Consider the following 72,089-nt stretch of genomic DNA (forward strand, 5'->3'; position numbering starts at 1 on the left):
TACATTTGTCCAAATCCATAGAAGGTACAACACCAAGAGTGAATCCTCATGTCAACTATGGACTTTGAGCAATAACTATGTGCCAATGTGGGTTTATCAATGGTAACCAATGCACCACTCTGACTAGAGATGTTGATAGTGGGGAGGGGGCTATTCACATGCATGAAGAATGGGTATATGGAAAATCTCTTGTATCTTCTGCTCAATTTTGCTATGAACCTAAAACTGCTCTAAAAAATAAAGTCTATTAAAAAAATCTGAGACACAAATGTGCTTGGCTTGTTCCAGAAATAGCAAAGAAACCACTGTGGTTTCACTCTAGTGGAAGAAAGGAATGGAAAGAGAGTCAAGGGCCAGGCCACATAAGGCGTCCCAGGCCAAAGAAGAAGTGTGAAAATATGGGTGTTTAGAGCCATTTAGTGTCCCCTAATGATTTGTTTTTATAAACACATAATAATGAAATAGGAATAGTTGATGGTTATAACAATGATTGCATACATTTGAATAATATGCTCCGTTTTCTAGGGAAATCTTTTAAAAATGTGTTTATCTACGTCCCTGAGTGAACAGTTACCAATTTCTAATACTTGAGCACATTTTAAAAAATATCCAAGTCCCTAAAGGGCATTTCCAGCCACCCAGGTGCCATACAGCCAGGCACCATGGATAGCTGGACCCTGTCCTTCACCAAGCCTGATGCCTGGCCTCCCACCGACTCCTACAAACTGAACACCTGCATGTGCATTGGTACTGCAAACAACCTCTGACGTCCAGTAGTTCCTCAACCACTGTTTCTAAGGAGCAGCCCAACCTGTCTGTAAAAGCCATCACCTCAAATTCCTGGAATTTCCATACCTGAAATAGATTTTTAGTCTGTTTCAAAACCTGAAGCACTGCAAGTCTCATGTTACTTTAGTTAACCCTTTAACCTAAAAAAGTAACTACCAAATGAATAGTAAGGGTGAAATTCAATGTATTTATCCTAAATATTCTAGGTTATCTTCTCATAGTTAAGAAGCGAAATCAATTGTATTCTAGATGTTTCATAAATGTTGACTTCATGTTTCTGACCACATAAATTGTTGACATTGAAATTCAGTGACCTCTGTTGCTTACTGTAAGAAGGATTCTGACCCAGAATTTTCAGCTAAATATGTTGTAATTCAGAATTTGCTTACAGAATTGAATTAAGGTTTTTGCATTAGGGATAAACATTGTGGGAGTAATTCTGGTATACTAGGTTCGTGGTTTTGTGCAAGATGCTTAGAATACCACAGCCCTTCCTTAGAATAATTGTAAATTCTTCTGGACTGTTTCCCAGATTTGCTTGAAAAGGGTCAGAGGACAGACGGAAATTAATGACATATGAATTGTGAATCCCAATTAGAGGTGTCTTCAAAGGAATAATTAGGCTAGACTTAATAATTATGAGAAGAAAAAGCTTGGGGTAAATTACACACTGAAAGAAAAGATGTGAAGCAAGGCAACTTTGGAGATTGGAGTTGATGAATATTTCAGGAAGTTATTTTTTTTCAAATCTACTAATCTTAAAGATAATATAACTTGAGTGAGACAAAGATGAATGGAGAGAGATGGTCACTGATCTCAGATTAGGAGTCGGGGTGTGAACACGGAGGTCCTTTCTGGTGCACATGCCCTGACACTGTGATTTTAGGATCCCTATTCTCTTTATGTAGGAGGACAGGACTTTTGCTTTCCCAAATAACAGTAACATTAGCAACAGGGGCAGCAAACACCTGAACTGTACTCCCCATGTAGAGTACTTGCCATATATTAATCTCTCTGTTTCATTTTCCTCATCTGTAAAGTAGGGACTACATGATTATCGAATCCCCACAACAACCCTAGGAGGGAGGTACGGTAAGTGACTTGCTCAAGGTCATAAGCTAGGTGGTGTCAGAAATCAGATTCGGACCCAGCAGCCTGACTCCGAAGCGTAAGCTCTCTCTCGTCCACTGCACTACCTGTGCCTCGGGGAGGAGAAGGGACACACGCAAAATGCCAGCTCTCCGTGCCCACTTACTTTACTGTAAACTCTCCTACACCGACGCCTCTCTTCCCACCCTCTCTACCACCCTTAGCCTCTTAACTTGTCAAACACAACACCTTCCTTACTTTGCTCGAGTCGTCCTCCTCCCCTTCTTGCCAGAAGGTTCCGGCGGGTGGAAGATGAAAGGGAGCGGACAGCGCCCGGCACAGGCATCTTGTTTTTCTTCTTGGCGCAGTCGCTAATAGTCACTGAAAATCCTTTATTAGAGGTGTGGTTAGAAGCATTCACCGAGCGCTCAGAGTAGGAACGTTTGTCAGGAATGCGAATATTAATTTACTCTCTAGGATACGTTTTTTAACCTAAGAGCCTGACCAATTCTCACACAATTCACTTCTGAGTGGAAACCTTCACCCGGCGCCTGACGACGCGGCGCCGGCCTGGAGGGGGCAGTGGCGGCCGCGGAGTGGGCCCCGCCGGCGGGTGCGGGCGGCTCGGCCATCGCTTGCTCTCGCCTGGCGCGCGGCTCTCGGCCGTGGATTAGCGCTGCTGGGGACGTGGGAGGCCGCGGGTCCCGCCCCCGGCCGGCGGCGGCGGCGGCGGCGGCCCAGCGCGGCAGTCGGCGCTGCGAGCCGAGCGGCGCGGAGGGCGCGACCGGCGGGCCGGGGCGCGGGGCTGTGCGCTGTCTTTTGGGCTCCGTTCCGCGAGCCGGGGCGCGGGCGACACCGCGGACCCCTCGGGCGGGCCCCGGGCTCGCGGCGTAGGGAGTCGGGGGCCGCCCGCCGGGGAGCCGGGACCATGGCGCTGCGCGCCCGGGCGCTGTACGACTTTAGGTCGGAGAACCCGGGCGAGATCTCGCTGCGGGAGCACGAGGTGCTGAGCCTGTGCAGCGAACAGGACATCGAGGGCTGGCTCGAGGGGGTCAACAGCCGTGGCGACCGTGGCCTCTTCCCGGCCTCGTACGTGCAGGTGATTCGCGCCCCCGAGTCCGGCCCGGCGGGCGACTGCGGCCCGGGAGCCCCGGCTCGCTACGCCAACGTCCCGCCTGGCGGCTTCGAGCCCCTGCCCGCCGCGCCGCCCGCCTCCTTCAAGCCGCCGCCCGATGCCTTCCAGCCCTTGCTGCAACCGCAGCAGGCGCCTCCGCCGAGCACCTTCCAGCCGCCGGCCGCGGGCTTCCCGTACGGCGGGGGCGCCCTGCAGCCGTCGCCTCAGCAGCTCTACGGCGGCGGCTACCAGGCCAGCCAGGGCAGCGACGATGACTGGGACGACGAGTGGGACGACAGCTCCACGGTGGCCGATGAGCCGGGCGCGCTGGGCAGCGGCGCGTACCCGGACCTCGACGGCTCCTCGTCCGTAGGCGGCGCGGCCGGCCGCTACCGTCTGTCCACGCGCTCCGACCTGTCGCTGGGCTCCCGCGGCGGCTCGGCGCCCGCGCAGCACCACCCGTCGGGGGCCAAGAGCTCGGCCACCGTAAGCCGCAACCTCAACCGCTTCTCCACCTTCGTCAAGTCGGGCGGCGAGGCCTTCGTGCTGGGTGAAGCGTCTGGCTTCGTGAAGGATGGGGACAAGTTGTGCGTGGTGCTGGGGCCCTACGGCCCCGAATGGCAGGAGAACCCTTACCCCTTCCAGTGCACCATCGACGATCCCACCAAACAGACCAAGTTCAAGGGCATGAAGAGCTACATCTCCTACAAGCTGGTCCCCACGCACACGCAGGTGCCGGTACACCGGCGCTACAAGCACTTCGACTGGCTGTACGCGCGCCTGGCCGAGAAGTTCCCCGTCATCTCGGTGCCCCACCTGCCCGAGAAACAGGCCACTGGCCGCTTCGAGGAGGACTTCATCTCCAAACGCAGGAAGGGCCTGATCTGGTGGATGAACCACATGGCCAGCCACCCGGTGCTGGCGCAGTGCGACGTCTTCCAGCACTTCCTGACCTGCCCCAGCAGCACGGACGAGAAGGCCTGGAAACAGGGCAAGCGGAAGGCCGAGAAAGATGAGATGGTGGGCGCCAACTTCTTCCTGACCCTGAGCACGCCCCCCGCCGCCGCCCTCGACCTGCAGGAGGTGGAGAGCAAGATCGACGGCTTCAAGTGCTTCACCAAGAAGATGGACGACAGCGCGCTGCAGCTCAACCACACGGCCAACGAGTTCGCGCGCAAGCAGGTGACGGGCTTCAAGAAGGAGTATCAGAAGGTGGGCCAGTCCTTCCGCGGCCTCAGCCAGGCCTTTGAGCTGGACCAGCAGGCCTTCTCGGCCGGCCTGAACCAGGCCATCGCCTTCACCGGAGATGCCTACGACGCCATCGGCGAGCTCTTTGCCGAGCAGCCCAGGCAGGACCTGGACCCCGTCATGGACCTGTTAGCGCTGTATCAGGGGCACCTGGCCAACTTCCCCGACATCATTCACGTTCAGAAAGGTAAAGCCTGGCCATTAGAGCAGATGGTCTGGAATATGTTGTTGAGGCTGAAAGGGATGATTCGGACAGAAATACCATAATCTGTTTCAGACTAGTGCCGGAGAGGTTGGGAATCAAGCAGGGATTCCCTGTCCAATCAAGTGGACAGCTGGCCTGTTTTTCTGAGTATATGATGGATTGCGGGCCGGTAGCTGCCTCCGTAAAGTATTTCCAGACAGGGAGTGGGTACTCCTCAGAGAAAGTTCTGAGAGTACTTCTTAGGACAGTGCTATCATTTTAGAGTTTGAATAGTTGGGTGATGAGCTTCTGGGATCTGTAATCTTGTGCCTAGGGTAGAATTAGAAGAGGACCCAAACCCTGTTAGGCATCCATTTGAACACTGTGGGGTCACTTAGTGATGGGTTTAAGGAAGCACGGAAATAATGGGGAAGGACGGATATCTGCAAGTAAAGGTAAGTCCGCTTCTACCTTCCACACCTCTCAATCCCTGGTTTGGTTGAGGAATTAGAATCAATTCTCTGAGGTTCTAGCCAGGGCAGTTTAGGAATGTCCTGCATAGGCTTCTTGCTTGCAACCTTTGTAGAATGAGGTAAAAGGCTCACTCTAATTTCAAGAAGTTTTAAGAAAAATAATCTCTTTAATCTCAGTCATTTTGAGTTTGGAGTCTATTAACCCACTGAATTTAAAGAGTATTATTTAGGAAAATGATGTAGGGGAACTACAAAGAATGCACAAAATCTGAGTATTATGTCTGAGGGCATTGCTTCTGGTATTCCAGTAGTTAGCTGCCCAACTGTCAGCTTGTTTCATTATTAGTTGTTAGTGTCCCTAACTTTTGTTAAAGCACTAACCTTTGCAGATTTTTTTTTTTTCTTAGAAAATAAATTAGAGCAGTAAAGCCTGGAGTGAGAGGACGGGGAGGCGAAGGACTTTAGGGAGGTGGTCTTGCCTGTGAATGTCTCCTGTTCAGTGTGGCGGATGTGGCGGGGGGAGGGAGGGAGTTACCTAATCTAACTTCTGTGATGATGGAAACATCTTTTGAGTCATGAGGTTTGGCCTTCAATAAGGAGGTGCTCACTGCCTTTCTAGAGGGGCCGGTCCAATTATGAACAACCCTGAACTTTGACATAGTCTTCCTTGCACTGAACTAAAATTTGCCTCTCTCGTTTGTCATTCTGTTCCCTGGAACCACACAAAGTAAGTCTATTCCTCATCCACACGTTAGCCCTTTACACTTTGGGAGACAGCAGTCTTGCTTCCTTCCCTTCCCTCTGCTGCTTTCCTCCCCCTTTCAAGTGTGTGACTAGTCTTCTTACTCCCCAAAGGGGGGGTCCTTCCAAAGCCTTGAATGTGTTGTTGGCCCTGCTAAAATGCAGTATCCCGAAGCATCTGCATTACTAATTTTGGTAGAAAATAGTAACTTTTTTGGCAATTTACATTTTGTAAATGCAGCCTGAGATTCAATAGCTGTTTGAGCAACCATACTGAACCTGCATCTACATTCCTCATGCCTTTTTGTGTGTAAATTGCCGTGACTCCTTGACTTTTTGGCTGGTGCCAGTGGGACTGACTCTTTGAGACTTTAATGCAAGACCTTAAATTTAAATACCATGTGTTATATCAACCTGGAACCATGCTGCCTTTTTATGTATTTTGTGAGTTTATGCAAATGGTTGGTAAAAGTAGAAAGGGTGGAGACAAGGACAGACCTCTGCAGGCAGAGAGAGACAGGTGACTGGCTACTACAGGGTGGCCTCAGTTCATTCACTGACTTAACCGTCACTCAGACCACACACAGCTTTGTCAAGTGTCCTGCTATTGGAACTATTTATTAGAAAAGGTATGGTGTTTGTTCTAAGGTTGATTTTGAGTTTACAGCAGTAGTTTTTGTAGTTTATTAAACTGTGTAGTTTGCTTTTTTTTTTTTTTTTTAAATCCTAGAACTAAAATTGTATTCAGTTTCTTGGGATTTGAAAAACTTCATTAAAACCAGTACCATTTTATGTTGTTTAAACAGATTCAAGGGCACTAAACATAATCTTTAGGAAGTTCAGAAAGAAAATCAGTTAATATTAAGTATAGTTTCTTTCTGCTGTAGCCTTGGTATATAATGTACAGGGAGTGAGTGTCCCTAGATGACGTCTTTAGAATGTACTTGCCATTTAAAGCTATAGTGTGCAACGCATAAGGATAAAAGCATTTGCTTGCAACCAGTTTTTATCAAGGATGCTAGTGTTGGCGATTTTTAGGAATACAGATGAGACAAATTTCATAAGTTGTGCTAAAGCTTTTTGAACATGTTCTAAATATTCAGAACTTGTGGTTGTGAAGAGCAGCTCCCCCCGCCCCCCCAACTTAACTACACAGTTGCTATTGGAATGAATCTTTTTTAGTCTGAGCACTTGGGGATTTTGTTGACAGGTTGTTTTTTTCCTCTAAGGTCTCAAAGTGTAATCACATGAAAGATTTTACTGTGACTTCTGAGAGGAGAATAAAAAGAAGAAAAAAACGTTAAAAAATCTTTAAGCAGCTTAAGCTATCTTTTAAGTATTTGGTTCAAAGTTTACATTTCAGTTTAGGGAGAAATTTAAAAATTCAAAATAATTATTTCAACTCTTAAGTTGTCATTGTTTACAGGAAGAGAAAAAACAGTTTTAGTACTTCTACGTTTGATGTGTTCTAATCAGATGTTAGGTCCACATTCAGATGAGACAGAAATGATTAGAATGTGCTTTTCAATGACTAACACAGTTAAGAAGGGGAGTTAATTAAGTTTTTTCCCCCTTAATTCCTAGGGGAAAGGACAGGAACATTAGTCTCCTCTGAGCTTTTTTCTTATCCGGGAGACTGCTGTGGTCAGCTTTTCCAGTGTTCTAAACCTGTGCTTTTCGGTGCTGGGTCTGTGAGCCACATCTGACTATTTAAATATAAGTTAATTAAAGTAAAATAATGTAATCCAGTTCCTTATTCACACTAGCTGTATTTCATGTGCTTTGTAGCTAGTGGCTACCAGTTGGACAACAGATAGAGACCATTTCATCACTGCTGAGGGTTCTATGGGATGGTGCTGTGCTGCCATAGTCTTTCAGTCCTTTCAGGTTTCTCCAGCAGTTGATAATCTTTGCACATACTCTCCAGATAGTCTTCTTGTCACTTGGTCATCTCATGGCATCCCCTCCTTTCCGCATGGGCTTAAGTAATAAAAACCGGGAGGGGAAGCAGGCCCTGCCAGACCCCTCTCTACAGAACATCCCAGGCACTCACCCAGTGAGTAATATTGCTGCGGTGTGAGGATGTTCATCTGCTTTGCATCCTGCCTTCATCGTTCATTCAGAAAATACAACTGGTTTCAGAATGGACATCTGAGACTGGTGAGGAACCAGCTCCAGAATGAGGGTGGAAAACTCAAATGCCCTTAAATGTGGTCGACTGGCATTTTTCTGACTATACTTAGTACTAAAACCATCGCTTAAACTTAATAATGGTTTTAGTGTAAGTACTTTCTGCAGAAGCAAAGAAAGCCGTATGGTTTCTTTAGCGAAAAGAGAATTCTGGAATTCTAATTTTTTTCATCAACTCATGGAGTCTTAGATAAACAGACCTATTTTGGTTAATGGAGTTGAGTGTAGGAAGAAGGCAGTTTGCTGTAGGCTGAAGTATAGTAGATGGGAATTCAGAAGCTGTTTGAATTTTATTCATACTTTGCTCTGTCTTAACAGGAGTCCCTTAAATTCTTTGTTCACAGGCGGCTCGTTGATTCCTGACTAGTCACATGTCTGTCACTGCCGAGCTTTGTAACCCTGTGGTCTGATTTTCTTTTTTTGAAATGGTAGCGTTTTATCTCCTCCCATTTATCATCCTTGCCTGGGGTATGCCTTTAGAATGCTGATGGTGGCCAGTTTGGGGTAGTATATAGAATCGATTTCACTATCAGTTTCTTAGCTTATTCGGTTCTGTTTCCAAAGATATGATTAATCTCTAATATTTAATAAAGCTTAATCTGGATGGCAGTGAGTTGTTGTGGTTTAAAAGCATTAGGCTTATTTCCCGGGGGTATCGTGAAAGGGAAAGACTGTAAATGTGGAGTGATGAGAAATGTTGGTTTCATCTTTATTTAGGAATGTGGACTGGATAGCAGGAGGGAGTCACTTAAAAGGAAATTTCTTTATTCCTGAGAAAAGGTACAAGGTACAGGAAAAGTGATTTGTTGATAAAATGTAGCGTGAGTCTGTGAAGCAGGGTGGCAGAACTAGGTAAACAAACAGACCGGCAGTCCTGTTTTCTGTACTCCTAAATTAAATATGCAGGGTGTCCACATTGCCTTCTGTAAACGTTCCAGATGGAGGCTTCTTTTCAACAAAACACAGCCCTGGGACCTCAGGAATGGTACACCAGTCATGGGCTTGTCAGTTCTCCGGGGTACAGTTTCACCATTGTGCTTCCTTTTACCACATGCAGGGTCCGTCTTATGTCCCTCAGACATTAATTAAAGATAGCTAGAGTCTTGGCAAGGGCCTCTAAGGTAAGACTGGGCCACAGTTAGCCCTTCCCTGTCTGCTCCCCATTCTCCTGTGACTAAAAATAGACCTGAGAGGGTGGTGTCAGGAATACAGAGAAAAGGTCTAATAAGTGGGCTGTTTACAAACTCATCCTTATTTTGAAACTTCTGGGCTAGAAATTGAGGTCGTTCATTTTTTGTTCTGTTTTGTTTTAGCTCCATTTTAATTGAATCCGTTTCTCCTTTCCCCTACTTCCACCTCCAGCTGTTTTTTAAGGAGACTTCAGTTCTAGCTGTAACCTTTGTCCCTATCTGTATTTTCTTAATGAAAAGGAGGTTTACCTTTGGGGCTTTTGAAAGAGATGACTGAGTTCTTTTGGTAAAACGTCAATGTGACCAGCCACAGAAGGTCTTGATCATGAAGCTAGGTGGGGATACTGCTCATATCACACTGTCATTGGTTTCTCAGACTTCTTTTTTGAGCTAGGAGTCCTTCTGGAAATCACACTGGGGAATCATAGCCTGTTAGACTGATCACAGCAGAATCAAAAGGAGGCAGGTACCTACGCTCCCACTCATGTTCTTCAGATAATTCTTGGGCTCAGTTGGATTTCCCTCTGTATTGGGAAATGTCATCCCACAGGTTCCTGTCTGGTCATCTTAGGATTTCCAAACAGGAAGGCAGAACCCAAACAAAGAAGAAGTTCTGTGAGAAGGTATCAATTCCCTTATAAACATGACAATTCCTTTAAATTATGTTCTTTTTCTTCAGGCTGAAAAAAAGGTACTGCTTTATTGTCTCAAAGTGTTTTAAAATCAAAGTTTAATATGAAGTTCGATTTAGTTTGCCATCTATTTATGAAACTTTGTGATACCACAAACTAAATGATTATCACAAATAAAATGGCACAGTAATGCTTAGCTCTTGTTTGGAGAGACTGTACTCAGAGGACCTGTCCCATCTGTCGCCCTTCACTTAGCACAGGCTAGATTCCCATGTGGAGGGGGATGGGCAGGACTCTGGTCCTCACTGAGTTCTTGGACTCGTGGCAGAGAAGCCAGGTGCCAGGTCACTGAGAGCCCTCCCAAGGTGATGCAGAAGAGATGGGGCTGGCCTGGGTCTGACAAGGGAACTTAGCCCCACAAACAAAGGGGGTTCATGGTAAACCAAGAGCCCCATGTTCAGAGTCTCCTCACTGTGGGCCACGCTGGAATCTGGGGACCACTGTTCGGCTGTGAGAGGAGCTTTGGGCAAGTTATTTTAGCCTTGGCAAGTCTCAGGTTCTTTGTTGGTGAAGTGGGTACGCTTCCTCAGAAGGTCACATTGAGGATTAAATCTTGTGGTTCTCAGTAGTTACTCACTAAATGCTTGATTTTGAAAAGTAGAAAGATAATTTGAAAATAGGAAGCACTCTTCTTTAAAAGACAATTCCAGTAATCTTATCTTCCATCCTGGTAGCCTGCTGCCACCAGAACTGCAGGCAAAAGTATAAAAACCCAATAAGTCATTGGTTGGTATAGCAGTTAAATATTGTATTTTAACACAGCTGGTGTGTACTGCACACCAGAAGTATGGTAGCAGAAATAAATGCCAGTGTTATTTAGGGTCACTGGTGTGTTGTTCACATTAAGGGCTTGTCAGCTAGCTGTTCCCTTCCTCTAAATTACTTGTATCCCTGCACAAATCACTTTGACATTTCTGAGCTTCAGTTTCCTCATCTGTAAATATGAGATTCATGATCTCCTAGGTATCATTTGTTGATTGACTTTTAAAAAAAATAGCAACATCCATACATTGAAAATAAAATAGGAAAGTATACGATGAACATTTAGACATTGTTTCAGGCTGGTTTCAATAGCCTGCTATCTGCTTGTGTGATTTTTATCATCTGGGAGCATGAACATCCTTTATCAGTTGATACTGGCACCTGGCAAGTTGATGTGAAAGAAAATTCATGAACTTTTGGTTCAGATCAGCAAACATGCATTGCGGGCTTACCCCGCCAGGTGCTGTGATCGTCAAGGTGCTGACGGTACCCGGCCTCCTGCCGCTGGTGAGAGCTCCCCGGTGTCCGGAAGCTGAGGCGTGCCGGACAGCTGGAGAAGTTCCCTCCGAGCCAAAGGAGGGCTGTCACCAGGAGAGCCACCAGAAAGAGAAATTGCGATGGGCTTTCCCTCCTACAAAGTGTGCTTCACTTTGAACTCTAAATACTGTCTCCTCTCCGAAAACAGTCATGCATTGTTAATCTTGTGTTTGTAGCTTGATTAAACTTGAGTGTGAATGAGTGTTAACTTCACTTGTCATTTTTACTCCTTTTCTTAGATTTTTTTTTAATCTCTCACTATAATTGGACTTTTCTGATAAAGAAATTCTTTGTATTATTTGACAGGGAGGGAGACAGCAGTTAGGGAGGAGACCCAAGATCATTAGATTTATTCAGTGGATCCTCTGAGAGATAAATCTGATTTTATTCAACAAATATGTAAGTGCCCATTATAGATTGGGCACTATTAAAGATGCTCGGGTTGCATCAGTGGTCAAAACAAAGATCACCGCCCTCGTGGAGCTTACATTCGAGCAGGGCGGAGACACAGCGAGAAACACAATGAGTACATTATCACGTATGTGGTAGGGGAAAACATAAATGTGGAGCAGGACAAGTGGGCATGGGGAGACAGAATGAAGTAAGAAAAGGGATGATCACCGTAGGTCTCGTTAAGAAGGTGAGATTTAAGTGGAAGTGTGGAGGAGGTGAGGGAGTTAGCTAAACCGGTGTCTGCGGGGAGAGGCTTTCAGGCAGAGGAGAGAGCGAGAGCAGAGGTGCTAGGGTGGGTGTGTGCTGCCAGGCAGTGGAAGGCCAGGTGATTGGAGCTAAGAGGATCTGAGCAGGAGATGAGGTCTTGGAAGGTCCAATTAGTAGGGCTTTGTAGGTCATTGTCAAGACCTAGAGTAAAAGTCCTAGTGAGATGGGAGCCATGACAAGCTTTTGAGCCAAGGAATGACATCTATCTGGACCTTTGAACAGACTTACTCTAGTTGCTCTGTTGACAATAGAATGGAGAGGAGGTAGGGTCCCAAAGGTAGGAGCAGAGAGCCAGTAGGAAACTACCCCAATAATCCAGGTGAGAGACCATGCACGTGTGGACTAGAGTGGGTACAATGGAGATGGCGAGGAGGGAATCCCAGTCTGGATATATTTTAAAGGTAGAATCGTCAGGTGGGAATCAGATGGGGCATGCGAGAGGAAGAGGAGTCATCAAGGGGAACTCTGCAGTTTTTGGCTTGACCAGCAATACAAATGGAGTCTCCGTCCACTGAAATGAGGAAGGCTGTGAGTGGAAGAGAGGTGGGAATGGGAATCAGGACTTGAGTTTCATCCTTTCAGATTGATGGGCTCCTGCATTCTGTTGACATCTCCCCCACCCAACACATGCACAGACAGTCAAGCCTTAGATCTAGTTCCCTCCTCAGAGTTTTCTACTTGGAGCCCTGTCCTTTCCAAGTAGTCATGGCTGGTAGAATGCTCACTGGTGTGCCAAACAGTGTACATTGTTCGGTTATTGGGTAGTGTGTGGGGGTCATGTTTTTATGTTCCTCTAGTATGTAGCTCCACTGTTTTGTATGTGCAATGTGCACAGTTAATGCTTAAGGAATGCCTGTTGAATGAGAAAAGTAGGCACTCGATGGAGTACTTGTTGATTTTGAAATAGATATCTTCTATTGTAGAATGTGCTTTTCTGTTCATATGATGGATACCAGAGTTTATAAAAGAGTATAGGCAATGAAGATAGGATCTGGATATATTTTATAGGTGAAGTCATTAATTAATGTGAAAGTGATTTAAACGTCTTAAACTTACATATCTATGAAGTAACTTTCCAAAACTTATTGGGGAGAAGGGAGGAAGTTTAAAAATGTTTTATTTTATGTGCCAGAAAAATTAATGTTATGTAACTCATGATTTTACTTTATATTGATTATTTTTTTTTTTTTAAAGATTTTATTTATTTATTTGAGACAGAGAGCATGAGAGGGAGGAGGGTCAGAGGGAGAAGCAGACTCCCTGCCGAGCAGGGAGCCCGATGCGCGGGACTCGATCCCGGGACTCCAGGATCATGACCTGAGCCGAAGGCAGTCACTTAACCAACTGAGCCACCCAGGCGCCCCTATATTGATTCTTGATGTTGAAACTTGCGTATATACACTTTTTTCCTCTTTGGTAAACTTTCATGATAATCTTTTATTGGAGTCCCTTTTGCTGAATTCCAAGCACAAGATCTAGAGAGAGTACATTTCACCTTCTTGAATGACTTGGATACACAAAGCACTGAGCTTAGGTGTTGAGCGGTAGGTGCCTGCCCTCATGGAAGGTTCAGTTCTGTAACGGAAGTAGGATGTCTATACAGAGAATTGGGAGATTGGAGGTCGATTTAACTTGGTGCCTCTGGTAAGAGTGTGTGGGAGTCCAGAGGATGGAGAGTCACTGTCAACTGTGTTAGGGGCTTGGGTGGGTAGCATTTGTTTTTTTGCCTCTGAAAGATGGTCATATTTTGACTTTTTAGAGGAAAATATAAAGTGCATTTTTTTTTTTTTAAGATTTTATTTATTTGACAGAGACAGCGAGAGAGGGAGCACAAGCAGGGGGAGTGGGAGTGGGAGAAGCAGGCCTCCCACTGAGCAGGGAGCCCGATGTGGGGCTCGATGGGATCATGACCCGAGCCGAAGGCAGACGCCCAATGACTGAGCCACCCAGGCGTCCCAGAAAGTGCATTCTTGATCTTGGAAATGCTTTAGGATGAGCATATAATAGCTGGTGCACTGCATGCCCCGTGCTCAGGTCAGTGAGACCAGCTGACAAGCGAGTAGCTGTCACCATACAGCGTGGTCCATGCAGTCATGGGCATGTGCCGTGGTGTGAAATAGGCCAGAGTGGGGGTAATCAGCTATGGGGAGAGGAGAGAGTTCAGGGGTGGCTTCTCCCAGTCTTACTCTGAGAAGATTTTTGAAAAAAAATTGCAAGTCTAGGCAGGCAGAATGGGGGAAGGCATTCTGGGCAGAGGGAATCAATCATGTATAAAAATCAGGGATTAAATCCTGGCTGCTTTTCTGATTCAGCTCTCGAGTGGTTACAGCTGTAGGTTGGGCCACCCCCCTCTATCTAATCAGAATGTTAGGGACATGTGGCCTATACGTTGGTGTTCTTGAAAGAGCTCCTCACGGGATTTTGATGTGCCACTGGGTTTACAGCTGCTGCTGCAGGGGATGGAGGGCAGCATCATGGAAGATCAAACAGGGTATTGACATGCTCAGGCCTGCACTTTAGATGGACAGGTCCTAGTGGCAGATGTAAAGGGAGGCTCGGGGTGAGGTGAGATAGGAGGCTCTTGCAGTTATTCAGGCAAGACATGAAATCCTAAACTGAGGCGGTGTCTGTGGGGTTGGGGAGGAGGAAGACAGAAGAGGTATTTGCCTACAGGAGTGAGGTAAGGGACAGGGAGGAGAATAAAATGACCATCGAACTAGAGACTAGAGTTACCAACAGAGATACTGGGAGATAGAGCAGGGGTCTGCAGGCCAAACCCACCCATGTGCCTGTTCACAGCACTTGAGCTAAGAGTGGCTTTTACATTTCTGAATTACTACATTTTTCCTGGGTATAAAAGCCTCGGTTTTGCCTTGACATGCAAAACTTCAAATATTTACTATCTGAGCTGTAAGGAAAGTGTTTGTTTACCCTTGACTTGGAGGGCAAGCAGGTTTGGGAGCTGGAGTATGAGGAGTGATGGCCATCGCTCTGCTTGAGCGTCCTTACCGTGTGGCAGCTACATACACCGTGTCCGATTCCACTTAGGAGCGGGCCTGATGATGTGCCCTCTACGGCCAGGGGGCGTGCAGTTCCCGCCAGCTTCCCTGTGTAACCCGTAGCAGTTTCACAGTGTATATATACTGTGTATAACATGGAGTCATCATTTTGCGTACCAGATACTTCGCAGCGTTAAGTATTAGCTATTGTATTAGGTCCCTGGGGCTGCTGTAACAAATTACCACAAGCTGGGTGGCTTAAAAACCAAATTTCTTCTCTTACTGTGCTGGAGGCTAGAAGTTCGAAATGAAGGTGTCGGCACAGCCACGCTCCGTATAAAGCGTCTAGGGGAGATCCTCCCAAGCCCCTTCCAGCCTCGGGGGGCTGCCGGCCATCCTTGCTGTTCTTGGCCTGTGGACTTGCCACTCCAGTCTCTGCCTCCATCTTCACCTGATGTTCTCCTCTTCTTTTAAGGACACTAGTCATTCTGGATTTAGGGCCTATCCTAATCCAGTATGACCTCACCTAAACCAATTGTATGTGCAAAGACTATTTCCAGTTAAGGTCACAGTCACAGACTGTAGGTGGATGTGAATTTTGGGGGGATACTATTCAACCTAGTACAGCTATTAACTTCCCCAAAGGGGTATTATCCCCATGTGATAACCTTTGAAAACTGAGACCCTGGGAAGTTAAGTGAATTTCAGGATTGCACAGCTAATAAGAAGAGCCAGATGAGTTCATTTTTTGCCTTGACTTAAAGCCATGTTTGTTATGCTGCAATAAGTAGCGTGCCTGCTAGAATTTTTTTTTTGTTCTGTGGACAGTGACAGCTATTGAAGGTCTGAAACCGAAGAGTGACATCTGAATCATGGTAAAAATAACATTTTGAGGGCTTACCATGTGCCAGGCATGATGCTTCATGTTTATATTCATTATATCCATTTAAAGCTCATAGGAGATTTTGAGGTAAATACATTATCCCCATTTTGCAGACAGGAGGTGAGCCACAGAAATTTAACTGCGGGCTCTTGGAAGTATCCCTCACTGATGTGCAGCCTGGCCCCCGGGACCAGGGCTTCCAGAAGCTTCTTCCTGTTGGCTGAGTGCAGAGATGAGAGGGCTGCTGGAGTAGACCAGGTCATCTAGGCATGAGGGTGGCTTTGGAAAGTAAGCAGGTGAACTTGAGATACCTGCCAAGTAGAGTGGCCAGACTTGGTGAGGAGTGGCTCTCCTGAGGAGTCTAGAGTTACCTTCCACGTTTTAAATTTGGTGACAGAAAGTAGTGATGCCAGGAAGAGAAATAGGGAAGTTAAGAAGAGGAGCAGGATTACAAGGAAAGATAAGGAACGGGGCTGAAGGGAGCCTTAGAAATCCTATTTTCTGGGCCTTTACTGTATTTAGTTATATTGACATTTGTGAAAATCATAAAAGCTACCTATTGTCTGCAGCGAGACATCTTTAAATAAAAATGGGTGTCCGCATGGGTCCTCTGAGTTTTTTTGTTTTATGACATACGTTTCAGATCTTTTTAAAAATGTTATATTTCTAAGTGCTTAGTTTTGTCTTTAGATGATTATTTATGGTCTAGTTCAAGGAAGCCCAGATGCAGCCGGAGTAAAGACTCATCACCCCTGGAAACCTGGTCCCTGCCAGTATGAGGAAGCAGGAAAACCCCAGGGTCAGAGGTGTTCTTAAGTTTCAAACAGCTGATTTAGGAATTGTCCCCAGAGTTTAGTGCTCATAAAGTGCTGTGAAGTACTAGGTGTCAACCGAAGAAAGAGGCCGAGCTGAAATAAAAACAAAAGCATTTATTTGGGGTCTCAGGATTACAATTCTATGAACACAGATTTGGGCAGCAGCCCAAATAGTGCCTCCCAGGGAACAAAATCCAGGGTTTTTGAATCAAAAGGGCATGGTTGTATATGTTGCATACAAAGAATTTCGATGGGTGTTGATGGCAGAAAACCAAAGGCTGGGCTGAATATAATTGGTTCCTAAGACTGTCACCCAGCAAAGTCTCACTGGCAAGCTGCAGGGGTTTGGGCTGAGTCCTTGGGATACTTGTCTCTTGGCCCAGTTCACAAGTTCTTGGCCCCATGCAGTGAGGACCTGAGGACATACGGAAGGCCCGTCTCCTTCGTGGCCTCCCAGCTCCACCTTTAAAACCCCTTGACATAAGTGACCCTGTTCCATTAACACAGTCATTGACAATAGTGACCCTGTTCCCTTAACACAGTCATAGTGGCCACAGTGGGTGGCAGCAAGGATGATGATAAATGCTGTGCTCCTCACCAGTTACTCCCCCCACCCCATAGCTTAAGTGGCAGTTTATAACACTGGGTTTACAATTACTCTAAAGTTAAAAACAAGACGCTATTTGGGAAAAATACTTGAAAGCAAGAGATCTATTCTTTGAAAATACTCTTCTGAGTACCGTGTTACCTGTGGTGCTGTCAGAAGCACTCATACAGTTCAGAACCCGGCTTCGGGCGGGTGGCTCACGCCTCCCTAGTTTCTCTAAGTGCCACTTCCCTCTCCTTCTGCCCTGGATAGAGCGGCTTGGCTTGTCTGTTTAGCAGCTTCTGTTAGATGTTTTAGCACGGGTCTCCCTTTATCTTCCTAGAAAGAAAAAAGAAAGTATTAAAGGCAGTTTCCAAAGTTCACTCTTCTCTTTGGTTCAGATAGGTTTTGTTGTGTGTCAGAGGTCATCTGAACCCAAAGCGCTGGCAGCTTGCCAGTGTCCCTAATGCTGCTTGATTGGTACAGACCAATATCCACGCACATATGTCAGCCTACAAAAGAATTAAAAGAATTAGGAAATTAGGGATTGTGAGCTACAGACTGTAGGTTATCAAGTGTGTTCTCTGAATCTAAACCATTATGTGGACTTTATTCTACAAAATTGGTTGTTTTAAAAAGTTTTATTGTATGTTCGTGATTACCAAAGATGTCCTTCTTACCTCATTTTATTAGGATTCTATAGGTATAAAATCTTTAAGAAACAATACATGCTTCTTTTTTCCTGTTCTCAAATTTTAAAGTCTTTATATTTGCACGGCCATAGGCAAATAAACATTTTCACCTTTGTAACCAGACTCTTCTGAAGTAAAAACATACTGTGTTTACAGAGTTCTTTTGACTCTATCACCCTAGTAACTTTAATACATATTTAATATTCAGTATAAGCCGAAACACAAGGAACTTTATATAAAATTTCCTCGCAAAGAACAGCCTATTCTGCCAAATAAGCCACAAGAGATAGAATCACATGGTTTCTCTCTTCATTTTTGGAACAAGGTGAGGTGTGGGAATGTATGTGCATGGTGAATAATAGTAATCAAATGTTGTAAGATGTGATACACTCAAGTGAGTGGCTTTCATTTATACTGTCATTCTTGCCCTTACACATCTGGTGATTGCTGAATTGAAGCTGAAAGGGTTGCTTCATTAGGATAGAATGAGACTACTACTTACTCTATCTTCAGGACCCAACCAGGCTTAGAGGCCTGAATTCTTTAAATGATTAATTTTTACATCATCAAGCAACCAATATTTTTTTTCTTTTTGCAGTTTATTATCCTTGTATCTGACCCTCTTCCTTTTTAAAATTACTCAAAAGTTCTCTTTGCCATTTATTATATTTATGAATTGAAAGTATAGTTTACATTAATTTTACTTTTGAATTTTGATAGTTCTTGACTTTTGGGACCTATAGTCCCTTCAAAAAATTGCTTTCACTGACTTGAGTTCAGTATTCCTATGGGCACCCCCCAGAGTTTATTAATGTGGTCCAGACCGGAGCCCACGGGGTATGACTTGATGCAGGAACAGAGATTTGAGAGCCTGGACGGAGATGGTTCTTGGTTTGCTTATCCCCGAGATGAGGCTTCCCAGGGGGCCTGTTGTTGTGCCGCCCTCGTGCCTTGCACTGGGGCTCCTCTGAGGGGCTTGGACATGATGGGTGGGGCGGCCTCAGTTGGGCCAAGGACAAAGGGACTAAACTACCTGAGTTGGGAAGCTGGGCAGACCCGGTTCCCATGCAGCCGGACATCTTCAGTAAAGTGATTTACCGACCCTAAACTTCGCTTTCTGCCTCTGAAAATGGGAGTGGTAATTCCTTTCCTTTTGAGGTTAAAGAGAAGGAAATCAGACACATAAAGTGCAGAGCACAGGCTTACACAGTAGGTGTGATTCACATATGACTCTTTTGCCTGGATGGACAGCCGTTCTGCCTCTCTCTGTGAAGTGGATGTTGGCCTTTGTTGAGATGTTTTATTCGAAAAATATAGAAAAGTAAATACTGGAGCAGAGAGGGGAAAGAGTAGTCAACCAGTGGGTGGGTGGAGACCGAAAGGGAGGAAGGAAAGGGGAGGGGCAGAGGTTAATGGGGAGTTAGCAGGGCCAGAGGGTGTGGGGACCAGTGATGAGAGGATAAGGGCAAATTGGTCACATTGACCAAATTAGCATTTTCTTTCAACGTTTTATGTGTAGGAGGGAATGGAGAAAAACAGGCCTCATGCAGTCTCGGGCAACTTCTACTCAGCTCTGTTGCCTTTCTGCCCACCTCCTGTTCTGTCCCTCACACCATGGCTTCGGGTTTTCTGGGACAAGGCCCTGGGAAGACAGAAAGTCTAGTTAATGTTTTTGCCACATTCATGATTTCAAAATTAAATAAAGTGCGGGTTTTTTTTTTTTTAAAGGGGGAAAATGTAGCCTTTGGATCCCTGTTGCTTAGTGACTAGACCTTTTGTGTAATTGGTCTGGGAGGGACAGAACCTACTGAGCATAAGAGATTTGGTTGAGGGAAGGAAGGCAAAGTTCAGGTGCTGACACTGGCCTTGGCTGGAGGTGGGAGCCGATGGGGCAGCCAGCAAGCCCTGGGGGGGGCCTGAGGAGGCAGAAGAGAGGGACATGAAGAGGGAAGCTGAAAGGAGGCCATGCAACTTCTTCAACTGAGTTGAAGCCTCTCCCTGGTTAAAATGCCTGAAGCAAATTACAGCGTTTGAGAGGTTTTTTTCCCCTGTCCCGTTTTTGCTGGGTCAGAAGTGGCCAGGAAAGTGATTCTCTCTGTAAATCAGAAGGAACTGATATGGTTTAGTGTGACTGCATTTGCTGGTGCGCCTAGTTTAGCTGCCAGTGGGCTCTTGATATGTGCTAATTGGCTACATGACACCAGACCTTTGCTCTCTCATTTTACAAAAACCAAAATGATACCGAAATGCTTCTTGAACAGTTTTTACTGATGGAAATAATTTAATGCTATGTAAATAATAGGATGCTTTTGAAAATGGTGCTGGCTTCCTGGATCATAATTAATCTATAAAATGAATTTGAGTCCTTTAAAGTTGTAATAGGAATGAATCCTGTCATATGATTAAATTCCTTAGTTGTAATTATTTTGTATTCTTCGGAAACATGCATGATGTAATCCCTCGGAAATTGAGCACATATGGATTATGAACCAGGACGTAGTTATTTCGTGCTTGCTCTTTGCAGCCTGAGCATGCTTTAAAACTGTGAGATGGCTCGCATTGGAAAGATACAAAGACAATGTAGAAGAGGGGTGGGATTGAATTTCGGACGTGAGTTCTGTGGAGCTTGGTGTCGTGATGAGGCAGGGGGCAGAGTGCCTTTCTTTGAGCCTGGGCAATTGCAGCAAGTATAAAAATGAACCTGTTAGGAAGGAATTTTGCATGTGCAGAGTCAACTAACAATGCCAGAGAAGTGCAGGAGATTGTGTTGATAACAGGTCCTAAGGCCAGGTGAAAATGCTGGTTTAATTTTCGTGTTACTGCTCCCACTGTGGATAGGGAGGGACCCTACCCTCTTCAGCAACAGTGGGGCAGAGGCCCTGCAGGGAGTGTTAAATGGAAAGTAGTGGGACTGGCTGGCAGGTGGGGGGGGGGGGCTCTTTGTCACGAAGCAGCTGTGGTACTTTGAAAGGCAGGCATGCTCACCACCATAACGCTGCACTGTGGCACTTTGGACAAGGCACTTAGCCTCTTACTTGTAAGATTGCGAGAATTGTACCAGAAACTCTTTCTTCTAAGGCCCTTTCAGCTCTTAAGAAAACAACAGCAACACACACGCGAACTCTGGGAACCAGCTCTACCCTTGTCAGACTCTCAGAATCAGCCCTACTGACTTCTCCAGTGGCTATCTTGTCCGCGCTGGAGTGAGGAGAAGAAAGCCCTCAGGGTTCCTTCTACTTTTGGAACAAAGTGTTAGGGTTATTAGTTCCTCAGTGAACTCTGTTTTGGGGAGAGATTCTAATAATTCGCCCAGCTAATTTAGTAAATTGAGTGGCCAACTCAAAGTTCATTCTTAACCTGTAAGCCTTTTTGGGAGGTGATCTCTCTGGTCCTTTCTGCGGCCTTCCACAGATCCCTGAGGCAGAGAAGCAACTGAAATGTGCTGGACTCAGCCTGGGGTCCTGGGGTGCAGCTGGGTTACTCTTGCCTGTTTGGGAACAGTCATGGGGAATGTTTGAAATATGTTGCCTCACTTTCAATCATACTTTTTCCTGTACTTCAAGTAGAAGAATGTATTTTCTTGCGTAACTTGGGGAAGCTGCACTGTTTCATGTGTTACCTTCTTACAGGTTTCTCTTCCTCTAAACCAGAAATGTTACCCTTCTCTTGGCTGTTTATGAAGAAGAGTGCACTCACGCTGCTCTGACTGTTGTCAGTCCCTCTTATTTAATCTCAGAGTTAAATACTTGCCAATGCTTTCTTTTCATAATAAAATCTTAGTCAGCTCATATATTATTCCAGATGCAACTACCTAATGTATGCCCGTTAGCGCAATAAACAGTTTCATAGTTGTGTACTTATATTCCCATTCTAAAATGTTTTTCCTTCTCATCACACCTATTTTAAATTATCTTTGGTTTTAAAACCGTTGCCCTACCCATGAGTATTGCGGGGGCTCTTGTTTAATCCAGCAGTGACCACTTTGGACCATCACCTTTCGGGTGTGATTTCTCTGCTGTGTTCTTTCATTTCCTTTTTCTGTTTGGAAGGTAATGTGGCAGGATGATGTTTATGAGAGGAGGGGGCTGGCAGGAGGCAGATTCCTCCTAAATTAGCCACTTAAAACGTAGAGATTTTGAAAACCTTTGCCTGTTTTTGTATTTATTCCATGATAAAAATGTGTGTTGCCTTTGTTCTTTAGATTCTGGGCAACGTTTTTGACTTTTATTTACACTCCTCTTGGATTTGGTAAGAAACAGTGCAGCTGAGAGAATGTTTAAATGATGCTGTCATGCCTTGTTACAGCTCTGCAGCTGGTTACATGGAACCTCTGCTCTTGCTTCTTAGGCAGCTATAAATTAATTTTTAAAGCCATCCTAAAAGTAGCAAGTGTGTAGTGTTGTAACTCTGTCCCAATATTTTTTTTCTCCAGCCTCTCACTCCTTAGAGGCTAAACGGGATTGAAAATTTGGCTATCTCCACCTTTCTTGTGATATTTAAAATTTTAAATATGAAAATGTGTGACATGTAAAAACATGTACAGATAATTCCCAGTTTGAGAATTGTCAAATCAACTGTGGGAACACAGCTGCTTATGACAAAACCCAAATTCTAGTTCTAATGATACTATTTCATTTACATCCAACCAGTATTTGTAATACCATTTCTATTGGAGAACTATGTTCCCATGTTCCTCTTGACAGGATGCAGGGTTTAGAAGCACAGTGGGTGGAGAGAGGGTAGAGGGAAGCTTCTGGGGAACTTCAGAAAGTAGTTGTCACACCCCAAGAGTTGAAACACCCTTGTGGTTTGATCAGATGGACAGCTTGAGCTGTTCAAAAGATGTCACTTTTTTCCCGTTTACTCCTAGGCAGTAAACTGGTCAGTTAACGTCTATAACTAGCTTACTGAATAATTTGACTTTATCTGTCTCACAAAAAAGAAATCACGCTAAACCCTTCCTATGTGTTAAAATGTATTTGGAAAAGCTAGCTGGAGGGTTGTGAGATGAATATTTAAAACCAAAATGGTTGGGGTGCCTGGGTGGCTCAGTCGCTGAGCGTCTGCCTTCGGCTCAGGTCATGGTCCCAGGGTCCTGGGATCGAGCCCCGCATTGGTCTCCCTGCTCCGCGGGAAGCCTGCTTCTCCCTCTCCCACTCCCCCTGCTTGCGTTCCCTCTCTCACTGTCTCTCTCTCTGTCAAATAAATAAAATCTTTAAAACAAAACAAAACAAAAAAACCAAAATGGCTTTCTTCTTAAAGGAAATATTTTTTTAAAAACTTTGTAAAATATTTTACAAAAGATAACATACATATATTTTTTAATTGGCTTAGGATGTTGTTGTCATCCTGAGCTTTAACAACCAGCTCATAGAGGGAACTGTCACTTCAACTCAGGATATATTCAGGAACTCTTAATGATTTTTTAAAAAGTATACTGCTGTCAACTTGTTTTGTTGTTAATCATCTTTCTTCTGAAAGCAGATCTGGAGTAAATCAGTTTATCTACATTTCACTTAAAAAGGAGGTTGTTTTAAAAATTGCTCTTAATTCATGGTACAGTCTTACAACTCCTTATACATGGCACTCATTATTCTACCAGAGTTTGTACATTTAAAGTATGCTGTTTAGTACCTTCATATGCTTTTTTGTATAGGTCCTTAACTGTTTCAGGCATGTAAGTCACCTTAAAAAAAAATTTGAGCCCCCAAAACAGGAACTATGTCTCTTTAAAAAAAAATCTCTTATATCTCCTATCACCCTGATACTGTCATCCTGATACATTATGCTAATGGATTTGAATTGCATTAAGTGGGTTAAACCAAAATTCCAAGTGGAATTGGCCTTTGGGTGCTTACTGTCCTTAATGGTTTGTTCTGTCCTTCCTAGTTTGCAAATAAAGTAATTTTTTTTTTTTGCCAGGATGTCCAACTGTATCAGAGCAAACAGAGGCAAAGCCTGTGTATCCCTAAAGGGATTGTGTGTTACTATTTTTGGTTGTAGTTCTTAATTTATATAATCTTTCAATAGGATCTAAGCAGATAGAGAGTGAGAACAAGGGAGAGAAAGACACCTCCTTCCCTCCCATGTACTTTTGGGCTTAGATTTTTCAAAATCATGAAGTACGTGCTGCTTTTCCAATGTTTTGTTTTGTGGCACCTAAGTGTTGTTACAAAGACAAGAAAATCAGACATCTTATAAATATTAATTTGGTTTATAGGCACAATTAGTGAATTCAGTGAGGTTATTAAGATTCCAGAGGGAAATTTTCAAAACCTATATAGTTCTTTTATATGCTCACAAGGCCTTCAGAATTGCATATCAAAATAGAAGCCAGGGACTTCATAAGGTGAGAAGGGTGGTACAGGGGCCTCAGCCACAGGTACAGGGCATGTGAGGAGGCCCGTGGCCAAAAGGAGGACAAATAGCTGATTTTCAGCTGCCCAGCTTTTATCCCCCAGCACCCTGCTAACCTAGGACCGCCTGGCTGCCGTTTTGCCCATTCAGTCTCCAATTTATTTTCTGAATATTTCTAAATAGTGTTTGCTTTGAAGTCAATCATGCATTCACATTCCATCTCCGCATCTTACCTGGTTACCTGGCCAATTTGACACTCAAAGAGGTTGAGTAGCTTCCCCAGTTTTCTTACAAAAATAAGAGTAATGTCTGTTGTAAAATTGCAATAGGGATAGTGATAGTATATGAAAAGTGCCTAAAAAAATATATGTGTGTGTGTCTGTATATATATATACACACACACACATTTTATACAAGTGTAATTAACATACAGTGTTACATTAGTGTCAGGTGTACAATATAATGATTGAGCAATTCTGTACATTGCTCATCAAGATAAGTGTACTCTTAATCCCCTTTATCTGTTTCACCCATACCCTACCCACCTCCCCTCTGGCAAACACCAGTTCGTTCTCTGTATTTAAGAGTCTGTTTTGTCTCTTTTTTCACTTTGTTTTGTTTCTTAAATTCCACCTGTGAGTGAGAGCATATGGTATTTGTGTTCCTCTGGCTGACTTATTTCACTTAGCATTATACATCTTCTTGCTCCATCCATGTTGTTGCAAAAGGCAAGATTTCATTAATTTTTATGGCTGAGTAATATTCCAGTCTGTGTGTGTGTCTGTGTGTGTGTGTGAGTGAGTGACACATCTTTTTAATCCATTCTATCAAGGACTTTCAGGTTGCTTCCATATCTTGGCCATTGTAAGTAAGGCTGCAATAAACATTGGGGGGGGTGGTATACATATCTTTTCAAATTAATGTTTTCATTTTCTTTGGGCAGATACCCAATGGTGGAATTACTGGATCATGTGGTAATTCTATTTTTAATTTTTTGAGGAACTATACTGTTTTCCACAGTGGCTGCCAATTTGCATTCCTATAAACAGTGTTGGGGGTTCCCTTTTCTCCACATCCTCACCAATACTTATTATTTCTTGTGTTTTTTATTTAGTCATTGTGACAGGTATAAAGTGATAATTCATTGTGGTTTTAATTTGCATTTCCCCTGATGATGTGTGATGTTGAGCATCTTTTCATGTATCTGTTGGCCATCTGTATGTCTTCTTTGGGAAAATGTCTGTCCAGGTCCTCTGCCCATTTTTTAATTGGATTATTTGGTTTTTTGGTGTTGAGTTGTAGAAGTCCTTTATGTATTTTAGATATTAACCCCTTATCAGAAATATCATTTGCTGGAATATTATGCAGCCATCAAAAAAACCCCTGAAATCTTGCCATTTGCAACGACGTGGATGGAACTAGAGGGTATTATGCTAAGGGAAATAAGTCAATCAGAGAAAGACAAGTATCATGATCTCACTGATATGAAGAATTCTTAATCTCAGGAAACAAACTGAGGGTTGCTGGAGTGGTGGGGGGTGTAAGGGATGCGGTGGCTGAGTGATAGACATTGGGGAGGATGTGCTATGGTGAGCACTGTGAATTGTGTAAGACTTGAATCACAGACCTGTACCTCTGAAACAAATAATACATTATATGTTAAAACAAAACAAAACAAAAAACGGAAGATAGTAGGAAGGGACCAATGAGGGGGGGAAATCAGAGGGGGAGAACCATGAGAGACTATGGACTCTGAGAAACAAACTGAGGGTTCTAGAGGGTGGGGGGGGTGGGAGGATGGGTTTGCCTGGTGATGAGTATTAAAGAGGGCATGTATTGAATGGAGCACTGGGTGTTATATGCAAACAATGAATCATGGAACACTACATCAAAAACTAATGATGTCATGTATGGTGATTAACATAACATAATAAAATAAAAAAATCATTTGAAATATCTGATTCAGTAGGTGGGATTTTTGTTGATGGTTTCCTTTGCTGTGCAAAGACTTTATTTTGGTGTAGTCCCAATGGTTTAATTTTGCTTTTGTTTCCCTTATCAGAGAAGACATATCTAGAAAAAGTATCTACCACTGATGTCAAAGAAATTAGTGCCTATGTTCTCTTCTAGGAATTTTATGGTTTCAGGTCTCACATTTAGGTCTTTAATCCATTTTGAGTTTATTTTTGTTCATGGTATAAGAAAGTGGTCCAGTTTCATTGTTTTGCATACAGCTGTCCAGTTTTCCCAGCACTGTTGTCTTTTTCCCATTGTAAATTCGTGCCTCCTTTGTAGTAATTGACCATAAAAATGGTGAGTTTATTTCTGGACTCTATTCTGTTCCATTGACCTATGTGTCTATTTTTGTGCCAGTACCATACTGTTTTGATAACTACAGCTTGGTAGTAGTATATCCTGAAATCTGGAATTGTGATACTTCTAGCTTTGTTCTTCTTTTTCCAGACTGCTTGGGCTGTTCAGGGTCTTTCGTGGTTCCATACACATTTTAGCATAGTGTCTAGCATATGCTATTACTGTTTTGGGAAGCTACCATTTACTTATTTATATATGCGTGTTCCCTGCTCACTTCCCACCTCCAACCTTGTCCTTAGCACAGTGCCTGGCATGTAGTAGGTCCTCTGAGCATTTTCCCTGGTGATACAATTTCACATATTATCTTGAAGAAAGACATATTTAACTTTGATGCAGAATTATGTACTTTGTGGTTCTGTTTCACTTCATGTCCTGATTGTGTGCCTGTCCTCCCCATGTGCTTTGCCAAGTGGCTTCCTCAAGAAAGAAGCAGGGGGTGGGGTTTTGAATGCTGAAATACTTGAATCTCCTTGTTGTAGCAGTATGCTCTATACACACCAGGTCTTCCATAAACGTTTGTTGAACGAATTAAAATCCTTGCCCCAGAGCCGAACCTTTTGGGGACTTTGCAGGTGGCAACATTTGTGTTATTTACTAAATTCATATTTGGGAGAAAAATGAGTCTTAAATTCCTGTTGACTCCTTTGGGATGTACACTTAAAAAACTTAAATGACAAAAGTCCTTAGGCCTCAGAGAGATTTAATACTTGCTGTTGTGTCCAAGAGTTTTAAAAATGTATGCCTGGGTGATAAATTGCGAGAACTTAAGACTTGTTCACGTTTAAGTTGGTTTTTAGAGAGCACATCTGTAATTCTGTATACTAGAGGGTCATTTCTAAGAATATGGTGATCTCATTCAGAGTTGGATGAGCTGCAGCTTAGTTGACGTTCACGCAGCTCCAGGCCAGGCTTCAGAAGCCCTGTCTGCGGGACTCTATTCTCCAGGCTCTAGTAACTGGAACGAGTAATACTTGCAGCATGCTGCAGAGATGCATCACGGACGCTCAGGGTAGGATGCCGCATGTTCTCACTGTTTGCCCAGTGCGCTTGGGCGCCTGGGAGTGGAATCATGATAAAATAGTCAAGTCACCTGAGTCTTTACTCTTAACTTCCCGTTTCCTCTCTGTCTTTCTGTCTCTCTCTTTGCCATTTGAAACATGTATTTCATAATTGCATATTCTCAGTCATCTTTTTGAAAATTTTTTCCTTTATTTCTGTCTCATATGCTTTCCTGGTCTTTTCGACTTTAATTTTTGTATATAAATTGTGAGACTGGTACAAATACACGAAAGATAAATTCGCTATAAAAATTTATTTCTTTCTCTTTTTGCGGGGAGGGTTCTTTCTCTTTAGTAGAAATGACAAGCAGGCAGATTTTATGGCTTCCCTAGTCCTGCTGGCAATGGCAGACGGGTGACAAGTGCCCACTTTCAGAGGGATGGCTTCCTGGTGGGATTGGTCAGGGTTCTACTTGAAACCATGTTAATGCAAATGATTTCTGTCTACGGAGGAGATCCCGCATCTCTGCTGTGAGGTCAAGTGGAAGTCTCTACTGCTTCTCACTTAAAGCCCTCGTTTAGAATAAAGAAGTGCAAATGTACATACATAATCACTAAATGTATATATAACACTTTTAATTTCTCAGGTCTTTGAGCTATGCCAAAAAATGCGCCCCCCCCCCCAAAAAAAGCATGCTGTTTACCCCCTAAGGGTTTTAGGCAATGCTAGGTTTAACTCTGTATTATTTAGGAGATTTGAAGAAATTTATAGAAATAGGGCTTTTCCCCTTGTGTATTTCACCATCAGCTAAAACTGAACATTTCTGAACCAGAATTCCTCAGCTTTCCTAGCTCCTCCTAAACGGGTTCCCTTCTTTTGTCCGCTTTAGTATCACCATGTTGAAGACTGCCCAGCCAGGTGTCCTGGACATTTCTCTCTCACCTTTCGTCTTGGGTTAGTAGAGTAAGTGCTAGATGGAGTCAGGAAATCTGAATTCTTGAGCTGGCCATGTTTAAGTGATTTGAGCTTTATCATCATTCATTTCTAAGAACCCGTGAAGATCCTTTGTTTCCTACCCTTAAACATCCTTAGCTCTCTGTCTTCATGTGATGATGCTTTTGGGGGAAGGTCTGCCCTCATGTGGCACCTGCCAGAGTGACCGTCCCTTTCCTTCCCCTTTGCACACACCCTCTGGTGACATTTCTTGACAAGAGGCTATGGCCCCTCTGGCTTCATTCCCAGGTCATGACTAGAGCGGACTCAAAACTCCTTGATCCTTACAGCTCCTCAAGAAATTCTTACTTCACAGGGCCTCAGTGCTCCAGGTGTGAGTCTCCTGGTGGCACATGGAATCACCCCTTCTTCACTGGCCAGCCCCATTGAGGGTGGCCTCCCATTGTAGACTGCCATCATTTCCAAGGCCCCTCCGTGACATAGCATGATTTCTGAAACACAGAGTTGGCACTAACATGTTTCAGGATCTAGTTCTAGAATCTTCAACAAGAATTCTTCGGGGAGACTTTCTGTGGAAGTAGATATGCACCTTCTTTGGGGTAATGTGTTTATAGATAACTTTCTTATTATAGGTGTGTGTCATGGTGTCATACGCTTTCCCTTAAGTAAAAATCGCAGTTTCTTGGTTTGTATTTTTAAAGACAGCTCCTTGCAGTTTATGATCTATTCCATATAGTCTCTCTACTTGGAGGAGATGAAACATACTGTAGATAGTTGGTCACTTGGCAAGTGCTGGTTTTGAGAAGTGAAATCGCAGCGGTGTAGGGGTTTTCAGAAACCCTATCAGATTCCTTTGTTTTCTAGTAACAGTCATTTAAGTTCCCTTTAAGTTCCAAAGGGCTTTAAATAGCTTAGGCAAGTATTTATAATGCTCAAGAGTCTGTTTACTATGTAGCTTTGCCAGTGGGATACATGTGTATATGTATTTAATTAATTTTTTTTTAACTACAGGAGCTCTTACCAAAGTAAAGGAGAGTAGGCGACACGTGGAAGAAGGGAAGATGGAGCTGCAAAAGGCTGATGGCATTCAAGATCGCTGTAACACTATTTCTTTTGCCACTTTGGCTGAAATTCACCACTTCCATCAAATTCGAGTAAGAGACTTTAAATCACAGATGCAGCATTTCTTACAACAGCAAATAATATTTTTCCAAAAAGTGACACAGAAGTTGGAAGAAGCTCTTCATAAATATGATAGTGTTTAATGACTGGTCATTGGGTTGTGGACTTTTTTCAGTTCAAGGATATTTCTACAGCAGAATAAAAACTGCTATCAAAGAGCTATTGCCAACTATCAGTGGTGGTACAAGGATGGTTTTGTGTTCAACTGAAGCTCGGCTGAATATATAATTATGTAGGAAAGAAACAGTTAATATGGTTATATAATAGAAACAGTACCACACATTGTAACTAAATTATACTATGTATGCCTACACTACCATTGTAACTTTTGGAATAATGATTATACTATTTGCCTTATTGCTTTTTGAAGTATGGGTATTTTAGTGCATACTTTGTAGACCTCAAAACCCATGAAGGGTCTCAAAGAAGCTGGCTGGATAAAAGCCTGCTGTGGATGCCTTTTTACTCTCATAGATTGGGATTACCTAAATTCAACCTGTTCTCTGTTTACAAACTCCAACTAGAGCAGCTATGCGACTTTGTGCCTTTAAACTCTTGGTTTTTCATTTCTCCACCTCCCTCCCTTTTTTTTAAGTAACCACAACTTTTCTGATCGAAAGAGTGAAAGGCTAGTGCATATAATGACAAACCTGTTGGTAACCTCATATTGGCGCTGGGGGCAGGCTGGGCGGATCAGCTGTCATCGGTTTTCACGGCAAGTTTTGTCCCCTGATACACGCTGGTGAGCGCAGCGGAGGGAGGCCTGATGCTCATCTTTGAACATGAAGTCTATTAGGGAAGAAAATGGTGCCACTCTATTCCCTTAGATGCTGTAGTAACATAGCCTCTTCAATCAAGTGTCCTGGAGACTTGGCGTGGAGGTTGAAACGAGCATGTCTTATAACACAGAGAAGGAGGAGTCTAATCGGTTGGGGACACAAGCACAGAATCAGTGATGACACACACTTGGTTTTAATTCTTAGGAGGGCTTTCTTTCTTTTTTTTTTTAGCTTGAAGATTTTAATATTCAGTTTTTTCTTTTTTAATGGATCTACACTGTTAACTGATTGAGACTCCACTGTGATTCACTCGTTTACTTAATCAAAAACTTTTCAGGGATGTCTGTAAAATTCAGTGTTATACGTGATTGAAAGTAGTGTTGGTTGATCTAAAGAGGGACCAGAAATAATTTCTACTATTCCAAATGCTGAAGGAGAAAAAAATAATTGTTTTTTTTTTTAAATATTGATAAGCCCCCAGGACATTTAACTTTAAAAGTTATTTTAAGTATATTCTTTTATTATTATAAGGGAAATATGAATGGCTGATAAATACCAAAAAGATTCAAAAGCAGCTTAATTTAAAAAGCACAAAGAGATTCTGGCTTCAGATGCCAAAATCTCAATGTTTTTATAGTTGCTGAGCTATAAATAATGTGATTCTTGAGTTTACAGATTTAAAAATTGTCACTGAAAGGTTAAAGTATCTACTGTTTTTATGAAGTCAGACTTATGCTGCCTCAGAAGTCCCTGGATATTGAAATGGTAACACGGAAGTAAAGAGGTCAATTTGAAATATTGGTGAGTCACATTGATTAAAAAAGAAAGGGTCAATTTGCAGACAGTCAAAAAAGAAACGGTTATTGAAATAATTACTCAATAACACATTTACTCTAAAAAATCATCTCATATGGGTTGGATTTTTATCAGACTATCGTAATTTTGATCAAAATTTTATACCTTAGGTAACCTAGAGCCAGATTTAACATCATGTGGCTTTGTCTCTACTCCAGATACATGGGATTGTAACCAAATACATTGTTCTCTCAAAAGTAACTTCCTCTTGTTGATTGCAAAATACAGTTCTATAAGCAAGACCCATATATATATATACATATATATATATGTATATATATATATGTTAACTTTATTGCAGAAGTTTGGAGATTATAATTATAGCATTTAATTTAAGTTTGAGTCTGTATCGGACAGATAAGCACTATGCTTTTCAAATGATTTGAAAATCATTCTTATTTGCCTCTTTATTTTGATGGTGGTTTGATTTTTTTTTTTTTTTTCTTAAGTAAAATCACTAAAGTTGTGCAGTGGTAGCATGGAAATTATCTGAGGTGTCTTTATGATTGTGCTTTAGCCAGGGTGGACATAGCTTAAATTATAAAAACTAAAGATTAAAGTACAGGAGGTATAAGTTCATGCTGCCTACTTAGAAGAGAACTTTTGTTCTTCATAACTACATAACATTATAATGCCACTGATTCATAAGGGGTTTAAATGAATTCTGTGGGGGTAGGACACCAGAATTACTAGTGTTCATTTTCATCTAAGATCTTTATTTCTCTAACGTTCTTGGTCCTATTAAAACATTTCAGTATACAAAAATACTGCAATGTTAATACCCAAGAGAAAAGCCATCATAATGTGTATGCTGGTCATTATGATCAGTGTGGTACAGTTTTTTAAAATAAACTATCATGCCCTTCATGCCATTATTTGTCTTTATTTCTGTAATTTGTAATTTTGATATGTGATGTATTTATAACATGAGGGCGTCCACTTGAGCCTGGTTGTGCTATTTTCATTACAAACGGACTTGTTGATGTGCTGTAATAATTGTCATGCAGTGAGACTGGGTCTGCAGCCATGCATGACAACCCCATGACGCTCAGGCTGTTGTATCTATAGGCACAGTTTAAACCCAGAACAAGGGAACCCATTTGAAAGTGCAGCAGAGTCCGTGCATGTTGGTTTGCATAGAGTAGTAATTGGGAATAGAGTAGTTTCCTGGGCTTCACTGATATAGTTGTCCTACATGTCTTCGTAACAACACAGCAGAGTCTTAAATGCCAGGTTTTAATTGTCTTACGTTTTGCTGCTGTTTTCATAATTAAGGACTTGAAAAATGTTTCAGTCTGTCAAGTCAAGCATGTGAAATTTATGTATCGACCTTTAAATGTCATTCTTTGCCAGGTTTGTTGCTATAGGCGTTTTTGTTTTTTTTTTTTTCCATTTATGTCTTCATTTCCTCAGAATCAAATACCATGTCTGATACCTTTAAATCAGTAAGCATTATCCAATTTTCTCATTTGCAGTCTTATCTTTGGCTAACAGAATTAGTAAAATAGGGTATTAATTATTTATAGACTAAAATGTTGAACATCGTTTTATTTCATTCAAATGTTATGATTAGTGCAGATCAGTCATGTTTATCTTTTAAAAGAATAAACAAAGGTTGCTTTATTTCTCAGCTTCAGTGGAATATAATTATTTTTTTCTCCAGTAGTCAAGGAGGCGTTTATTTAATGTGAAAGACTTATATAAAAAAATAGAAGAGTGTGTTCACTGTCCTACGCTTCCTTCTGCAGTTGCCATAGACATTGTTCATGAAATGAGCTAGTTTGACTAAGCCTTTCAGGTAGTCCCACTGAGTATCTGCTTATGTTAGTATCTTCCATAACTATTAGGCATATAGCAGTAAACTGTGAGTGAGATGTTTTGAAATAATAGCTATTGTGAGTCTAGCACCTACACATAATAGGTACTTGAGTACAGTACTTCACACCACCTCTCTTGCGGTCTGTCACTGTTGGTTGCCAGAAATTGGACAGCTCACACCATCCTCATTCAAGATACAAAGGATCAGGGATGGGTACAGGGACCTGGTGAATCCCACATGAGGCCAAAGTCCCATCTGGAACTAAGCTTGCCTTCTATGTGGGGCTTTGTAATCTCTGTCAGCTTCTTTTCTTTATGAATCTGTTTTATTCTTTTTTCCTTTTTTACATCCTGTGGCTTGGCTTTCTCAGCATCTTCCAGTATGTCTAAATGGCCCAGACATCTTTTAGTTCACAGGGTTCCTTAGGCCAGTGGGGGAACACCTGACCCAAGCTGGACAAATCAGCTGTGGGTTGGGCGTGGGGTGGGTATGAGATGGAGAGGTTGTCTTAAAGGGTATGTGAGGGAAGAAAGGAAATGGTTGGAACCTCTTAAAATGGGCTTCATGCGGTAGTCCTCACAATAAACCTGGAGATTCTATCTCCTGTTCATAGATGAATTAAAAGGATCAGAGATATCTAGTATCTTTTGCCCAAGATTACACAGACTGAGTGACAGAGCTCAGAGTCAATGGGGATTTGGCTCAAATCTGTGCTAATTTAAACCAGATTACATTGGATGCCATTTCCCTGCTTCTCAGAAACCCCAGCCCATTTCCCAGGTCCCCACTGCTAGATCGATAGGTATTCTGTTCTGCTTTGTGCACTGGGCATGAAGGTGGTGCAAAGGGAAGCTCTGAAAGTCCCCTCTCTGCATTCATTTCTGTTGGAGAAGAGAGTCTCTGGTCCTGTCACCGTGTCCCCAGAGATTTATGTGCTGCTCTGATCTGTCTCAGTGGGGGAAGCAGGCAAGGTGTGACATTTCCATAGCGATATGAAGGGAGAGGGGAGAAGAACCAAAACCCAGTGGTTTCCCCTTCTCTCCAATTGCCACCTCCATGCAAACGTAAATGGGTTTCAGTTGCCATCAGAGTAGCCCTGGCAGAACCAGGAACTAATGTCAAGTCGAATGTTGAATTCCAGTTGGTCAGGGTCACAGTTAGCCATGGCAAGTTCCACTTGGTCACAGGAGGAAGCAACAGAACTCACGTAGTAAGCTCTGGGAAGTGAAGCGGACTTCTGGGCAGAGTACAGAGGATGCTCTGCTAGGGATCTAGGCCAGGAACCTGGAGAAACGAGCTGGGCATCTGAGCATCTGCCTCCATGCCAGGCCCCTGGGCTAGGGCGAGGTTAATCTGGGATTGGGTCACAGCTGAAGCCTTTCTAGGGATCACTGGTTCCTCCCACTTGGCTCTGCTGCCAGGATGTCCCAATCCCATCATTCCTGTGGCAGAGATGGGGCTGCGGGACTGCTATAGTGGCCTGTCTGGTTTGAAGAACGGTTTCACTTCCTTGGGTGAACGTGTACCAGAAGTCTGCCTAGGACAGGGCCAGTTGTCCCTGTGAAGCCACCTTCAGAGCAACTTAGAAACATGTGATATTCTGTTGCTGTGAGTCCCATCGGCCTATCTGGACATGCTTTCTAACTTGAAAGGGGCCAGATGCATCAGACCTTATTTTAGTAGTGGTTTAAATTTCCAGTCGCTCCAGGAAATGGCTCCAGCTAATAACTGCTGAGTTGTTGGACTTGTCTGCAAGCACAGTGGGGAAGCTGACCCAGCATTACAGTGAGAAAGGCAGTGTGCTGGAACTAGGGGTCACAGCCTCACTTCTCTACTGAGTGACCTCGGACAACTCACCAACCTGCCTTTGAGCCTCCATTTCCTCAATGGTAGGACAGACCTACTTGGATTTTATTGAATTATTGAGAGTATTGGACTAACCAGAAAGTGAAGTCCTCAATCATTTTGCAGTACTCCCTTTATAAATAACATAGGAAGTGATAAAAAAAATTCCAGAAGTAGGTACTTAATAAATGATAGCCACATTCCCAAACACTGTGTGACGTTGAGCTAGTCACTTAATCTCTCTGAGACAGTTTTCTGTCTGCATCGGGATATAGTATCCCCTTCACAGAAATATTGTGAGAACTGAATAACAAATCAAAAGCCCTGAGCCCAAAGCATGGCAGGACTAAGAACAATAAAGATCCTCTTGATTATGTGAGAAGGGAAGGGGTAAGATGAAGGATTTAAGGGGCGCCTGGGTGGCTCAGTCGTTAAGCGTCTGCCTTTGGCTCAGGTCATGATCCCAGGGTCCTGGGATCGAGTCCCGCATCGGGCTCCCTGCTCAGCAGGGAGCCTGTTTCTCCTTCTCCCTCTGTCTACCACTCTGCCTACTTGTGCTCTCTTCTTGTCAAATAAATAAATAAAATCTTAAAAAAAAAAAAAAAAAGATGAAGGATTTAAGCCGTAAGAACTTCGTATCAGCTGTGCTGTGGAAAATTAAAGAATCCACACTTGGGGCCTGGTCAGGCAGGAGATCCTGCTTTTGGCATGGCTCTTTCACCTACCTGCTTTGTCTAGCTCTCCCCCAGTCCAGCCCTGTCCCAGGTCCAGACCCCTCTCCAGGTTCCTGCTCCCAGGACCCTGCACAGCATCCTCGCATATTCCATCTGGAAGCCTCGTTCATCACTTCCCAGACTCATCAAATTCCTCCTGTTGGGCTTGGGAGGAGCTCAGCTCTTCAGAGAGAACCCCTTTCCAATAAGGCTCCCCACTTGGTCTAAAAGAGCTAACTACCAGTATATTTAGAAGGTGGTACTGTAGCGCTTACCAGAAATATCTACAGCAGACAGCTCAGAATTCTGTTTCTGTTCACCAGATTAATGATGATTGTACTGATGTCTGCTGCTTTCACACCTTAAAAATAGGTCCTTGAAGCCTAAGACTAAGAGGGGCACTATGCTCAGCGTTTAGTATCTTGGCCCTGACGTCATGCCAATTGCAGATATTACTAAATGACGTTCAAGGCATTCACTCTGAGAAGTTGAACTTTATGCCTCTGAGTGGCTTTTGAAGTAACTATGCCCTGAAACAAATCAAATATTGGTGTAGATCAAGTTTGGTTAGACAACTTGGTTCTTCTTTTGTTCATTCAACCTAGTAGTTCTAGAAAATGCAGTTTTCGGTTTTGATTCATAATGGTTCCCTTGAGGAGAAAAACCTTGAAAAAAATCGGAGAACAGGTAAGGATTTAGCAAATTAGGTTCAGCTTAGAACTGACGATGTTTCAGTGTATCTGTCGGTATTTCACATCTAGTTTTGATCATTCTCTTCATCACCTTGCCCATTTATGAACTCTCTTGTAAGCCGATTGGAATAGCAGGTGCCAGCTACATATTTGGTACAAGGCTGCAACTGGGGAATACCATCAATTCTCTGAGCCTGTGTTCTTTATCTGAACCAAAGTACTTACAGGAAAGGTGAAACTTGTAATCCCAGAGAAAGAGCTTTCTTGAAAAATGTTGCTTTTTAATGGCTCCTATTCTGGAATCCACGGAAAGAAAATTTGACTTTTTAGGTACTCATGCTGACAGGTGATTTCATGATAAATTGCACAGTTATCTGAAGGATTAAAAACTATAGGTGTCAGTCGTTTAAAAAAAAAAAGAAAGCTCTTTATATAGCATTATGGAATTTTCCCAAGGGAAAAAAAAGGGCAGAACTATTTTATATGCTATTAAGTAAAAGAGAAAATAAAAATAAATATATTTCCTCGTATATTCGTAGGTTATTTCTGTAAGTAGATCATGACAGTTGGTAACAAGGTAACATTGTTTGGTTTGGGGTGTGGGAACTGGGTGGCTGGGGGACAGGGGTGGGAGGAAGATATTTATTGTATACTTTTATATCTTTTGAATTTGAATGTATTTTCCATTTAAAAAATAAAAATAAAATTAAAGATAACTAAAGATAAATTTTAAAATTTAAACTACCAGGAAAAAAAAAATGTTGTAAGAAGGAGGGTGGACTCTAGCTCTGTACCAAGCCCTCTGAGACCTGGAAGCCCACCGTACAAGCATAGAAGGAACAATCTTGTACGGACAATGGACTCACAATAATGACCGAGTCAGTCCTCATTATGTTACTCCTTGTTGAAATACCGTAGCATTAGGACGTGTGCTGTTCAGGAGAACATTTAAAGTGGGCTGTAAAGAGAGATGACCAAACCATAGTCTGTTGTTCTCTGTGGTAACCGCTCTTCTTCCTCCCTGTCCTGTGAAGCCTTCCACATGCTCCAGTCCTGGTGTCTCAACCTTTGCCTACACTTTGGTGATGGCATTTAGCAGCTAAGTACCCGCAGATCCTGGGCTGACATCTACTTCTTATTCCTACCACTTAGACGTGGAGTGTTCATCATGCTCTAGATTGGATACTATGACCTGCCATCACCTACATGATTTGATCTACAGAACTCTCCTGCAAAACCATTTTACAAACAAGAAAACACTCCTCAGTGGTCACTCAGCTGGAGAGAGGCCACGCTGGGATTTGAACCGAGGTCACCTGACTCCACAGCGTGTTCTCAACCACCGCACCACCTACGTGAGAATGCAGGGCGAGGTGCTGGAGCCGATGAGGAGGTGGTGTGGTAGTCTCCTTGAGGACAAGCCCTGTCCCTGACTTACTCCCCCTTGGGGGATGCTAGGCACCGGCGGTGAAGACAAGAAAGCTGTGGTTTGGAGAACAGATCTTGGTGACTCACCAGGTTTTTGAATAACACCGAACTTCATCTGAAAGGAACGAAATGCTAGGATGCTAGCCCTCTGCGTCCGCACTAGCAGCGCAAGCGGTGGGGATGCTCAGGCGGGCCGTTTTCCACAGACAGACCTCTGTTGTGCTTGCAGGGGACGGAGGAGGCGGCCGCAGGAGGAGACAGCGGCCGGGCCGAGCCACACTGCCGGCTTTGTTCCGCGGCGGGCCTGCCGGATTCAGATCTGTGCCTCAGTGATGGCGACCCGGGACAGCACCTCACGCCCCACCCAGCCATTTGGGAACGGCTTCTGTTTGGACTGTCAGATGCCCGTATGCCGGGTGACTGCTGTCTGCTCTCCCGACACACAATAGGCCGAGTTTGAAGGAGAAGCACAAGCCGAGCTCCGGGGGTCCCGAGGGAGGCCGGCCTCCGAGCGGGTGGCCGGGGCCTCTCGCGGTCAAGACCAGGACCGGGAACTCACTGCCATCAGAGCTGTTTGCCGTCTGAAGCCCCAAGTGAGATGAACAAGTAATAAATCGCCATGCTGGTTCTGACTCCTTCATTACAGGAACTTTGAATGGGACCAGGCTACATGTCTTCTGACCAGCATATTTTCTCCTGCTTTACCTCGTGGGAGGCCAAATCATCATGGAAAGGTTGCTATGGAAAAGGTAGTTACCCGCCATCGACTCACATTTGAGTCGTTCAGAAAGCTGGGTGAAGCCACTGGCACAGCAGAGACCCCCTAGACACTTGGGCTGATTGATTTGTCGACAAGTATTTACTGAATTCCTAATTTCCAGGCATTGGTCTAGGCACTAGGAACACAGCAGTGAACAAAACCAGCCCACATCCCTGCCCTCATGAATTTATATTCCAATGGGAAGAGATATAATATTCAAATTAGTGAAATATATACTATATAGGTGGTGATAAGGGATATGGGGAAAACTAAAGTGGGGAAGGGGGGTATGAGTATAGTGAGGGGTGGGAGAACTTGTTATTTTAAGTAAAGTGGCCAGGATGGGCCTCCAACCTGAAGTAAAGACCTGAAGGACTCGAGTGTTGAGCCATGTGACTACCCAAGGGAAGAACATTCTAGAACACTAATAGCAAGTGCAAAGGCCCTGAGGCAGGAGAGCTTACCTGGCATGTTAGAAGCCCATCAGGGAGGTAGGATGGGATGGAAGTGGGAATGAGGTGTGGGGGGTAGAGGGTAGAGGTGGTGGTGGTGGAGGCCTGAGCAGGAAGAGATGCCTCCCAGAGGTGGGGGGATCCAGTCATAGAAGGCCATATATAGGCTGTTGTGAGGACTTTGGCTTTTTCTCTGAGTTGGGGAGCCCTGGAGGGTTTGGGCAGAAAAAAAAGCATGATTTACCTCATGTTGTGACAGGGTCACTTTGGTTGATCAATGGGGGTAGCAAAGGCAGAAACAGGGAGACCAGCTAGGAGACTTCCTGATAATCCAGGTGTGATGGGGGCCCACACTAAGGTGGAAGCTTAGGATAGTCAGGTTGAGTTCCTTGACCAGGGCACTGTGTCCCCAGTGTGGAGCTTAGCAAGCCCAAGAACAGTGTCTTCCTTTGTTTTCTATACCTCCATGGCTGAGGATTGTCCCTTTGATGGATAACTTATTACTTCATAGTTAAATGATCTATCTTGCTCTGATTCAAGAGCTATTCTCCTTAGAGTGACTCTTCTGGTCTATTAAATACTGATTTTATAACTCAGCTCTCAGAGAATACTCAAGTTCTTAGGGGCCACCTCATCACTGCCCCCAGATATAGAAGCCTGACTAGAGAGGTCTGACACAGAAAATTGACTTCCAGGGTTCTGGGGACACATAACCCATATTTCAGCAGTAGATTGGCTGTCCTGTTACGGCCTGAGAATCTTTTCTTTCTCTTAGTGTGGTCTGCCTGGTTGCCATGGTGGCTCTCTCTGACCAGTGCTGAGATCTCCAACATAGGGGTTGAGGGCCCAGCAGGTGTCTTTCCATCCACCCTGGGGACCTCATAACTGCCAGCTCAGGATGCTGCCACATGACATTTGCAAACTGAATGGGCGAACTTTAGCAGACCGTTCACAATTCCTTTGGATTCCTTCCCCCTTAATGTGCAAACATCTATCTGGTCTATTGCTCTTGGTGGTTGGGCCTTCATTGTGCCCTGTGTTCTGCCTCTGGCCAGGCTGCCTTTGCTGTGCCCCGCAGTCTGTCCTCAGTGAGACTTTTTATTGAAACTTCCTTTTGCTCCCATTTGTTGATCTATTTTTTTTTAAAACCATTGTTCGTCTTTTAACAAATATCTGCAAATGAGTTAATAAAACTTGAGAGGATTCCTCTGCCAGGCTCTCTTACTTGCAGGTATGGTATTTTTCAGCCCTGGCTTTACATTAGCATCAGCTGAGGAACTTTCAAAACTATGAAGATGCCTGGACCACACTCTAAACCAACTGAATCAGAATCTAGAGAGTGGGACACAGGCTTCAGGATGTTTTAAAAGCCTCCCCCGCCCACCCCACCCGATGATTCTGACGCACAACTTTGCTTTCTTTCTTAAAGGCAGTATAAACAGGGCCTAGCACCGGCAGGCTGTTGAGGCTGCTCGTTCTCTAAGGCGCTCAAAGGTTTTCTCTCAAAGGTTCTCTGTTGTCTCAGTGAGGTTTTATGGAGAGTCAGAGAGAATCAGTGAAGGGATTGAAAGAAGAAAACGTTCATTATATAAAGTCAAATGTCTGTTCCATTACCAGAACACATGGCCTGCAATGAACGATGAATTAATATAATTTTACTCTGTAATCCATTTGAAAAGCACAATTTTATTTCATTGTATTTTGTATATATTAAGAGCAGTGATCTGTTAAATATAAATGATTAAAATATGCCACGAAATGTTTTCCATTCTTCAATGCATCGAGGTTTTAAAGAATCGGAAGTGGTTCCAGCCCTCCTGGGGCAGAGGGGCTCCTCTGGGGAGCGGCCTGGGCCTGGAGGAATGAGCATGGGGCAGCGACTCCCACGAGCCAGGTCTTCCTTTTCTGGCCCTGAGACTCTGGGCAGATCCCTTCATCCTCTCCTGCAAGGAAGGTTTCATGATTCTATAATGAAGGTGTGGAAACAGGTTCCGAGAACGTAAAACAGCTAATTCTGTAGGCATCTTTGTGTAGCATTTTTGAGTTGACTGGTTTTCTCCTGTGCCACCCCACCCACACACCACACTGGACACCATGCCAGCCTTTTGCAAGCTGCTTCCTCCGCCAGTAAGGCCTTCCAAGTCGTCTTTGTCTGGCTGAATCCCACTCCTCCTTTGGGGCTGGGTGCAGGCTTTTCCTCCTCCTGGCCGCTCTCCCTGTCCCGCCCTCCTACCCTGACTTAGTGAGGTACCCCTCCCTGTGCTCCCGGCGCGCCCAAGCTTTCCTCTGCCTTGGCCTCTCCTGCATTTCATGGAATTCTCGTGCCTGCTTCTCCTTCTCTACTGAGTCAGCTTCTTTTCTCTGTACCTCCTCCTGGTTAACACAGTGCTTGGCATATTTATAGATTTATTTTAAGAAAGAAATAAGACTGGGTGACCCAAAGGTACTACCATCTCCGTGTTATATTTGCGATGCATTTACAAGCAGGATAATTTATGAACTGGAATATCTTTGCTATATTTTCCCTCTCTTTTATTTTAAATCGACTGGCAAGCTCTTGCCAAAAGTAGAGAGAGAGGTTACCTCCAAAAGCTCTCTCTTTGGTGAAAGTCTAAAATCTTCTACATCCATGGTGATGACACAATGTTTTATCAGGCTTTTATTGATGGACTTTAGGTTGCTTACAGATTTTGTCACAAATGATGCTGCTCTGAACATCTGTGGTCATTGTGTCAGTTTCCTATCGTTGCTGTAACAAATTATTGTGAACCTGGTGGCTTAAAACAACACAAATTTATAACCTTCCTGTTCTGGAGGTCAGAAATCCAAAACAGATTTCATTGAGCTAAAATCAAGGTGTTGACAGGCTCTGGAGGCTCTTGGGGCGGATCCTTTTTCTTGCCTCTTTTAGCTTCAAAAGGCAGCTATATCCCTTGGCTTCTGGCTCCCTTCCACCTTAAAAACGGCAAATGTTGGTTGAGTCTTTTCACACTAACATGGAATCACTCCTCCACTGACTCTTCTGCCTTCCTCATCCACATTTAAATGACCCTCAGGGTTACATTGGGCCCACCTCGTACAATCCAGCAGCATCTTATATTAAGTTCAGCTGATTAGAAGCCTTAATTCTGTCTGTAATCTTTATTACTCCCTGTCATGAACATGACCCACAGCTTCTCAGGTTCTGGGGATTAAGATGTAGACATTTCTAGGGGGCCATTATTCAGTTTGCCACAGTCCTATATCTTTGAACATTTGTATGATCATCTCTGTGGAATAAATTAACGAGAAATAAACTTGCAGAGTTGTGGGGAGGGGAAGAATGCACAAAAAAAATTTAACTGCCCTCTTAAAGGTTTCAATTTCTACTATCACTTGTTTTTGTTTTTTTAAGATTTTATTTATTTATTTGACAGAGAGGGAGAGAGACAGCGAGAGAGGGAACACAAGCAGGGGGAGTGGGAGAGGGAGAAGCAGGCTTCCCGCTGAGCAGGGAGCCAGACGCGGGGCTCGATCCCAGGACCCTGGGATCATGACCTGAGCCCAAGGCAGACGCTTAACGACTGAGCCACCAGGTGCCCCTCTACTATCACTTGTATTCAAGCCCCTATTTCTTCTTACCCTGACCACTTCTGAATATTTTAATGTTTAAAATCTTTGCCAACGCTGCTGTTACAAATCAATTAGTACTACAGAATTTGAAAACTAAACAAATCTGCCACGTGTTGATGTTAAGAAGCTGATGGGACACAGAAGTGTCCATGATCCAAAAGTTGATCTTTTTTGCATTCTCTAAGTACCATCAGTTGATGAGTAAAGATGTGGCACAGAATCAATAGTAAGGGAAATGCCCTATGATAAATACTTTCTTGCTAGCAGTTCATAGATTTATTAATTTATTAATTAGTCCATTAGTATCTATCATACTCTTAATGCAGACCAGCGACCACCTGACCTCTAGGAATTTACAAGCAGTAAAAGGGATAAATCACAAGTGATGGCAGGTGATTTGAGAATTGACTATACTTGTGTAAAATCCATCCATGCAACTCACATGATCTAACCCATAATGGATCACCTTTATTTTTGACAACTTCACACTTCTACCTAAATAGTTGGGAACCATGCAATATTGCAATATAACATAAAATTGCCAAAATGTGTCTGAGTGTAAAAATTTGTCAAGTCTCAGGAAGTGATCTAAAAAACTGATTATCTGAAATAAGCCGGTCACAAAAAGGCAAATTCCGCTCATATGAGGGACCTAGAGTGGTCAAATTCACAAAGAGAAAATAGAACGGTGGCGGCCAGGGGCTGGGGAGAGGAGGAGACAGGAACCGTTTGATGGGTGGAGCATTTCAGTTTTGCAAGACGAAAAGAGTTCTGGAGATTGGTTGCACAGCAGTGGGACTAAAGTGTACACTTAAAAAGGAATGAGATGGCAAATTTTATGTCATTTATGTTTTACCACAATTTAAAGAAAAATCTAAAACCAAAAACCAATCAGTTATCTACTAAGCAGTCAGGGGGAGGAAGTTACCGCAAACATTTATTGGGTGTCAACTGTGCTGGGCATTTTCAAGCATCAGCTCATTTAATCCTTACAACCACCCCGGGTGGTGGGCATAACTGACACTATGTTGCAGGTGAAGAAACTAAGTAACTTGCTCAGAGTCAGGCAAACTGGGATTTGAGCCTAATTTGTCTTTCTTCCGCATCCTCATGCCTGACAATTAAAGGTTGCATGTGTAAGATGAATGTGATTTCCATCGAGCACCCTCCTAAGTATTCTCTAAAGTAGAAAGGCTCCTATTAAAAATGACACAAGGACACAATTACTTCACTAGGATATAAAATTCCTAGAAACATGTACTGGCTTCTCCAGCTAAGGTTTATCTTACTAAATAATTAGAGCTTTAACTCCCCCCCCCCGGCCACCCCCCTTCCCTCTTTTCTCCTTTGTTTCTTTCATTATTAATGTCTGCATCATGGTCACACAGAGCAGCACAATCCATGTTGAGGTAACATAATTACATTTGGTCCTGCCTGTACTATTCTTTCATTCAGAGAAGGCTGGGAAAGATCTGTACGGGACAAAGGACATGCCCCGCCCGTCCCCGCTCTGACACAGGCCCTCGATGATGTCACATACAAAGTCATTTCCTGCTTGGTCCTTATCTGTAATGCCGACCAAATTAATAGCTTTACTTCCTTTACTTGTGTGTAATGGAATTTGGAAATAAAAGTAAAATCACTTCCTATTGGGGTTTATACTTAAGTCCTTTAAAGTTCATGTACTTGGATGCTTTTTTGTCTCTGGAGACCATGAGGTTGTTTGATGTAGAAAAGGAACAAGCCATGAAATATGCCACGCTGAAATTCAGTGACGTTCCTAGTTTACCTACTGTCCATGCTCTGGTGACTGTCTTTCCAACTCCCAAACCTTCTGAAGATTTGCAAGGAGTAAAACCTGACTCATCCCAGCAGGGAGGTTTTAAGAGTAATTAAAAAGGGTAGCTGTTGTTATAAAGTGAATCGCCCACGTGGCCCTTGGAAGATGTCCTCTGCAGCACAGGGCAATGACCAGAGCACCGGACTTGGGAGTCTCCTTTTGGCAAGAGAAGCTGGAGCTGACTAACCCAAAGGGAGGCCGTGGCATCGAGGGACAAAGCATGCCTGTGAAAATGTAAACTGTCAGGCATATTCCCTCAGGGTCCCTGTTCCATAAGGAGAGATAGTGGCGCCCGAATCTGGGGACCAGGCTGGAAATCGAGTAGCCACTACCAAAGGGGTCACCTGAGTTTACATTTAATATGAGTTTACATCTGAGTTTACATTTAAATCAGTTATAAATGTCCATATTTAGATGGCTGTATAATCAATAGTCAGCCTTCACTGAAAACCAGTTGTCTCCTTTACTCCTTTTTATTATCACATCTTCCCTTTGTCCCCCCAAATGTATTCATTCATTGTCAAATGCCAAAACAGGGTGCTTTTTATGCAAAAGATGGAGAATGACATTTGCTGTGCAGAATTAATGGCCTTGAGAATGAAAATACTCAGTCTACTGACTCTTGACTTTTAAATAGAACTTGTGTCTTTATTCTTCCCCTTATCAACAGGAAGCAGATATACAACGGACAGAACCTGATGCAAGGCAACAAGTTTTGAAAGTTATATATTTTTCTTCAGACCGTGATTATTTTTGGAAGGTTAACATCCAGCTTGGATATTTCTAAAATGAGGTTTTTGTTTCTCTGCTGATAAAATCAATACATGATAAATAATACCTGATAAGTATAGGAAAATATTAGAAAAGCAATCGCTACATTTTGGGAGCAGTTTTACTTTACTAAGTGTGTGGCCCCCTGACCTTGCTGACCCTCAGGCAGCCCTGTGGGGAAGGCATTGACATTACTCCCTTTACCAACAAAGGTGCTCAGGTGCCAAGATGGAGGGTCGTGTAGGAAAATACGGAGTGGGATTTAAATCTGGGTCTTCGAACTCCAGAGCCTACATTCTTCACAGCAAAGATTCTTTGGTGTTTGTTTCTCGTTTATAAATATGGAGGCAGGAAAATGTGGTGTTAGATTTAAACATTCTTTATACCATATGAGTAGACTAGTGGTTATGGGGAAAGGAGGGAAGAAAAGGGACCATCATCTCTCCTCTGCCTTGGGGGACACAGCTTCCAGCTAGGCTCCATCTTGTGATCTGGGTACTAGGACCTTGGCAGGCTGGTCAACCTCTCAAGAGGCCTCTTGAGTCCCTCCATCTACAGTTCCTCGGTGATTTTGTATAGATCTGATTTTTTTTTTTTTATATATATATGTCTCTTTCTATTTGAAGTAGCTTGAGTAATTTCTCTTTTCTGTGGCTGAATCCTGACTGATGTGATGTATATATGAGTATATGATTTCTATAATTGGAATCTGATACAACTTTACAATTTGCTTTTTTCTTTTTTTTTTTTTTTAAGATTTTATTTATTTATTTGACAGAGAGAGACACAGCGAGAGAGGGAACACAAGCAGGGGGAGCAGGAGAGGGAGAAGCAGGCTTCCCGCGGCGCGGAGCAGGGAGCCCGATGTGGGGCTCGATCCCAGGACACTGGGATCATGACCTGAGCCGAAGGCAGACGCTTAACGACTGAGCCACCCAGGCACCCCACAAATTGCTTTTTTTTCAACTTAATATTTTCTCATGAACATTTTAAAAATCTCAAAATCAAATGTTTCCCAGTAGGGTAATATTCCTTCATATAAATGTAGCATCATTTACTTTCTATTCCTTGGTTAGGGGACATTTAGATTCTCTCCAGATTTTTTACTCTTATAAATGAGTATTTCTTTGACAGAACATATTAGTTTTACACTGCTTTCTTAACAGATTAGTACAGACATGGTGGTGGAAACCACAAACAGCATAAATTTATCTTGCAGTTTTAGAGTCCAAAAGTCCAAAGTGAGCTCACTGGGCTAAAATCAAGGTGTTGCCAGGGCTGGAGCCTCTAGGAAAAGATTCATCTCCTTGCCTTTTCCAGCTTCCTGAAGCTGCCCACATTCCTTGACTCATAGCCGCTTCTATCTTGAAAGCCAGCAATGGCCGGTTGACTCCTTCTTATACTGCATTATGCGAACACTGATTCTTCTGTCCCCCTCTTTTACTTAATAAGGATCCTAGTGATTACACTGGGACTACCTGGATAATCCTGGATAATCTCTCCTCTCAAATCATCTGATTAGCAACCTCAATTCCCTCTGCAACCTGATTCCCTCCTGCCACGGAACATAACGTATTCACAGGTTCTAGGAGTTAGGACATGTGGGACCATTTGAGGAAACCATTATTCTGCGTACCACACACAGTAATTCTGCTTTGGGGAATCCATCCTGCAAGAAGAATCAGAAATGCAGATAAAGGAACTTTTTAAGGCTTCTGACATGTCAATTGCAATTATACGAACTTATATCCGATTTGCAGGCTTTAAATATTCCCATCTCATTCTCACCATGCCGTAGCTAGCATAAAATATTAGTTTCTCAATATCTTCTTGGCATAGAAGCTTATTAATAAGTATAATACCCTTGTGTGATAGAAAATTCAAAGAGTACAAGAGAGTTCACAGTGGAAAGTAAGACTCCTGCTTGCCTGTATCCTCCAGTCTCCCCCAGAGGCTACCATTAATGCCAGATTTTTATCTATCATTGTAGAGATATTCTATACATATATAAACATATGTAAGGATGTGTCACTCCTTTTTACACAAATGGTGATATACTGTGCCTATTCTTCTGATCTCCTCATAGGTTTTGGAAATAGGATTGATATGGGTAAATAACAATAGTATCTCAGATCTAGAAATTCTGTACGTTCTAAAATAGCCACAATTAAGTATGACTTATTTTATTTTAGCAAGTGATGAGCCACATAGAGACCTTCTCATCTTTTACTTAGAAGTATGAGTGCAGGAGCGCCTGGGTGGCTCAGTTCGTTAAGCATTTGACTTTTGATTTTGGCTCAGGTCACGATCTCAGGGTCGTGAGATAGAGCCCTGCTTTGGGCTCTGCACTGGCCGTGGAGCCTGCTTAGGATTCTCTCCCTCTGCCCTTCCCCACAGCTTGCACATGCACACACTTACTTTCTCTCTCTTTAAAAAAAAAAAAAAGCATGAGTGCATTAGGATTCTACTTTTTGTAGATGCAAAATTTCAATGGGCAAAGGCATATTGAAACAAGTTCAATCTTAGGACAGGCATTTGCAACTCCATCGCTGGAGCTGAATGTTGTGTTTACACTATGAAAATGGATGGTGTGTCCTATCATAAGAAAAAAGGAGCTATTTCTAGCTGAGAGAAACTTACAGTGTAATGTATCAAAATGCAGAATAAAGCAGATTTCACTACTATGAATTCATATTTTCATAAAGAATTATACTGTCACCCCATATAATAACCACTTCCTGACACTCTATGGTGGCATTCTCCAACTGCGTTCTGGAAAGTAATAATTTTAGTGGAGAAAAAAAATCTATTATCAAAGAAATTCAACCAAGCTGCCTTATATTGAAATAATAATCCATCATAAAACAGAAAAAAAGGAGCGCCTGGGTGGCTCAGTCGGTTAAGCCGCTGCCTTCGGCTCAGGTCATGATCCCGAGGTCCTGGGATCGAGCCCCGCATCGGGCTCCCCGCTCAGCGGGAAGCCTGCTTCTCCCTCTCCTTCTGCCTGCCTCTCTGCCTACTTGTTCTCTCTCTCTCTGTCAAATAAATGAATAAAATCTTTAAAACAAATAAATAAATAAATAAAACAGAAAAAAACCTAACAATCAATCACACTAGTAGCAAGAAATGAACACATAGGAATAAATATTCAATACATATAAAATAAGCTATGAAATTTCATGAGAATATTGAAGAGGGTGAATACACCCATTTACACACTAAAATGGGGTGCGCTGGGGTATGCTGTGGTTCTCAGGAATTGTGAGCGAGAACAAAGGTCACTGGGAAGGAGTTAGAGGGAAAGGTTAGCGAGGGCGGAGTGTGAAGCTATCCGAGATGTATAAACACTGAAGACCAGCCAGAGGGGTCTCAGAACAGGCAGAGAATATCATATAAATTGTAAAGTAGCTGGGTTTGGGGCTTTCCCCAGACCCAAACTGCCTTGCCTGGGAACGGAAGATGTTTCATTTTGTCAGGGCAATGTGATGGGAAGAACAAAAGGAAGGAGCTCGAAGTTTTTGCCTTTCTTTCCACTGCATGTCTTCCTCTCTAGAAACCAGAGCCACATAAGTAGTTAATTCTACCTGAGTGCCTGCTGATGGGCAAGCGGGTACACAGAGGATCACAAATCTAGCAGAAAAGGCTATTGGCTGTTACTAGAGTGATGGCACCTTGGAGGATACACAGAAGGTATCTCACGTTGGTCCAGCAGAGCTCAAAGCACCTTAGCACCTACTTCTTGCCTGGTCTCTTGAGACTCCCTCCACCTGTGTGGAGGAGGCCACTGGTTGCCTTTGTGCCAGGGATCCTTGGCATGGTATGTTCTGTAGAAGCTGGAAGGGAAAGCTGGTCCCTGGGATTGGGACCTTATCTGTGTAATGAGTGCCTTCCTCCCTGAGGCACTATTTGCTTTTAAAGTTTCCTTAGAAACCATGCATATAATACTTAACTCATCCTTGGCTCCATCCAGACATTTTTTTGTGGAAGTCACAAGGGCTGTTCTTTTCAACTGTGGCCTTTTGCTTCTCCCTGCTTTCCCTTGGTTTCTAAAGTGTGGCCATTCCAGAGGGCCAAGGCCTCATTTGTCATGCCAAGATTTGTGTTTGTGCTCTTGGCAGGACGTGTTGTTAACCTTTGAATACTACGTCTCTGAAGGAAAAGGATGTACTCCAGTGACACACTTTACGTTAGAAAGATTGTTAGCAGGGGCAGACATGACATCGGCAGCACATAGGCCCCGTTCTGTGGTTGTGTGAGGGCACCCGTATGCCAAGCCAGGGGAGATGGGTAAACTGTCCCCTTCCCTTGCCAGGGGAGGGAAGGCCCAGCACCCTGTCTCCATCTTCTAGGCCCTCAGCGTTCACTCCCACTTCTCTTGTCCCTTCCTCCTGCTTCCCTCCCCACATTGCTGCACAATGGTTACCCTCCCCGATTCCCAAAAGATGTGGTGGTTGTCTGAGCTCTGGGCCTGGCCACCTGAAGAAGGACAGTGCTGGAGAAGTGCCTGAATCTTCTTTTCAGATACTGCTACTTCCCTATGACCCAGCCCTGAAGAGACTAGACTCAGCCCTGGGATTTGTAGTCACATCACTAAAACAAGCTCTGATTACAAAATAATTGGTATGTTGATTATGGTTACCGTACAGAGACACCTCAACCTTCACCAAGAGTCTTTCGTTACTTGTGCCTGAAAATACAATCACCATATTTCAGTGGTACCTTTTTTTCTAAATGAAAATCATTTTCTTTTTTCCTGATGAAGTAATATGAACTCAATTTAAAGAATTTCAAAAATATAGAAAAATATAAAGAATAGTGTAAACCTCCCCAAATAATCTCTGTTAAGAGTTTGGGGTCACACCTCCTAGGTTTTTCCTGTGCATGCACATACGTTCAGACTTTCTAAAAAATGTGACTGTACTATTCATGATGTTTATTCATGATCTATTGCCACACAAGACAACCTAAAACTCAGAGATATAAAACAACAACCACCTTGCTATGGCTCATGAATTCTCTGGGTGAGGAGTTTGGACAGGAGACATCAGGGGTGGCCTGTCTCTGCTCCATGAAGTCTGGGACCTCAGCTGGGAAAACTCAAATGGCTGGGGATAATTGGAATATCTGGGGTCTGGAAACATCTGGAAACTTCTTTCTTCATTTGCAGAGCTAGCAGCACCTGAAATTGGAATTCTGAGCCCAGCTGGGATTGTTGACTTATGTGGCTTTTCCACATGGCTTGTGCTTCCTTACAGTATGGTGGCCTCAGAGTAGTCAGACTTCTTATATGGTGCCTTGAGGTTCTAAGAATGAACCAAGGTAGAAGTTGCGTGGCCTTCTGTAATCTAGCCTTGGAAGTTATATAACGTCATTTCTGCCATACTGTACTGGTCAAAGAAGTCACAAGCCCACAGAGATTCCAGGGGAGGGGACAAAGGCTCCATTCTATGGGAGGAGTGTCAGAGAACTTGCAGCTGTGTTTTAGCATTCTGACAAACTTTTCTTATTTTTATATAACATAGACAGTATACTAGCTTGAATTGTGTCCCCCCCCCCCACCAAAAGGTATGTTTAAGTCCTAATCCTCACTACCTGTGAATGTGACCTTATTTGAAAATAGGGTTTTTGTAGATATAATCGAGTTAAGATAAGGTCATAGGGTAGGCCCTAATCTAATGACTGGTATCCTTATAAAAAGGGAGAAGTTTGGACACAGGCACGTGGACACATAGGGAGAAGGCCCAATGAAGAGGGAGGCAAAGATTGGAGTGATATTTCTATAAGCCAAGGAACATCAAGGATTACCAGCAACCACCAGAAGCTGGGAAGAGCCAGGGACATCCCTAGAACCTTCAGAAAGAACATAACCATGCCGACACCTTGATTTTGTATTTATTTTAATTGGAGTATAGTTGACACACCATGTTGCATTAGTTTCAGGTGTTCAACACAATGATTTGACAATTCTATATGTTCTACTGTGCTCACCACAAGTGTAGCTCCCGTCTGTCACCAGACAAGGCTGTTACAATGTCATTGATTATATTCCCTATGGTGGGCCTTTCATCCCCGTGACTTATTCATTCCATAACTGGAAGCCTGTGCCTCCCACTCTCCTTCCCCCACTTTGCCCATGCCCTTATCCTCCTTCCCTCTGGCAACCATCAGTTTCTTCTCTGTATTTGTGGGTCTGTTTCTGCTTTCTTTTGCTTTTATTTTTGCTTTTTAGATTCCACACATAAGTTTAGTCATATGGAATTTGCCTTTCTCTGTCTGACTTATTTCCCTTAGCATAATACCCTTTACATCCATCCATGTTGTCACAACTGGCAAGATCTCATTCCTCTTTTATGGCTGAGTAATATTCCATTATACATATATATACCACATCTTCTTTATCTATTCATCTACCAAGGGACACTTGGATTGCTTCCATATTTTGGCTATTGTAAATAATACTGCCATAAACATAGGGGTGCATATTTCTTTTTGAATAAATGTTTCATTTTCTCTCTGACACCTCGATTTTGGACTTCTATCCTCCATAACTGTGTAAAAATAAATGTCTGTTTTAAGCCACCACAAAGTACAAAGTACAAAGTGGCTTTGTACTTTGTCCTTTGTCACAATAGTTCCAGGAAATGAACACAGTTACCCATATCCGTATAGATCTCATTGTCATTTCATAGTTGTACAAAGTAACCATTCAATGTTTAATCATCACTGATATAAATCAATCTTAAATAGATCTAAGGAGGGGCGCCTGGGTGGCTCAGTTGGTTAAGCGACTGCCTTCGGCTCAGGTCATGATCCTGGAGTCCCTGGATCGAGTCCCGCATCGGGCTCCCTGCTCGGCAGGGAGTCTGCTTCTCCCTCTGACCCTCCTCCCTCTCATGCTCTCTGTCTCTCATTCTCTCTCTCTCAAATAAATAAATAAATAAATAAATAAAATCTTAAAAAAAATAGATCTAAGGAATTTAGCCCAATAATCAGCATGAAATTATATTCTATGCAATTAAGTGGGTGACTCATAGCCTCCCTTTCTTTTCCCCATAGGGCCAGCAAGGTTAGCACAGAGTTGGCATTCAAAAAATATCAATAAACTTGTTACCACCACCAAGAGAGTGTCAGAAAATAGGAAGTCTGATCACCTACAAGCATTATATTAAAGGATTCCGAATATTAAGGATTCTAAGAAAGTCCTGTCACTTCTGGAAACCTGCTTGGTCAGGTGAGCTGAGCAACAGGTAAAAAACTTCAACCTAAGAGAACGTTCCCGTAAAGCATCAAATATTTTAAAGTGAACGTGGTTATAATACAAAACGTTAAAACCCATTGTTGTGTACAGATGGGATACTTCCAGGTCCCTGGCCAAAAAAGGAGTTTTAAACATCAAAGCCTCTTTGCCAAATGTTAAGAAATGATTCAGAAATGTCAGCCTGGCAGACAACTACGGAAACCTACCCCATGCATTATAGACCTTTCCTGCTGTTCCTTTATGACTTCTGGGTTGGATGAGGCCTCCAGTGTTTTCCTTCTCAAGTTCAACTATCCGTTTCTTGGCCCCATTTGTGACTTCCTGGACACAGAGGGAAGACATGGGGTAAATCTGGAAAGGAACCACAGGCCTCCTCCCTCTCCCTCGTGGGGCCAAGTCAGAGCAACAGGCCGAGTGGCCAACTCGGGAAGTGATGAGGCTGCAAGCCCTTCCAGTCTCGTGGTTTCTTTCTTCTACAGACCAGGAGTCTTCTCAAAAAGGGCCTACAGGAAAAAAATAAAATAAAATAAAATAAAGCCTGTTTTAATTCTAAGGCGCGTGGCAGTGTGTTTGCCATTTCCAAGGGATCTTTAGCTGCTCTGAGCACAACAGACTGGACAACTAAAGTACAACAAGAATCCTTAGTTCTTATTTCAGCCCCAAAATCCAAAGAAAGCTGTGGCTCCTTCAATCCCCATCCACTTCATTGGAGTGGCATGTGAACTTGACACTATGGCTGAACAAGGCACGGATCATTCTCCTTTCTCCCAACAGAGCCATGGCAGCTTTATTTGGTGTGAAGCAAGTAGCTGTGTGGTTCTACATGAGGACTGGATTCTGAGCTTAGTTTGAACCTCAGCCCTCTAACTCCATCAATTCCTACCCATGACACCTTGGTAAGTCATTTATCCTCACAGAAAGCATTTCCCATGTCACAGGATTAGGATGAGGATGAGGAAGACAGATGTTTCATGAATGCATACCAAAATATCACACCCCCACCCACACACACACACCTGCCCCTCTGCCCACCTGCTCCAGCAATTGGCAGGAGAAAGCATCAGAGGTGATGCGAACGTTCTGGAAAGTGCACATTGAAGCCAACTCATGGGAACAGAGCAGAGTCCTAGGACTAGGACTTTTGCTTTTGGTAGGACTAGTTTTTATTGAGGACAACATTGGAGCCCAGAGAGATTAAGCAACTTGTCCACAGTCACACAGCTGGTTTCTGGTAGAGCGCGGATCAGTACTGAAGCCTCTGCTGTTCTTTTGGGGATATCAAGCCGAACAAAGTAACTCAGGAGGAAGGGATGTAAGAGACTATGTAGGGATGTAAATGTAGGGATGGAGTGGGATCCAGTAAGAGCTGAGGGCTTGGCTGTCCTGAAGCCTTGTGAAAGACTGAGAAAAGGTGGCTGAAGCTCTGGGAAGGTCAGGGTAGGAGTTACAGTTGTTTCCTTCCAACCGGTTCTGAGTTGTATGTGCAGGACCTGAGCAAGTGGCTACAACGCTGTGTGTGGTTGTTGGAACTCACAAACTTCTAGAGCCCACAGTGTGAAAAAGTAAACAGGTCAGATCCAAGGCTGACACAAAGCAAGAAGAACGCCACAGATTTGCAAGTTAGGTTGCTCATCATTACACAAAAATGCCATTTTCTCCCAGCCTGGCTGGGCCGTACCTCCCTCCCAACTAGAATCATAGCTCTTCAGGAAGGGGATCGGTCTGTAGCTGTGGAAAATTCTGGGCAGATCAATGCGCTATTTCTAGATGTCAGGTGAGCTCCAGGACTCGCAAGTCTTCACCCTAAGCCCATTAATCAAGTCTGATGACTTAATTTACTGTTGAAACAAACATGTCAGTTGTAATGTGATACATTACAAACATCTCTGCTTTCCAAATGGCAGGGGAGTTACTGCCAGAGAAGAAAGGAGAATTAAGCCCTTCTCCAAACAAAGACATTCTCCCTTTGTATAACCAGAGACAGGAGATAGGATCTGAGTGTGTATTCACTGGCTTCTGGGCTGGAGATGCCAATCATTTCTTCCCTGTCCCCCAGAACTTACAGCAGAGGCCCCAGGAACTGCTCCCCTACCTCCAGATGTAGCAGCTGGCCAGTCCTTGCCGAATCCTTCCAATTTTCCAGCTGTGTACTTGGGGATAGGAAGCCACGATCAGTTCGCTAGAGGCTATGTCGACCGAGGAGCTGAAGCTGCCGTTTGAGCCGCCATTTTTGGCTTGATCCCTGGAGAACCCGAAGTGACTCAGACGTACAGCAGCAGTGAGAAGCCCCAGTGCTCCAGGGAGAGAGACAGTGATGAAGACAGGAGGTGACCTGGTTCCAGATACTTTCCTGTTGTCTGCATGTGGCCTCCTATACTTCCTCTGTCGATTGGAAAGGAAAACTAATCAAAGATGGGGAAGAATCCTAGTATGTTCCCAGGAGGACTTGCAAGGCAACGTCCTGGGGAAGGTGTGGCTGGCCATAGGAATATTGCAGGGTGCATTTTCCTCCCTTTCAGGGATTTTTTTTTCCTTGAAAAACAAATAGTAGTTTCTAAAGAGGAGTTGAATAAAAGAAATATATTTTCCTTAGGAACAAGATGTTTTTTGCATTTGCCAGATGGACCCAATAGTCATCTGTCAGTAATGCATTTGTTTTCCTCATGTAGACATTTAATCATTTAATGAGTACATACGGGCTGGCTCAGGTCACACTGGCCGGAACACATGTATGCGAGCACATGCGCGCGCACACACACACGTAGTTCCAAGGGAGGCATTTGCCTGATGGAGATTATAAAGCTGGTCAATAAAATAAAAAGCATTTACAGAACAGCTTTTTGAAGTCCAGCCTTAACAGACACTATGCCTCTGTCATTTCCCCCCATAAGACCTAGATTTACATCTGTGTTTTACATACACTTTTGAAGGGTTGCCACATTTAGCAGAAGGTCTTGAAAGGTTTGTTTTGATGGCACTTAAAAAAAAGAAGTCGGAATTTATGGATTAAGAAAGAGATGGGCTAATTGGCTTCTCAGGGGGACTGCACTCTCTCTCTCATTTTTTGTTAGATGCTTACTCTTGCAATTTATGATTCCTGTTCATGATTTGAAAGCTCCTAAGAGCCAAGCAGTTCTAGCCCTTACTTATTTAATTCATTCACTAGCTAGGTCAAATACATCCCTTCTATTTGGCTAAAGACTGGCCAGAGGTGTTTTAAAGTGTACTAAGATTTCAAGTTATTTTAAGTTTTATCTCTAAGGCCCCTTGCAAGTGTTGATTTGTCTACAAATTACAAGTGCAGAAAGAAAAAATGGCCACTTTTTAAATTTTTTCCCCAAAATATTGATCAAGCTCATCCTAAGTACCAATTTGTCTCAGCAGCGTTGAGAAGAATGAGGCACCGTCTCTGAATACAAGTAACTCACAGCAGAGGCATTCCGCCTGGTAAAAACAGGATGTATTTCTTGGGGAATTTCTCACAGTAGGACATAGCTCAGGACTTTTGCCCTTTGCTTTGGAGAAAACTTTGCTCAGAAGTAAGCACGGTTGGTCTAAGTGGTGTGAAATGGGGGACAAGGGTTCCCCAGGGAAGGGTCATTCAGGGGGCTTAATGCAGGAGGTAGGACTCAAAAAGATGCGGAGCAAGCGTTGGGGAGCTAGAAAAATGGAGGGAAGGAAGAAAGGCCCATCCGAAGAGCTGACCCTGAGCCCCAAGGGGGCAGAGGCCAATTAAAGAGCATTGTGGGAGATGAGATCAGCTTGTTCCGGCAGGTTGTGATGGACCTTTGAATCCCACGGCCCAGGGTCCCCCTCTGTTCTCTTCTATATCCTCTCTATGCTAAGGCATGACATGAACAAACTCTGAATAAACAGAGCTGCAGGCCAAGATATATTTGGGAAGACTAATCTGGTTCCACCGTGTGGGAAAGATCAGAATGAGGGAGACACTAGAGGTGGGAGACAGGGACCAGTTAGGAGCAATTGTCTAGGAAAGTAACCAGTGCTTTGGAAATTCAGCTGGGATTGCTGGTTTCAGTCTGGGGTTATAAATTCCAGAACAACACAATGTTGACAGGGAGAGTTATAGAATAGGACCACGCCCGGGTTCACTTGGGAGGGAATGAGGACAGTGTCTCACCCATCTTCTGCCTGAGCTCTCTCCTCTGTCCTGTGGGTTTACCCCCTACCCCTGCTCCCAGGGCTCCCTTCTCCTTGCCTTGTTCTGGGGATTGGGGAGCAGACGGAGCTTCTTGCTTCCATCAATCAGCAATCAGCAAGCCTCATTGGCAGCTGACCAGTTTGGGAATCTCTGATCCAGGTGGAGCCTCCCCCAAACCATCCTCCCTATCAAAGTCCTCCACATGGGTGGTGGTGGTTTTATTTAACCCGGTCTCTCTTCAGTTACTATTGCAATGTAGCAAAACATCTAATTGTGCCCATTCAGATCTAAAGATGCAAAGAATGCTGTGTTAGGGGACAAACCCAGAGACATGGCCACAATCATTGCACCTGCCCCAGCTGACACCAGCCTGAGCTCAGGGCCCCTGCCAAGGAGGTGGCATTTCTAGCCCTTTGCAGAGCGTCATTCGGGATCTGAGAGCCAAGAAAGCCAACATGCTCAGGATGCGCATGAGAATTTGTCTCTACTTTGGCATAGGCCTAGGAACAGGGCCTCCCTGCAAATGTAAAGTGGAGAACTTTGGAGTAAAACTCAGTTCACGGGTAAAACTCTGCTTTCCTTTAAAGGCTCTGGTCATCTTGTTAACAATTAGGAAAGAGAATAGTCCCTTGGAAGTAGCCTCCTAATCCTATATATTTTATTATAGTTCTAAAAATCTCTCAGAGGGCAGCAGATGCCTTTGTCCTACATTGAAATTATTTGTGACTAGGTCAAGAGTCAGTCTTAGGAAATCACAAGACATCCCATGAGCACTGGCCAGAAGTTAGATACTTTTAATAGCAACATGTTTTTTTAAATTTTGTGTTTATATCATTTTGTTCTAAATGTAGAATCTATTTGGAATTTGGAAAAAAAGAAAAGAAAAGCAAAATACATAACTCACTATCACTGGCTTTAAAAGAAATAATCCAAACTTTGTATTTGGTTGTGGGAGACAGGGTTAGTAAGGGTGTCTGAGTCTCTTCCCCTATCCAAATCCCACCCACCCTGGAGTGTTTGGTTCAAGTTCCTTCTTTATAAAGTTTTCCTGAGTCAGAACAGCCCAAATTCACCTCTTCCTTTTCTGAACTGCTATAAAAATTAGTCAGTACCGTACAGTTTAGTTCATTGTTAACTGCCTTGTAGTATATATACTATTATATGTGCTGTTCCTGTTTCCCCAACCAGATGGCAAGGTATTCTAGAAAGTATGGCTCCTGTTAGGCTTCTCGTTATCTCCTAATAATGGAGCATACTCCTGAGAGCATTGTAGGTATTTGATCAAGACTTCATGAATGGAACATTGAGCATCTAAGTGGGGCTCATTTCAGGAGCCACATCTGGCTCTGGGTCTGCCCTTTACTGCAGGAGGAGTTCAGGCTCAGCATGGTCCAGGGCTGGACATATGGACAAGGTGTGTTGTGACGATGTCAGTCACTCATTGTTGACAGTCAGAAGTAGCTGTGAGACATACTGGTTAGGGACAGTCTGCAAACCTTGGCTTGGCTCTAAATTTTCCCACTTGTTAGCTATGTGGTGTTGGACAAGTTACTTTTCTAAACTGTAGTTTCCTTATGTATAAAATGGTAACAAAAATAGTACCACCTACTAGAAGTTTTTTTGAGGAAGAAAGTAAGTTATGTAAAATCATATGTCCCACTTCATCCATTGGGTATGTAAGTAATGTAATTCCACCCATGTCCTCAGAATATGCCACTTGAGGGCCTACGTGTCCAGATTAGGAAAGTTCATCTTCCTATTCCTTCCCTGTGGACCATTTCCAGTGTCAGCCTGGAGACCCAGAAACGCCTACTCAGTGTCAAGTGTCAGTCCTGGATCTTCTCTCCTTGTGTTGGGGTGGGGGATGATATGGAGAAAAGTAAAGAAGAAAGAAAAAGCTGCGTAAGGATTCCTTTATGCTACGTCACCACTCTCTCCACCAAAAAGACTCTTAGAAATAAAGAGAGCATTCCTGATGGAGGCAGAGGGCTCTCGGAGTGGCCAAAAGGCCTCCAATGTTGGGACTTTGTTCAAGCCTGGACTGTTGGACTAATTTGGCTGTTGTTTGTCCCTATGGGACAATAAGCAGGAGAGACCTCTTCTCCAACTCATCAGTGGGAGACAGTGGAGCCTTGATGACTGATAAGTGAGGTTCATATTTATTCACTGCTAGTGCTGGTCCCATGGCAGTGAAGGCTGGCTGTAGGAGAATGTTCCAGTGTAGGGGTCAGGCAACCTGGGTCCTAAGACCTTCTGGAGCCACCAGCTGCCTATTCTGTGGCCTTAGCAAGTCACAGTCTACTTCCGATGTCTCAGTTTTCTTATCAGTCAATGGGATAGATAACGTCTACTTTATCCTCTGTGCAGATTTTTGTGGGACTGCAACCATCATGGGTTGGAGCTTGTGTGGGAACAGCTATACCTCTTTCTTTCCCCTCCCTCTCCTTGAAGGAGTGGCTCCCAGTGGCTCCCCGGACAGTGTGTACTTGGGGATGAGTGAGTAGCTTGGACTGGTCACCAGAAAGGGCCCTAGAATAGAAGATTAGATTCAGATGAGTACTGTCAAAAAGGATGAACTGTGGAAACTTCCTGCTATCTATCTATCCACCTATCCATTTATTAAACACCTATGAATTGAGTATCCAGGGTGTGCCAGGCACCCTGAGGCCCTTTGCATTTCTCCTCTGGGCCTGACTGTTTGCTAGGCTCTAGCAGTGAGAAAGCATGAGGACAATCTTATTTGTTTTTACCCCTTTCTTTGGGATATGCTGAGAGGCCTTTCTGTCCTAACCATCAGCCCAGAACAAATCTACATGGGACCTGAGGGCAGGGGCAGCTTGGCCTGACCAGAGAGCTCTGACCCCCAGTTCTGGCCTGTTCGCATCAGCTAGCCTTGCTCCCGCACACTCGGTAACCGGCAGCAGCACCGGGAGGGGCAGGGGGCATTTAGGATTGACAGGGGACAAGAGGTGGCAGATGAAGTTTCACCTAGGGTCACCCTCCCCGCCAGAATTTCCCACTCTACCTTCTGCTGCTCTTGACCTTTCCCTCACTCTGCTCACTTCCTTCTGACTGACTGATCAGTTGAAACATGGTCAACTTTCCTCTTTCATCTGCTCCAGTCCAGGAGGTCTTAAGAATGACACATGATTGGGGGAAAAAATTTGCAAATTATTTTTGAAAGAAAAAAGAGCACATTGGAAAGTAGGGATTTGGAGACAGATTCAGGGTGTGGCGTGAAGGCCTGTCTGGGGCTTCACACAGGTTCCTCTTCTCTCCGTTGTGCTGTTGGAAACCAGCGTTTCCGTTTGATGGACAGTAATCTCACATATCCTCCTCACCCCCAGAGCCAGATGGTGCTCTTCAAGGCAGCAAGCTCCTCCAAGAACGATGGCCTTACCAGAATGGCGCTGCCCAGGGCAGAGTCCTGGCAGTGGTAAAGTCTCACGAGATTTTCAGGCCTGGGAGCCGCAGGATTGGAGGGATGATGGAAGCTCTGTAACCCGAGGTGGAAGGCCTGAGGTTGCCCGTCTGGGAATCATTCAGTCGGCAGACACTCTGGACGGAGGGCCTGCGTAAAGACCAGTAGCCCCAGGACAGAGGGCCGGAGACAGCTGGGAGGGTGGGAGGGAGCCCCGGGAAAATGGTCATGGTTTGGTGGGCCTTGGCAGCCTGCTCATGCTGCAATTCTAGGAGGTTTCTTTCTCATTCTACTTTGGCTCAAACACTGTTGGCTGAAATGAAGAGTGTTCTTAACGGCAAAGGAAACTGGCAGGATTGGGGGAGAAAATTCATGGAAATGGTTCCCGGTGCCAGTTGGGTGTTTCTTACTTGGGTTTTGCTACCCACATTTAGCAACCCATTATTACGTGCAATGTTCATAAATTGCGGTATGTCCTGTGTGTAACTTATTTTTTTATTTTTTATTTTTTTAAAGATTTTATTTATTTGAGAGAGAATGAGAGAGAGAGAGAGAGAGCACCTGATGGGGGGAGGATCAGAGGGAGAAGCAGACTCCCCGCTGAGCAGGGAGCCCGATGCGGGACTCGATCCCGGGACTCCAGGATCGTGACCTGAGCTGAAGGCAGTCGCCCAACCAACTGAGCCACCCAGGCGCCCCTGTGTGTAATTTATTATATAGAATACAGAGTGGTCAAATATATTAGTCACCTGTATATGGCATGTATAATCAGAATTACCAGGCTCAGAGCTTTTTGAAAATCATTTAAATTTCTAATCCAAAGAACGTCACTTAAAAGTTTTAAGAAGTTTTGGGATATCAGAATTTGTGTTTTATCTGAACCCAAGACTCAAATTTTAGGTTTGTTTTGTTTTGTTTTTTAGTCAAACCTGCCAGCATGCCTCAATTCCCAGAGACAGATGATGTAATGTAACCGATTTTTCAGCTATTTGTGCTTCCTTCAGTCCTGGCTCTGGCAGATGCCAGAAACTAAAGGGAAAAGGATAAGAGAAAAAGAGTCCGAGATGCCTAGGTGGCACATGTCATGTGAGCCTCATTGGCCATTTTTACTACTCCATACTCATCAGGTGGAATCTACAGAGCTCAACCGAGAAAACCAAACTAAAAGCAAAGAAAGGGGATTTATTTCAATTTAACAAGGGTTTATTGAAGGCCTTCAATGTGCTAAGTGCTGGGGTTACACAGATGAATGAGACCTAGCCCTGGCCTCCAGGAGTTTGTGATCTGTGTAAGGACAATAGAATGTAAAGGAGAAAGAACACTAACAATTACTGATGACCTACTTCATTCATTCATCTGACAAAAACTTTTGAGTGTCCATTATGTGCCAGAAATCGTTCTAGGTGCTGGGGATGCAGGGATGGGAAAGATGGATGCAGACCCTGCTCTCATGAAGGTTTCATTCCAGTGGAACAGGTAAACAAACACTTATTAAAAATGCCATGCTGATTGTATTGTGGTTTGTCAAAGAGTTAAACATAGAATTACCATACGAACCAGCAATGCCACTTCTAGGTATATACCCCAAAGAATTGAAAGCAGAGATTCAAACAGATATTTGTGCACCCATGTGCACAGCAGCATTATTCATAATAGCCAATAATGGAAACAACACAGATGTCTTTTGAGGCATGAACGGATAAACAAAACGTGGTGTCTACACACAATATTCAGTCTTAAAAAGTAATGAAGTTCTGACACCTGCTGCAACATGAATGAACCTTGAAAGCATTACGCTAAGTGAAAAAAGCCAGACACAAAAGGACAAATTATCTTACAATTCCACTTACGTGAGGGACCTAGAACAGGCACATTTCTAGAACCAGAGTGTATAATAGAGGTTATCAGGGACTAGTGGTGGGTGGGTGAGTAATTGGGAGTTACTGTTTAATGGGGACAGAGTTTCAGTTTGGGAAGATGAAAAAGCCCCAGAGATGGGTAGTGGTGATGATTATGCAGCACTGAGAACAATGGCTCAGTTCCGCTCAACTGGATACTTAAAAATGGTGCAAATGGTAAATTTTATGTTATGTATATTTTACCACAGTGAACAAACAAAGAAACAACAACAACAAAAAATGCCGTGCTGATAACTGAAGGAGGGCAAGAGCTTGACGAAGTATTGACTTTAGATTGCATGGCCAGAGATGGACTTTGAGGAGGTGCCGTCTAAGCTAAGATCTGAACATCAGAACTAAGAGCAAGCAAAGGGCAATCAGAAGGAAAAGTATACCTAGAAGAAGGAACTGTTAGAGCAAAGACCAGAAGGTAGAAATAGGCTTGGAGTATTTGAGGAACAAAAAGAAGGCTAGAAGGATTAAAAAAGTGTAAGGGGTGTGGTCAAGATGGGGACTTTTTGAAGGCAGGATAAAGCGTTTGGGCTTTATTCTACTGTAATAGGCATTTGTTGGAGGGTTTTAAGCAGGGAGTAACGTGATTTGATTCACAAGATCAAATCATTTGAGTCATGGCCACTATGTGGATATTGCAGATGTAAGAGGTGAAATGGAAGCTGGAAACTAGTTTGGAAGCTATTTCCATAGTGTGCATGTGCAATAATTGTGCCTGGGTCTAGAGTGAATTTGGGATTTGTTTGGAGGCAGAATTGACAGGACTTACTGATGAACTGAATATGGGGTTATCATGAGGGGAAAGAGAATCTGGGTGGCTTCTTAATGTTTCTGACAGAGGCAATGGGTGAATCATGGCCCCTTTTGTTACAGGATTGCAGGGTTCTTGTCTCATGGAGTTGAAGAATGAATCTCTCAAACACAAGAATGAAGTGAAGTGAAAGTTTGTTAGGTGAAAGTGAGAACAGAAAGGAAAGAATAAAGCTCTTTAGAATGAGAGGGGTCCCGAATGGGTTGCCACTGTGGGCTTAAATTTATTGGCAGTCTTTTATTGAGATCTGACCAGGAAGCTTGTGGCTTTGAAATTCTGGTACCATCTTGGATTGAGCAAGGACTGTTGATAACATCCTTAATGGCTTACTTCTTTGAGGTCTGGTCATTTTGTGATTGCAATGTAGCTCCCAAAAACGAAACAAAACAAAACAAAGAAAACAAACTCCCTAACATTTAGGGCCAGGTGGTCTGGTTTGTTCCCTTATCTCTTGTTCTCTCTGTCTCTACCTGCCAGGAATAGTCTCGGAGCCAATCAGGGGATTCCTGTCTCTCTCTGCCTGTACCTTAACGCTTTCCTTACTCACTTTGAATGAGATGGGAAGTCTTGAGGAAGAGCAGGTAGGGTGAGGAATCAAGTTTGAAATGTCTATTAGGCAGGTAAGTGGATGTGTTGAGTAAGCAGTTGGATATGCAAGTCTGGAGTTCCAGGAGAGGAAGGGATGGAGCTATAACTTAGAAAGTCCTCAACATTTGGACTGTATTTACTTAAAATGGTGAGCATGACTGAGATCACCTATGGGAAGAAGTGTAGATAGATCTAGCCAGGGGACCTTTTACCACCATGTTTCTAAGTTACTAGGTACGGACACACATTCCATTTTAGAGTTGCTCACGTACCTAAGTGGGAGCACAGTGACTAAACTAGAGGTAGGTTTAGGAATACAGAGGAGGAAGAAATCCATTCTGACAGAAAGTCTGAGAGGGATTCATGGATGGGGCATTTTATGGGGACTTGAGCCATAGGCAAGAGAGAGATTCATGGGGAGAAAGCATCAGGAAAGAGTTCCAGATGGAAGGAGTAGTATGAGCAAAGACTCAAAGTTGGAGTTTAGCCATTTTTTAAAAGAAAGATTTAATTTGAAGGTCTTAGAAAAATGTAGAGCTATGCTTCTCACAGTAGAGTGCTATGTTCGAGGGATGGATGTGTGTATGGGCCACAGAGCATTCATTGTCCTGAAGGTCAATTCTGCTCAAACTAAATTTTTTTCACATGATTTTAACTAAAAATTTTAAATTAAAAATACTGCTGTTATGTGACATTTATATAAATTTTACAGGTATTTCAGGTTATGCATGGCTGCCTCTGGGTGCACACCAGACTCTCATTCACACACACACACGCAAACACACACATTTTCTCTCTGTGGTTAGAGAACATTTTGTTGAAAAAAATTGAGAAAGACTGTATTGTAGCTGATATTTTTACATAGATAGTTATCAGGTAATTCCTACGTGAATCTTTTTCTGCTATTCATCTATATATCGCAAATATCGGTCTTCAGATTATTAAAAGGACTCCTTTCAATTTTATCTTGCCTTTCTCTCTCCTTCCAAGTTAGTGCCTCTAAAAGTTTACCTAGCTTTTGGTCCTAATGATAGTTATGATGTCTGACCCATGGTTGGCTATTTCATTGTTGAAAATGACTTTATAAGGACCTCTTATCAGTAATGGGTCAGGTGGCTCAGTTCAGAGGCATTCACTCAGCCTTATTCCTTCTCCCATCCAGAATGTCCTATAATCCAAATAGACTCCCCATCCTTAATTTAAGTGTTTTTTTTTTTATCTCTTTATTGAGATAATTATAGATTTACATGAATTTTAAGAATTAATACAAAGAGATCGTATGTACCCATTACCCAATTTCCCATAGTGGTGACATTTTGCAAAACTAATATAGCATCACAACCAGGATATATTTTTTAAAGATTTTATTTATTTATTTGAGAGAGAGAGAGCACGAGTGAGAAAGCACAAGCAGGGGAAGCAGCAGAGGGAGAGGGAGAAGTAAACTTCCCACTGAGCATGGAGCCTGATGTGGGGCTCGATCCCAGGACCCTGAGATCATGACCTGAACTTAACCGACTGAGCCACCCAGATGCCCCTCACAACCAGGATATTGCGACTGAAACAATCCATGTATGTTTTTCAGATTTCCCTAGTTTTATTTGTACATATACTTGTGTGTATGTGTGTGTGTGTGTGTGTAAGTTCTACACAGTTTTATTACCTGTGTAAATCTGTAGATTCACCACCACAGTTCAGGATATGAATGTTCCAACACTACAAGGATCCTCTGTGTTGCCCATTTATAACCACCCTGCCTCCTCCTCCCTACCTCCTCCCTACACCTTGTCAATAACTAAATCTGCCCTCCATTTCTAAAATTGTGTCATTTTAAATATTATATAAATGGACCCAGACAATACATATCCTTTGGAGATTAACTGACTCCATTTTTTGATCTCTGCTGCAGCTTTTTGGCCTCCCTCTTCCCCTCTGTCCCACATCTGGGCAAGCTGATAAGAAAGTTCGAGTTCTTCCTTTGGCACTAGGGGGAGATTAAAACCATGTGAACCCCTGCCAGGTGCAGGAGTCCTCCTGCTCCAGCCCCTAACCACAATGAAAACCCCTAGCCAGTCTCTTTCCCAACTCCCTCAAGCCATTTTTGGGTCTGCTTGGGAAGCTTGCCTAGCTGGCCTCTGAAAACTGTATTATGTGAGACATAAACCTTTCCATACCTCCTTGATGTGTATGTAGTGTCATTAGTGTTAATATTTGCACCATATTTTTGGTGGGAGTCCATCCTCTTTTTCCCTAGCTGTGGATGGCTACCATAGCATAATTTCTTACATATTCATTTAGGTTGTTGCATGTATCAATAGTTTGTTCCTTTCTATGACTGACTAGTATTTCATGGTATGGACGTAGCACAGTTTGTTTAAACATCTACCTCCTGAAGGACATTTTTTTGTTTTTACAGTTTTTAGCTCTTACAAATAAAGCTGTTATGAACTTCATGTGTTAGGTTTTATGTGAACATAAGTTTTTATTTCTCTAGGATGAACGCCCAGGAGTACAATCGTTGAGTCTATGGTATTTGTTTGTTTGTTTGTTTTAAACTGCCAAACTATTTTCCAGAGTGATTCTTGCCATATTCCCAGCAACGATGTATGAGTGAGTGATCCAGTTTCTCTGCATCCTCGTCAGCATTTGGTGTTGTCAGTATTTTTTATCTTAGTCATTCTGGTAGGTGTGTGGCAATATCACACAATTTCTTTGATGCTGTTAATGTTCATAAAATATGGAAAGAGCCCCAAATCTGCTGCATCCGTCCCCACCCTGCAGAAGTGCCAAAGTCAAGTAGCCTGACTATGGAGTGTTACAGAGTGAGGCAGGGTCTCTGGGGCAACCCATCATGAAATGTGGAATCTATGCTTTGATTGTGAGAGAGATTTATCATCAGGAGCCACTGTGGACAAGAAGTCTGCTTGTACTCATGTTAGTCATTACTCGGTATTGTGATTATTGTTAGTCAGTGATGAGCCATTTCTAATAAGGACCATTCAGGTTATGATCTTGGTAGAAGAGTCATTGGTGGGGGGATTCTTTTCCAGTTTTTCCTCTTGGGAGTAGGGATTTTAAATGAACCTTTACTGGCAAATGCACCGGGGTGTACACTTGTCATAAATACCAAGACACAAAACAATGGCCACAAGAAATGGTGAAGGCTGCCTCTGTGCAGAGCCTTGCAGCCATGGTCCCTCTTCCTTCTCCACTGTCCCTGAAGACATGTTCAAAGGCTGTCTTTGTTCTAGTTCTCACCAGGGCGAGAGCACTTACTAGGGAAGGTGACGGGAAGCAATCTGCAGTCCTGTAGCTCAGGGAGTGACACTCTTTCTCCTGGCATCATGTGGGCTCCGAGCCCCTGGTTTCCCTACTCCAGGGCTTCTAATCCAGGCCTGTGATCAGAAAAATTTGCTCCTTCCGCCCCCCACCCCATTAATCTCACCCCACAACAAAACTTCCATCACGGGTGGAACACTCCTGGCCTTGCCAAGTAACTGGCGAATGGGATACACTTCCTGTAATGTGGCCATGGGTGTAATGAGGAGAGCCCGGGATTGGGTTCCTCAGATGTCTTCCAGGGCAGGCAGGTAACTGTGCCATACAGAGGCTGTGCCAGAATCGGGAGGGCTTGGGCCAGTGCAAATTGGGGAGCAGCAACATTCCACCTAGGGAAATGTAAATGATTCAAAATGCTGGTGGGGGTTGCAGCTTGCTGCCTTGGCTAATCGCTTTAAGGAAAACAGGAAAGTGCTTGTGATGTCGTTCTGGAATGTTGGTGAGGTCCAGAGCCCATGGCCACGAAAGAATTCTTGAGACACCTTTGGTGCAAAAAGGTGATTTTTATATGAAAGCACAGGGACAGGACCCCTGGGCAGAAAGAGCTGCTGCAATGGGGTTGTGAGAAGTGGCTGATGATATACTTGGGAGTTGGGGGAGGGAAGGACAAAAGGAAGTGTCCAAAGGACTTTGATATGCTAAAGAAGGTTTACAGGATATGGGAGGCCTGGCTATTGCTGAGTTAAGGTTGTTTTTCCTTCCTGTAAGGCACTAACATGAAGATGGGAGCTTCCTGGAGGAATGTTATACTCTGCCTATCTCGGGTCCTTGTCAATGGGCTGCAGGTCATAAAGAAATTTAATTTTGTTTACTTTCCCTTCTGCCTTGGTTTCCACCATTCATGGAAGGGAGGATGATATTAGGGCTCCAGAAAATTGAGTTACGGGTCTCTGGAAGTTAAGCTATTGGTAAGAATGCTTTTTTCCTTGTAAATCACTAAGACATTGATTGGTGCACTGATGGAGACTCATGTCCAGCGGGACTGTGATCTCTATCAGCTAACCATTTGGTTTTCCCTTCCCTTAGTTTTAGGGCAGTCAGGAGTGCCTGGCAATGTCACAAATATCTCACCTGGGAGTGGGGGCAGGGTTTGGTTTGCAGGATGCCAGCTTGCGCTTTGACCTCAGCTTGCCTTCTGCTCTCTCATCCTTTGTTTATAACCCATGTTCAGGGCCACCTGGGGTGGCTCAGTCGTTAAGCATCTGCCTTCAGCTCAGGTCATGATCCCAGGGTCCTGGGATCGAGCCCCGCATTGGGCTCCCTGCTCAGTGGGGAGTCTGCTTCTCCCTCTCCCTTTGCCCCTCCTCCCAACTCGTATCCTCTTTCTCTCAGATAGATAAACAACATCTTAAAAAAAACAAACAAACCCATATTCAGAATCAGATCAGCAAAGCCCTCTTGTAAGAACCCATGTTCGGCTTTTTGAGGGGATGGGCTACCTGAGAGGAGAATATGGGTGGGGGAACTTTCTGGGAGGGGTCTTCATTGAAAATCCTGTTAGGGCTAATGAAGTTTCCTTAAGAGGTGCTTCTCCTACAAGAAAAGTTGCTGAGGGCGTGAAGTTAAACTTTGTTTTGACTAAGGTAGTGGAAAGCTGCCTTGCCAGCCCACTGGCCATCATGATGCTCAGAACTTAGTGCTGTTATATATACACAGACAGAAACAAAACAGAAAGGAGGGAGTTTTAGAGATGGAATCTGTGATTATCTTGTTGGGTCTGGGACTAGAAATAGAAAAGGATGTCTTTCTGGAAACAAAAAGAGGGCCCCACCATGATACTGATGTGTGTTTTTGGAGTGGTGTTGTTGGGGTCTGGAGCCAAGGGCCAAGAAAGAATTCTTGAGACATCTTCGGTGCAAAAAGGTGGTTTTATTAAAGCACAGGACAGGAGCTGTGGGCAGGAAGAACTGCTGCCGCCTACTGCCCTGGGGTTGGGAGGAGCAACTGATTATATACTTAGGGGTTGGGGGAAGTAAAGATAAGGGGAGTTCCAAATGATTTTCCTATGCTAAAGAAGACTCACAGGATACGGAGGTCTTGCTATTGTCAAACTAAGGTTGTTTTCCCTCTAGCAGGCCATTAACATTAAGACAGTTGGGAGCTTCCTGGAGGAAGGTTATACTCTGCCTGCCTCAAGTATTTGTCCACAGCTGCAGGTTATAAGGACATTTAATTTTATCTACATTTCCTTCTGCCTTTGTTTCCCACATCAGTATGACCAGAGGGCAGATAAGAGAGGCTGTGGAGTTTTTCTAGAGTCAGAAGCCTCAGGACTAAACTTCTGGATTTTAAAAGATTTAGAGCCCAGATGCCCATCGACAGAGGAATGGATAAAGAAGATGTGGTATATATACACAATGGAATACTACTCAGCCATCAAAAAAAAAAAAAAAAAAAAAGAAATCTTGCCATTTGCAATGATGTGGATGGAACTAGAAGGTATTATGCTAAGTGAAATAAGTCAATCAGAGAAAGAAAATTATCATATGATCTCACTCATATGTGGAATTTAAGAAACAAAGCAGAGGATCATAGGGGAAGAGAGGAAAAAATAAAACAAGACGAAATCAGAGAGGGAGATAAACCATAAGAGACTCTTAATCATAGGAAACAAACAGGGTTGCTGGAGGGGAGGGGGGTGGGGGGATGGGATAACTGGGTGATGGACATTAAGGAGGGCACTTGATGTAATGAGCACTGGGTATTATGTAAGACTGATGAATCACTGACCTCTACCTCTGAAACCAATAATACATTATATGTTAATTAATTGAATTTAAATTTAAAAAAGGGTTTAGAGTAAGATTTAAGGCCAAAGTCAGTGATTGGTAATCTCTAGTGATAGTGAGATAAAGTACTGCTTGTACAATATAGATCTTATTCTTCCTTAGAATTCATAAACAAAAAACAATGACAAAGATTTAAAAGACACAAATACTAAAAATAAAATTAGTTGAGCCTCTCTTCTACATCGGATAGTTTTGATCTTTGTAATAATCCTAAGGAGGAGGTATAATTACCCCCCTTTTATAGATGACAACACTGAGGATCAGAGATGCAGAAACTTGTCCAAGTCACCCAACCAGTAAATGACTCTAGGGACCGTGGTCTTTCTACTTTGATTTTTATGGGGAAAACTGTGGATAGAATGGATGTTTAGGATGTCCAGTTAGAAAAGTTTGTGAAGAAGCCTGATCTTTGTTGGATCTATGTGATGTAGTTTTGAAATGTTGGTGATGTCCGGAGCTGACAGCCAAGAAAGAATGATTGAGATGTCTTTGGTGCAAAAAGGTGATTTTATTAAAGCACGGGGACAAGACCTGTGGGCAGAAAGAGCTGCTGCACCAGGGTTGTGAGGGGTGACTGATTATATACTTGGGAGTGGGGGCAGGTAAGGAAAAAGGGAGGTTTCCAAAAGGACTTTGATATGCAACATGGTGAAAATTAGAAATGGGATCTCTTGGTAAATATAGAGCTCTTCAAGATAAGTCGATTAGTTAAATAATTTAGAAACCCTCCACTCCTGCATGAATAAGATATATATATTTAGCTAGAATTATAACCTTCACCCTTAGAATGATACCTTAGGTAAACCTTTACCTGGTCTTCAGTCTAGCCATGAACTCTGGAAAATTCTGGTTGCCTCATGCTAACTATACTGGGGACAGAACCTTGCTTCTGGAATCCTGGCAATTTCTTATGAGAAACTTGCGTGCAAGGTTGTATGAACCACTTTTTTCCCTCCTGTTTACTAATAAATATTTAATTAATGAGTGTCTGTAGGTGCAGCAGAATTTGGCTGGTGGCTTGCTTTTACCATAACCGGGTAACACGTTTGTAGAAGAGAGTAGCTAATACTCCTGATTTAACAATTCCTCAGTGGCTCCCATTTTAGCATTGAGTAACTTGGCTCAGGTCAATTTGCAAGATCCACTCACGAGGGTGTGAGTTTCTGGAGGGCTGAAACTTAGCTCATTTACATAAGTATCTATGAAATGGTTGAAAGTGAAAGGATTTTGAAAAGATGGAGTTTAAATGTCAAAGTATCAGCATTTCAGAGAAAAATGGCACAGCATAATTGAATTCTGAAAATGCAGGACCCAAGATTGCCTCTCTCCCCAGTGTCTGGTTCTGAAATGCAGACCCAGTGACTGGGGACCTGAGCAGCTTCCATAAGACACAGCTCACAAACTCACAGTACTAAGCTCCATAAAGACCCTATTCCCTGAACCCAGGAAAGTACTGATTTGGGGCCTCTTGAAGCAGACTACCTGCTCAGAATCACCCTGGGTGCTTGCTGCAAATGCAAATGCCTTATCATATTCCAGACCTCCTGAATTGGCACCTGCTCTTATGGGGCCCAGGTGTCTAGATTTTTAACAAGTTTCCGGGGGGGGGGGTCCTTATCTATTTAATACAAATGAACTTAACAGTTCTTCAGGGGAAATAAAGAAACAGTAATACATTAAAAAGTTACATTGATTGTAAAAATGCTTCCTGATTCAGAAACATTAAAATGTGGGTAAAATGTGCATCTTAGAATAAAGGCAAAATAGTATTGCATCTTCCTAGGTAATATTTTTTTTTTTTTAAAGATTTTATTTATTTATTCATGAGAGATAGAGAGAGAGAGGCAGAGGCAGAGGGAGAAGCAGGCTCCCCGCAGAGCAGGGAGCCCGATGAGGGGCTCGATCCCAGGACCCTGGGATCATGACCTGAGCTGAAGGCAGTCGCTCAACCGACTGAGCCACCCAGGCGCCCCTTCCTAGGTAATATTTTTGTATTTTAGCCAGGCTCTCACTGCCTAAGCGAAGATGGGGGTAAATGTGAGGTTTCTTTTTATGTTCTGGAGCAAGCCAATGGGAGATGTAAGGGGGCTAGGAAGTCTCTCCTGGGTCCCTTAAATCACATTAAGCCAGTTTTATCTTTGAGTCTCAGACTTAGCTCGCCTGTCTTGTCACCCATGTCCTTAAATATGAAGGAGCTCTTTTGATTTTGAGATTTAAACAACCCCAAACTAACAACCCCACCAAAGCCACCTTCGAAGAAAGTCAGTGCTAAGGCGAAATACACAAGCCGAGCTTTGACTCTGTTACTTCACCAAGAGGCCACAAGCCTCTCCTTCCTGGAGGCTCTAGCCTGGAGCCTCGCAACAGATGAATTCCTGACCTAAAGAGTTCCTTCATAAATTCATAAAGGCACGACAGAACACAACAGAGCACTGAATGGAAATAAATCTATTCACTACTACTTATTACATCTCCTATTTGGTTCCTTAGGAAATAAGAAGGGAAAATATACTTTTTATTATTCTCCAGAATAATTTTTTCTTTAAAAAGCAGGGTGGGAATGGTGCATTCCCTTTCACAAGCAAAAGTTTTCCAAATTTCTAGTTTTTTTAATTCTCCCAGTTAGTCAGTGGCATCTGTTGAGACTGTCCCATGTGCAGAGAACTGAAATAGACT

General features: G+C 43.4%; 1 protein-coding gene across 1 annotated transcript; it reads left to right on the plus strand.

Moving 5' to 3' along the window:
• Window positions 1-2,633: 2,633 nt before the first annotated feature.
• On the plus strand, window positions 2,634-35,061 carry LOC118006805 (sorting nexin-18). The gene is made up of 2 exons (XM_034999590.1): window positions 2,634-4,427; window positions 29,399-35,061. Exons 1-2 carry the CDS (start codon window positions 2,807-2,809, stop codon window positions 29,650-29,652), a joined length of 1,875 nt encoding a protein of 624 aa, XP_034855481.1. The 5' UTR covers window positions 2,634-2,806; the 3' UTR covers window positions 29,653-35,061.
• The last annotated feature ends 37,028 nt before the right edge of the window (window positions 35,062-72,089 follow it).

This window comes from Mirounga leonina, unplaced genomic scaffold, assembly GCF_011800145.1.
Source record: "Mirounga leonina isolate KUSES-001 unplaced genomic scaffold, KU_Mleo_1.0 Mir_99, whole genome shotgun sequence".
NCBI classification, from domain to species: domain Eukaryota; kingdom Metazoa; phylum Chordata; class Mammalia; order Carnivora; family Phocidae; genus Mirounga; species Mirounga leonina.

What these genes read in the sequence shown, in the direction of transcription:
- LOC118006805 (XM_034999590.1), top strand. Translation starts at nt 2,807, where the DNA reads ATGGCGCTGCGCGCCCGGGCGCTGTACGACTTTAGGTCGGAGAACCCG. An exon ending in CATCATTCACGTTCAGAAAG is followed by an intron (nt 4,428 to 29,398) that starts GTAAAGCCTGGC and finishes TTTTAACTACAG; the next exon opens with GAGCTCTTACCAAAGTAAAG.